Source organism: Ipomoea nil, unplaced genomic scaffold, assembly GCF_001879475.1.
Source record: "Ipomoea nil cultivar Tokyo-kokei standard unplaced genomic scaffold, Asagao_1.1 scaffold1317, whole genome shotgun sequence".
Taxonomy (NCBI): domain Eukaryota; kingdom Viridiplantae; phylum Streptophyta; class Magnoliopsida; order Solanales; family Convolvulaceae; genus Ipomoea; species Ipomoea nil.
The window spans coordinates 2,986,768-3,058,856 of NW_017617745.1; the positions used below are offsets into that span (position 1 = coordinate 2,986,768).

The following is a 72,089-nucleotide window of genomic DNA, read 5'->3' on the forward strand; positions in this document are numbered from 1 at the left end:
TTATTTAGAATTCAAGAAAATGATCACATTTTATTGGTACAAATTTACGTTGATGATATTATTTTTGGAAGTACTAATAAAACTTTATGTGAGAAATTTTCCAAGCTCATGCAGAATAGGTTTGAGATGAGCATGATGGGAGAGTTGAACTACTTTCTTGGTTTACAAGTAAAGCAACTCAACGATGGAATATTCATCAATCAAGCCAAATACACAAAGGATGTTATAAAGAAATTTGGTCAAGATGGAAAAACCTCAATCAAAATTCCGATGAGCACGTCTTTAAGATTGGATAAAGATGATGAAGGCAAAGAAGTTGATGAAACGAAATATCGAGGAATGATTGGATCATTACTATATCTCACTGCAAGTCGACCAGATATATCTTACTCAGTGGGTGTATCTGCTAGATTCCAATCAAAGGCAAAAGAAAGTCATTTTCTTGCCACCAAGAAAATCATTCGATACCTAAAAGGAACAGTCAATGTGGGATTATGGTATCCCAAAAAAGGTAATTTTACACTAACTGGTTTTTCAGATGCAGATTTTGCAGGGTGTAAAATCGATCGAAAAAGTACCTCAGGAACATGCCAGTTCTTAGGGGGAATATTGGTATCATGGTTCAGCAAAAAACAAAACTGCATAGCTACAAGCATAGCCGAAGCTGAATATATAGCTGCTGGGAGTTTTTTCGCACAAATTCTTTGGATGAAACAACAACTGACAGATTATGGTGTGAATTGCGAAAATGTGAACATATTCTGTGACAATACAAGTGCTATAGCAATTACACATAATCCTGTGCTACATTCAAGAACAAAGCACATTGATGTGAGACATCATTTTATCCGAGATCATGTTGAAAAGAAGGAACTAACAATAGAATACATCCCAACGGAAAATCAAATAGCTGACATTCTCACAAAACCACTGTGTGAATCAAGATTTTCGAAATTGAGACACGAGATGGGCATGATTGAATTGAGCTAAGTTTCTAAACTCTATTTAAAATAAGAGCTCAATTTTCATTTGTAAATATTTTACTTTCTCTGATTTAAGCAACTTATTTTCGTGCTTATGTGTCCTACATGGAAAAATGTGTCAATTCTTAGTATTTATATCTACTCATCTTAAATGCACATTGAAATAAATAATCTTGTGTGCATGCCTCTTCATCCGAAGTATATACATATAAGTGTTAGATTTCTCCACTTACAAAATCTTCAACATTAAGTTTGACAAGAAAAGTGTGATGATTGCCTACCTACTTAAATGAGACCATCTTTTTATGGTAGTTGCAAACATTTACTACAATAAATTCTCTAAAAAGAATCAATTTCTTTTCTCCCTCTCTTGGCTATATACAAGCATATACATATTATTTTCGGAACAGATTTAGTGCTCTGTAAATTTTAATTTCAGGTAAAATCAGTTCGAATATCTAAATTTTTTGCGCCACATCAGCAGACAAATTGGATGGAGAATATATAACATAAACTAACTATCAGTTAGGTCTAAGGTTGGAATCTCTTGGAATTTTCAAAAATAACCCTCATCTTTTAAAATCAGAATAAGACACTTGAGGATATTTTTGTAAAACACCTCCTCCACCCAACCGGTCGAAAGAGTCACCTTCTCTAACCTTTCCAAAACCCTTCAAAACTTTTCACCTTCAATAGCCGAATCACTCTCAAACCTTACCTCTTTCAATCTTCCTCGAAATACCAAGTACATTATGGCAACCATTGGAGATTCAAGTTCACAACCGAATGGGGAACAACTTACACCAATCAACCTCGCCAAACTAGCCATTGGAATCAAAGCAGGAGGAAGCTTTGACCCCAACGGATTTCTCAAAATGGCCAAGAACTCGGAACTGGCTTAGAAGATCATCCAGTTTTTGGACTACCTATGAAAATGAGTTACATTCCACTTTTTGGACTACCTATGTCTAGTCCAGAACAACCACTCTTGGATTTAGACATGCATGCATATGACCATGCCGAATTCTGGGCAGAGATAGACACGAGAATGCATCCATTGAGCCCAATCTTTCTGGTCATAAAAGTGATTTGAAAGAAGAATATGAGATGTTGGTTAGTATTATCTACAAATGTATTCTATGCAAGTTGAACAGTATTGAGGATATATCACCAACCAGAATAGGATTCGTGCATGCATTAATGACGGGAGTTAAGGGTGACTGGAACAAGTTGGTGTTACGCAGAATTGCACATTTTGTGAAAGGTGCAAAAATAAGGAATGGGAAGTTTAATCGTGTTCTAGGTTTCGGTTTGCTTATTGGAGAAATAATCAAGCAAAAAGGACTGATTATGAGGAGTAAAAAGCCTTTTGGAAACAATCGAATTCTGCATAGAAATCATGTGATTTTACCCGAGTCCAATCCCAAAAGAAAAAGAAACCTGAGAGGAATACCAGCCAGAAAAAGACCCGTAGTCGAAATCCTTAGTAGAAATTCTCAATCCACATCCCAACCTCTTAACAATCCTACCACAAGCCACAATCCTACCACAAGTCATAATCCTACCTCAAGCTATGATCCTATCCCTAGCCAAACTCACACTCCTAGGCACAATCAAAATTCCAACCAAAACACTAGCCTAAATCTCATGAATCCATCCTCTTGGATAGCAATGTTGGAAACAGTGGGAAATGAAGTAATTTGCCAAGTTGATGGACTTGACTTAGCCTTGGTAAATGAGTATCAAAGAGTCCTAAATTGGAGAAAATGGAGACAGGATTCTTATCAAGAATTGATGATAAGAGGTCCAAGTATGGAAAATGAAGAAGTATTTTCTTTAAATTGGATCGGCTGCCTAGACATTGCCCATGCAACAATGATGTCAACTATCAATGGGCATTTATAGCTAAGTTAAAAGCTAAGATGGCCGAGAGCAATATTCAAGAAAATACAATGCAAGAGAACATGCCAACCGGAAATGAATTCTTGGATGATGATTTTGATCGAGCTATTGAGCTATCTAGACGAGTTACACAGTCAGAAAATGAAGGTGGTGCACATGCTCAGATTTTTTATCACAATATGATAAGTCCAAACTTCATGAATATTGAGCTTTATGATGTGAGTGTACTGCATCAAACTGAAATTAGCCATGAAAACCAAGCCATGCAAGCCAGCCATCACATGGAAGAAGCACAGTCACAACATCTAGAAAGTGTTCAAGATGATACACTTGTGCTGGAGGAACACGCGCTAGATAGAGCAAGGAATGTTCAAGAAAATCAAGCACAATCTCACTTGCTTGGAGATAATTCTACTCAAGAAGGAGCAAGGCATGATCCCACAACCCAAGAAGAGCACAATCTTGATGGCACTACTTCAAGTAATCAGTTGAAAAATCTGGAGAATATTGTGTTGGGTTTAGTGAACCGAAAGGAGAACATGATTCAAGGAATTTTTACACATGTGGATCATATTGTCAACACACAAACAGGAAAAATCGAAGGCTCATTTGATGAAAACAGGAAGAGTCAACAACACTTGATTGATACACACCAATCTCTTGAAAGACAAGTTGGCGGCTTAAATGCAAACATCAAAGGATTGCTCAATGAGTTCTTTATTCAACTGTCTCAATCTCTCAAGAATGATAGGAATGCCAGTGAAGCAATTTCTGTGAATCAAAGCAAATGAATTTTCAATGTGGTACATCAACAAGAAAATCGGATCAAGGATGTTCACACGGATATTGACTCCATCAACACTAAAGTTGGCTGCCTTCGAGGTTCCTATGAAACCATCTCAGAATCAGTTTCTTCTCTTCGTGAATCTGTGCATACACTTATTTATTATGCCAAAAAGGGGGAAGAAAGGTTCAGTCATTTGGAAGGCATGATGCAAACCATAATGTCCGGAATAGCCATTGGTAGTGGAAACAACTCAAGAGGAGGCAGATCTGCTGCTGGCAGAATTAATACCACAACTAGAAAATGAGGATTAGAGTATTGGTTTGGTGGTAATGCAAGCAGTCCAGGAGGATCTAGCAGTGCTAATACCACTAATAGATCATTTCGTGATATTATTTATGCAGGAGGAAGTCATGAACACATCAACTGGTTCAACAAAGTAGCTCTTTACTTGGAATCCACACCAAGAGATGGCAGAGTTAAAATGCCAAAGATGGTGAATCTGAATGATCTACCAAAAAGAATGAAGAAGAGTGGTCCAATTGATCAAAACATGTGGGTTTTAAATGAGAACTTCAGATGCATCAAGAGCTATGCAAGGTCTCTAATGATCATGGTGCTTCGAGACTACATCAGAGTGAATGATGCAGAACTTCAAGAAGACAGAAGTCTAGAAGAGTGCATAATATGGTATGAAGAAAGTATACTACCCGGAAACAACATTATTGAAGCCTTCAATTACTACGTGATTGGGCAGGTATGCAAAGACTATGCTATTAGCGAAAATTTCCTTGAAGTTAAAAATCATGTTAATCGCATGTTGGAAGGAAGAAGGAACAAGATAATTAAGTAATTTGTAATTGATGTCACAATATTTTTGTTTGGTCTACAAACTTGGAGTATGAACATAAAAAATTTCCTATGATATTTTGCTCAAATTAGCTGATTATGATGCTTATAGTATTTTATCTATTGCTATTTTAATTTGTCTTGAAAGGTAAAATTTTAGTTTAGCTTGTAAAAATCGCATAATTGGAAAAATTGCAAAATTGATTAACATTAAAAATCCAAAAAATGCGAATAGGAAATTTTTGCTAAAAATACCTTTCCTAGAGTCAAAATCAATTGTTAAACTCATCATGGCTATGTCAAGTTTAAAAAACTCTTTTGAAAAATAATTTTTTTAAAGACAAGCCAAATGACTGAGTATAGGTTTTGGCGTCATCAAAAAGGGGGGAAATTGATAGGAATATTTTTTGTAATAAAGTTTTGATGAGCCAAATGTACTTTAGATCCCCATAGAATTTAGGTCTCTAGTACAAGCATCATAATCCAGAATATCAAGTCAAAGGAAAATCTACCACATGAAGAACAAAATTAATTTAGAGAATTAATTTTGGTCCTACAAGTATTCATCCAGGAAAGAAGTATTAAACAATGGCGTTACAACAAATGATCGGATGAGCCTAACACAGCGAAATGGTAGAAGTCCTTACTCATAACGATCACACCCGAGATTTATTCCCCCAAGCACGATGTCAACAAGCAAGATGTGCCCAAGGAGCACGATGTCTTAACACGCACAATGTCAACAAACAAGATATGCCCAAGGAGCACGGTGTCTCAACAAGCACAATGTTAAACAAGCACGATGTGCCTTATGTAACACCCCCGATTTTCACAATTCTCAAAAACATTTAAAGCTTAGTAAAGAGACAAAGTCTACTCATCAAGATTAAAGTAACGCGGAAGCAAAATACAAAATACGGGAGATGTCATGCCACACCTATACATCTATAGGTGCACAAGCTAAATCTAAACAAACATACAAGTCATGATCATAACAATCCAGGGCTCACAGGCCCAAAACTCTAACTAAAATAGTCAAGGGAGCTACACTATCTAACAACAGCTAGCGCGCACTCCAAAGCTACTCAAGACATGTAAAGCAACAAAAAGAAAGGGGACGACGCCAGGTTAGCGAATATTGCTGTAACCCATCAATACGCGTTAAATAGCATATATAGATAGTATAAATCAAAACCATTTTCGAAATGGAATAAAGTATATATCAGTTCAAAAGTCATAGAGGAAAGTCAACTGCAAAGACTCAATTTCACTCTCAAAGGAACAAGGGAAATCAACATCCCAAGACAACAACAAGACAAGAATACCAACGGTACGATACAACTCGAGATGTATTCTACTGATCACAAAGTAGAATACATCAAGACATGCTCAATAGCAAAGAAACACATACACACATTGGCAACTACATGCCATAGTGACAACTACATGTCACAAGAACACAATTCCAAGTTCCAACCTTATGCCCTGTTCCAACCTTATGGCTACCCCCGACCTTATTACCGTTCCAACCTTTACCTCCTAGTGCCACCCTATACTTCCGAGTCCAAACTTTTACATAATTATTTTCTTCAGCAGCAAAAGCTACATTTTTTTGTTTTTTCGTTTTCGTGTGATCAGTTAAAATTTCCATTTCATAGGTTCTAAGATTTTCCGTTAATTGAGTAACCGTTTTGTTCTCCCAGTTGTCGTGTTCCTGAATAGCCGTGACTTTCATTATGAACCTCGGGGGTAAAGATCTCAATATTTTCTTAATAAGCTTTGCTTGCGAGAACAATTCACCAAGGACCATTGCACGATTCGCCAGTTCTTGTACACGTGTGTGAAAGTTGATGATAGTCCCATCCTCATTCCTCCGAAGCTCTTCGAAATTGGACTGGACTAGCTGCTGCTTTGATTGTTTCACCGATGTAGTTCCTTCGTAAGCTAACTCAAGAGCTTTCCAAGCACCTTTAGCTGAAGCAATACCTGCAACTATAGAAAACTGACTTTCATGCATAAGAGAGTAAATCGTATCTAAGGCCTTATCATTGTTTCCAGCGTTAGTTATCTCGGTTTGAGACCACTCAGTCTCAGGTTTAGCTACTTCTGTTCCGTCAGTGTTAGTACTGGGTTTGGTGGGATGAGTCCAAGCTGACACCACAGACCGTCACACGGCTTCACACCTTGAGCTTTTAGGTGTGTACGTGTGCGAGCCTTCCAATAGGCGTAGTTGTCGCTAGTCAGCTGGGGAAAAATCTTAGCACGATCCATTCTGTAACACTCAACAACCCGTGAGATTGAACAAATTAACAGAATAATGAAAAACAATAAAAGCCGCTGAAAGCTTGAGTTCAAGATGCACGAAATAGCTAGATCGACAGACTAATAAATTAAGTCTGCTGGCTCTGATACCAATTGAAATTACACCGTGAATCTTCAATGCAAGATGTAACGTATATTTTTACTTGCGTTTATGTTATGCACCAATTATGTTCATTAATTTAATTTGTTAAACAAATATAAATAATGAAGGTCGAAGGCATAAAATAAAGTAAAAACACAAAAGAATTGTTACGCAATTCGGAGCGCTTCTCCTACGTCTGTGGGGCAACCCACGTCTGCCCCATCCACTATAGATGTTCACCAAAGGAGTATGACAAGAGGTAAGTACAAACGGCCTTCAGCCTTTACCACTATAACCCTTCCTAACACCTATTCAGGACTGAAACGCACATGCCACAATATTCTTCCAAAGAAGCTTCAGCAGTACTAGGTACAGATCACGTAGCTCAGATTAAATACTCTTAGCAAATAAACAATATAGCCGTTTAAATTAGGTAGCTTTGTAGAGAAAGTATGCTCTTGGAATAACAGTTCTAAAATTGGCAACTTTCTTCTTTGAGTGACTTCCTTTTATAGCAATGGATATGCATTACATTGATCCTTGAAATCAGCATCTCATAATCTTCATTAATCCCAGGCCACACATTTTTTATTTGAATGCCACATATCACGCACTGCATTTCCTGACTTCTCATTCTCAACCAAATAATTTGTGGCCAGGCAAATAAAATAATCAAATCGTCCACTAAATATTCCAAAGTCACATATTCATTTCCCCATGCAATGAAGAAGTAGCCACACGCTTAAGCTCTTAATTAATGTTCAAATAATCCATAATTAGCATATATCTAATTAAACCAAAACCACATGTTTAAACCTTCAAACTGATTAATTTCACTGTCCATAATCAATATTCTTCTTCATAATTTCGAAAGTCTCCAATTTAAAACCATAGTGTAGAAATATAAAATCATACCTTCTGATAGGAGACGGTCCATGGTCCATATGTTAATTTCAAATAAATGCTCTAATTATTTTTTCAATTAAATTAGCCAATATAAACGGGTTTAATGTGTATCATTTGTACACTTACATATTTCATTGATGTTTATACCATAAATATTGACTGAGATAATAAATAAGTCCATTAACAACTCTTTATTGAGCACATAATGGTACATATTATTTCTTCTATATGAGGATAATAACTCCATTCGCAACTCTTTAAAAAGTAAATAATGGCACATAATAATACTTAAGTAAATCTTCATTTCGGGAATTATAAATGCATTAGGGATTTTTCAAGATAAACTAGAAGATATATTTAGGATATTTTCAAGAGAAAACGATATTTGAGTTTCCCAATCACATATAACAGTACTAGGCATGTTTATGATAATATATTTTCATACTTTGTTATGAGGGAGAAAATACTTTTAGTCAATTTATTGACTATAAGAAAGATCATAGTTAGTAACTTACTAACTTTTATACTTCTTATTTTGTGATTTTCATTCATCACATTTTGAGAAAATCCATCAAGGATTTTAAATATAAGTAACAAGTTACCCATATAAATATGTGATAACTATAACTATTAGCTACATATCTAATTTATTTACTGCTAGTTTTATTGACTAGCGGAATATAAAGCCATGACAAATTTTGGGTCTCTGCGAAAACCCTTCACTCGCCTTTTATTAGCGAGTTTTGATGTGTATGCCTTAATTGCTTTTTTATATCAAAACAGTTAGCACGCTGCAGACGTTATGCTATTGTTTTCATTTTTAGATCCAGATTTAAGCATTTATGAGCAATAGAGGCAAAATATGTTATCGACAACTGTAACAGCTTTGTAAATATCTTTTATACACATGGCAATTTTGTATAAACCAAATATATGGCATTTCCCAAGAGTATTTGAATTTGGTTGTTCCGCTTCCCCAATATTTTAGTTATTTAGTGCACCTACAATTTTACTGGGGGTTTTCGCCTTCTAGACGAATATCTTTAGGATAAAATTTCTATATTTCTGGAGTGACGAAATTTCTTCACTAGATCTAGATTTGCAAATTCTTAAACCAATATATGTTTCTGGCATAATGGTAGATATGTTTAGTCCTAGTTGGGGATTTCAACTCTTAAAATATTTTCTATGGACTTAGTCACTCATTGGGATTTCTAGCAGATAATTTGATCAAATGTCTGAACTTCTGGTTCTATAAGGCTAGTACATGGGATTGAAGATTTTTATCAATTTCTTGGCATTTAATTAATTAGAAATTTCAAATCTCCCCCTAATGCCGGGAAAAGATCTTATAATACAACTAACATCAATGTTGATTCCTCATGATGGGATATAGCTAGAAGGGTCGCATACTAAAAATAATGAACGCATATAGCGTATGTGATCTATAGTGGTTCAAGATATTGGTTATTCAATTTTTGAAGGTCCCCAAAAAAACATATTTCCTCCAAAATTGCATAATTTGCTTTCCAAACAGAGTTCTATTAAGATTTAGAGCTTTAGTTTAAAAAAAAAATATGATATTGTGTATCTTAAATAAGTGTTGCATGACAATTAGAGAAACAAGTAGAGTACTCAACATACAATGGAGTGAACTCATCAAGATAACATATCATAATTTTTCGTCTATTTATCATGCTTTCTAAAAAAAAAAAAACAATTAAGCATCAATTTGGATGCATGACATGGGTGATACTAAACATGTTTTCTTGTGAATCAACAATATGCATACTTCACTGATAAATTATACGGATGCATTCAGATTGCAATTGTGAATCCACAAAATGCATACTTCACGGTTAAATTATACACATGCATTCAGATTGCAAAATTTTTTTAGGAAAAAAACCTTAACACATTTTTACACCAAATTTTGCAGATATGAAATTCAGCAAGTCTTGAAAGTACATAAAAAAAAATTTCATGTCAATCCAAGGCGTGGAAGTATTTTTCCCAAAAATTTTCCCAACATTACTCCAGGCAGAAAAATAATTGGCAGCACATTGTCAAAACTTTACATAATTTTTCTGGAACAACCAAAGCATATTTTTAAGAAAATCTTTTCACAGACATCAAATACCACAAGTCTAGGTTCTCCAGAAAAAAAAATTCATGCCAAAAGGAGTTCAACAAGTATATTTCATGAATTTAGTTTTCAAACTGCGCCTATCAGAATTTTCCAGGCATGCTTCAAATTTTATGCAAATAAATTTAACACTCAAGAGGTACATTCAAACCAAGTAGTTATAAAATCTTTGTAGGCATGTAGCGCAAGGCATCTTATGAAAATAATAGGTAGAGGACTATACATTCCCTAATACAAATCCCGTCATTATGTATGTTCAGACATTAGGTAAATGTTGTCCTTAACACAAAAGAAACGTAAAACAATATATGTAAGTAGAACTGTGGAAGATCACAATCCCCACAACTTGACCATGTCTGTGATCATCCCAAGGATCTCCATTGTCTGCCGTTACTAAATCCACTTTGAACACCTTTAAATTAAAAATGGTAGTTCTTGCTGAGAAGCGTTTCTTTGCATATATACAGTGCATATAGAATTGAATTCAATGATGAAGTACTAGCTTCTAAGTTATAAACACATCGTCAAAGTCGAGGGATCTATAACCACATTAAACACATTAACAAGCATGCACTAACAATAAATATACACACTATGGAATGCTGCTCACCGGCAATTTATATCCTACACCACGGCGCGCGTTGCACTATGCGCCCAGATGCAAAACGACGTCGTTTTAATTATTTTTTTTTGAAATTTCCCGCCCCAGTGAATGGCAGTAGTTTTTTCTTAAAAAAAAACCCGCTGTTCAAGAATGTACATAATGTTATACTAGAATACACATAAAGTTATACATGAATGTACATAATTATATAACAAAATATACACACTCTTTTTAAAAGATAATACACATAATCTAACATAATACATAATAAACATAAACTTTTAACATAATACACATCAACTCTTAACATAATACACACAAATTTTCTGATTCGGATGTACATAATTGTATAAAAAGAATGTACATAATTGTATAAAAAATACACATAACTGTATGAACCAATACACATAACGTTGTGAACAAATACACATAATCTCAGCAACTTCCTACCGCGCCTCCCAACACTATCCCAAAACGACGTCGTCTTGGGAGGCGCGCGGCGCACAGTGCTATGTGCGCCGTGGTGTAGGATATAACGATTGCTGCTCACCGTAGAGACTATTGATCAATCCAAAACATATATGCTCAGGCCACAAGAATATATATCCATATGTCTCATGTATCTATGAAAATAATGAATATTAATACTTACCTTTGTTATCCTCATTGACGGTGGTGCTTGGTTGGTCCTTGTAAGTCCATATTATTAATTTGTATTTGAAATTCGAACAACCAAAGCAGTTTGTCGCAAAGCCAATTGCCAGCAACCATTGAGTCCGATCGACGGTGTCTTCGCCAATTTCGACATCCGATCGTGGCACGGACAGTATGGCTGCTGTCGCCCCATCATCGCGGTCAATTGTTTATGGTCAGATCGTTGATCAGCGGAGACCAACACCGCCATCCGTGTCATTTGTTCGACGTCTCCACCGGCCGAAAAACCTTCGACTGTGCTCCGACTTCGGCGGAAGATGAAGGTGGCCGATCAACAATCAGACCATGGGAGAAGGATCCCTACCACCCGATCCTTGATCAACTGGCTGGATCACCGGGAACTGCGCTGCAGACAAAAACCGTGATGATTTGCGAAAAATCTCCAACGCATCAGATCTCTCCGCGGGGAATTTTTGAATTCATTACTAGATGAAGACAATATTGCCTGGAAATTCGCTATCTGCAATAACGACTGCTTCAAATCGCGAAGTAGTGGAGACGGTATATGTGGAAGTCGGTGTCTGCTATTGCGTTCTCCCTCTTTGCTTCACTTTCAATCGCCAGAAGATCAGCGTGATCGTGGCATATCTTCTCCGATCGTTCAGATTCTGGCCGTGGATGGCGTCTTCTTGAGCAAAGTGCCGATAACATGTTGTAACCCATTATCTCAAACAATGATCAATGTAATTGCAGAAGGAGAAGGTAAGAAGCAAGGCAAAGAGGATCATCTTATTCATTCATCTGTATCACATCATACAACCATAACACCTTTATATATAGTGTACAAACATTACGGAAGATATAATGGAGACATAAATACATGAACCGTTACAACTGTTATATAATCTATAATAGTGTCCACATAATAATTATATTTATAACAAAATGCTTTTTCTTTTCGAAATTTGAGATATTTAATCAAGCAATTTGCATTATGGGGATGTAGCTTAGATGGTAGAGCGCTCGCTTAGCATGCGAGAGGTACAGGGATCGATACCTCGCATCTCCAATTACCTATATTATTTGAAAGCTTTACATCAGAGCAAATTTGTTACAAAAATGTCGACATAATTTGAAAGCTTAACATGAGTGCAAATTTGTTACAAAAACATCTCAAATTCTGATGTTACCTGCAAGCTTTATACACAGTTCAAAAATGTCGAGTGTGAAATCAAATCGTATGCTTCACATGAGTGCAAATTTGTTACAAAAACATCTCAAATTCCGAAAATTTGTTACAAAAACATCTCAAATTCCGATGTGACCTGCAAGCTTTATACACAGTTCAAAAATGTCGAGTGTGAAATCAAATCGTATAATTTCGTGAATTATAAATGCTTTTTGATTTCTAAACTATAGACATTTAATAAAGTATTTACCACTACGGGGATGTAGCTTAGATGGTAGTGCTCTCGCTTAGCATGCGAGAGTTGCAGGGACTACCATGCATTTCCAATTGTTTATATTATTTGCAAGTTTTACACTAGTGCAAATTTGTTTCAAAAATTGTCGAGTGTTTAATCAAATTGTATAATATTTTTATTTTCAAATGCTTTTTGCTTTCTAAATTAGGATATTTAAAAACAATTATTAATTATGGGGATGTAGCTCAAATGGTAGAGCGCTCGCTTCGCATGCGAGAGGTACGGGTATTGATAACCCGCATCTCCAATTCCTATGTAGTTTGCAAACTTTACACGGTGCAAATTTGTTACGAAATGTCGAGTTCTGAATAAAATCTTATACTATTTTAATTTTCAAAGTTGAGTGTCGAATCAAATTGTAAAATATTATTAATTTTAAATGCTTTTTGTTCTGAATAAAATCTTATACTATTTTATCTTTACCCCGCACCTCCAATTGTCTAAAATGTAATTTTAGAGCTTAACATGAGTGCAAATTTGTTAAAAAGTTGAATTAAATTGTATACGGTAATCGATCCCCTACATCTCAAATTCCAATGTAACCTGCAAGATTTATACACGGTTTGAAAATGTCGAGTGTGAAATTCTTGAATGATAAATGCTTTTAGTTTTCTAAACAATAGATATTTAATAAAGTATTTACCATTACGGGGATGTAGCTCAGATGGTAGAGCGCTTGCTTAGCATGTGAGAGCTACGGGGGCTTCCTTGCATTTCCAATTATCTATGTTATTTGCAAGTTTTACACTAGTGCAAATTTGTTTAAAAAATGCCGAGTGTATAATTTTTTTAATTTTCAAATGGTTTTTGCTTTATAGATTAGGGTTATTTAAAAAAACAATTTTTCATTATGGGGATGTAGCTCAAATGGTAAAGACCCCGCTTTGCATGTGAGAGGTCAGGGGATTGATACCCCGCATCTCCAATTACCATTTAGTCTGAAAACATTACATGCTTCAAATTTGAGATGAAAATGTCAAGTTCTTAATAAAATCTTATACTATTTTAATTTTCAAAGTTGAGTGTCGAATCAATCGTATTGAAAGTGCACCGTGAATCTTTAATTCAATTATACCTTTAATTCTCTACTTGTTTTAGAAGAGATATTACATTATCAATTAATTAGGTTATTTAATGAACATAAATAACGAAATATAAATGTATAAAAATAAAACAACTACTCAGAGATTGATCACGCAGTTCGGAGCGCTTCTCCTACGTCTGCGGGGCAACCCACGTCTGCCCAATCCACTATAGATGTTCACCAAGGAGTATTACAAGAGGTAAGTACAAATTGCCCTCAGCCTTTACCACTACAACACCTTCCTAACATCTACTCAGGATTGTACGTGCATGCCGTGACGATCTTCAACCGAAGCTTCAGCTGTACCAGGTACTGACTGTGCAGCTTAGACAGAAATCCTCAAGAATAATACAGTAGCTTTCTAGAATGTCTTTCACTCAAAATATCAATACTCAATTCAGCAACTTTCTTCATTTAGATGGCTTCCTTTTATAGTAATAAATTAATCCTACTTGATCCACATTATTAACATTCCAATGCCTTCAAAAAACCATTGCCACATATTTAATTTGAATGCTTCATTCCATGCGTAAGCTGACTTCCATACTAACTTCATCCACTCATCAAACCATACTAATTTTCTAATATAATACACACCACACTTTTTCACTTACCACTTCAATGCCAAACTGTAACAAATCCATGCAAAGATAAATTCCTTTATTAACACCAATTAACCAAGACCACTTGATTAATTTCTTCAAGCTTGATTAACAATAATATTCATAATGAGTATTTTCTTCATAACTTCGAACACCTCCGAATAAACTCATGTTGTAGATGATAAAGACATGCATTTTGATAGGAGACGGTCCACGGCTCAAATGATAATTTCAAAATAAAATCTAATTATTTTGACAATTAAATTAGCCAACATAAAAGGTTTTTAATGTGTATCATTTGTACACTTATAATCTCCCCCTTTGGCAATTTAATTGGCAAAATCTAATACATCTATACTTCGGGCAAACAGAAGATAATACGTATAAATTTTATTAATAATTAGCCCGTAATATATCTGTTTGACAAATCACTAAGCATTTAGAGTTTATTAATTACCATGGCCAATGAACCGTGACTCCATCCAAATTGAATTACCATGGCCAATGAACCGTGACTTCATCCAAAAGAATTCCATTTAATTCACTGTAAGAGGAGTCAAAACTGTAGACTGTTTCATCCAAAGATAATCCCAGTATAGTCCATCATAATATTATTAGAAATCCAGAATATAAACCAAGATGCATTATAGTAGATAATCCAATCCATAATGCAACCGAAACCCTTATACCAATGCATTATAGTAGAAATCCAGAATAACCAAAACTCCCCCTTTTTCCAACCATACTCCCCCTTAGTATATACTCCCCCTTTTTGCCAATAAATTGACAAAGGTGAACATCTATATTAGTGGATTGAGTCTGACGGAGTGCCCTATTGGATTGAACTTGCATAAGAAGATTAGAAACAAAATGAGAAAAGCAAAACGTGATAACAATTTTAAACAAATAACATATAAGCACAAGTCAAGTTGGAGCAGATTAAGTATATTAAACATACAAAGTAAAGAAAAACATTCAAGCACATATTCGTAGCAAATAACACAAAAAGCACACAATTGGGTCACTCAAGAAGACAAATTGGTAAATAAGACAGTAAGCACATTCAGATAAAGCACATTTACGCACAGATTCATATAAAGCAAAGTCAAGCACAGATTTATACCAGATAACACAGTAAAACAAACAAACAAAACAAGCACGGGCATGTAAAGCATATTCAGCCAGAGATTCAAATAGATCAAAATCATGCACAGATTCATATAAATCAACTTCAGGCAAGAATTCATAACAGTTTAGCACAATAAGTACACAAGCAAACACAGATACGGTCATGACCGGACCAACAAAAACACATTCATATAGTAACACGGGATAATACAAATATTAAACAAATTGCATCAAATTTTCATTCAAATAACCATAGAGAATTCAAAGATTCAACAGAAGAAACACCAATAAAATAACCTAAGCAAAAATAGGTTTATCAGTTCAAAAGAACTCAAAACAACGCAAGTAGAACATTTAGTAAACACATAGAAAATAGTCAAGAACAAAATGCAAAGAATTAACCCGCAGTTTAGTAAACACATAGAGTAGTAGGCAACAAAAAAGGACTAATTGCGAGAAAATAAAAAAAAAGATAAAATAGATGGAAAATCAATCATAGACACACTCCAAATAAAACATATATGCAGTATGAGAGCATGTAGGAACAGAACCATTAATTCAAAAGATAATTTCCCTGATCCTAAAATAGATCCTATCACAGATGCAAAATATTACACTGGCAAAGATGAAGAATTGTCAAGATTTGATGAGTGCAAGGATATTGAAGTAGAGGGCACCAAATTAGGTAAAGGAACACATAAAAACTCAGCTTTAGACATAGGAAAATTTGCTGGTATTTCACAGGACACATTAGACAATGACACGTTAAAATATTCATGAAATCAACAAAAGGAATTAGAGAGTAATTAACCTGTAGACCTTATCACCAAAGATGATGGCAAAATTACTTTTGAAGATGGATGATCTATTGTGAATACGTGTTGGAATGTCAATGTCGTCTTGATTAATATCAGATTTTGATTCTGGTCCTGGGTCAGTTCAGGTTGGCGTGGATGATGGCGTAGGATCTGGTTCAGGAGTTTCAGAACGGTTTGCATCAAGTTCTGTCACTGACTCAGGTTGTGAAACTTCAACAATATCATTCGGTTGATAATCAATTACAACAATTGTAAACTCCATGATGGTCTTGATGACTTTGTTGTATACACGATATGCCCTGCTGTTCGTTGAATAACCGGGAAAGATCCCCTCGTCGCTTTTTGGTTCAAATTTTGCAACAGGATTTCTATCCTTCAAAATAAAACATCGTGAGCCAAAAATGTGAAAGTGTTTAACATTCGGTTTCTTACCTTTCCATTATTCATACGGTGTTTGACTTGTGCCTGGCCGAAGATAGACTCGGTTGGGGATGTGACATGCGGTGTTTACAACTTCTGTCCAGAATTTTTGAGGTAATCCTTTGGCGTTGAGCATGACTCGTCCCATTTCTTGAATGGTGTGGTTTTTTCATTCAACGACTTCGTTTTGTTGAGGTGTCTTTGGTGATGAATACTCGTGGGTAATTCCTGATTGATTGCAAAAGGCATTGAACAAGTTGTTGTCGAATTTCCGCCCGTGACCACTTCGAATTCGAATAATAGGTTCATTTCTTTCCTTTTGGAGTTTCAGTCCCAGTGTTTTGAAAGCTTCAAGTGCTTCATATTTTTCCCTGAGAAAGATTACCCACGAAAAACGTGAAAAATGATCAACACATACCAATATGTATTTCTTACCTCCAAAACTCTCTGTTTGAGTTGGACCAAAGAGATCCATGTGGGTAAGTTCTAGGCAGTGACTCGTGTTTATGGTATGTTGAGCTGGATGAAATGATTTGGTATGTTTCCCAGCTTGGCAGGCACTACAAATGGTTGATTCGACTTTCATCTTTGGTAAACCACGAACACCTTCTATCTTCATTAGTTTATCAAGTAGTCTGTAACTCAAATGCCCCAGTTTTTGGTGCCATAGCTCAGCTTTATCTATGCTGGTCCTGCAACAGAAGATATGTTAGTTAGAATATAGCAATTGTCAATTGACCTTTTACCTTTCATAATGCATTGATTTGTTTTGTTCATAACACTGCAGCTGTTTTTGGTGAAACACACATTCCAGTTTTGGTCGCATAGTTGACTTATGCTGATTTGCGTGAAGGCCACTGACAAGCAATACTTTGTCTAGCTTTGGCAAGCCAGCTACATTTAGTGTGCCTACCCCAGTAACCTGACCTTTAATACCGTCACCAAAGGTAGCTTCACCTTTGCTGGCATTTATGTTACTTAGGAATTTGGCATTTCCTGTCATGTGACGGGAACACCCGCTGTCAAAGTACCATTTCTCTTCTCTTCCTGCACTTTTAGAGTGAAAAGAAACAAATGAAACATATTCAGTCTTTTTAACCCAAATCTGTTTTGTAAAGGGTTGAATGTTCTTGTGCCTGAACTTCTCGATTCTTTGATCCTTGTAAAAGTAGTAGCATTCAGGTCTGGTATGACCCCGTAACCTGCAATAATGACATACAGGGTTATAGAATTTATAATGTAGCTTATTTGATCTTACTGTACCATGGGTGCGTTTCATTGTGCTAGATTCAGGGATGTCCTCTGGATCAGGTCTAGACGCTTTGACAAATACCATTTTATCTTTTGAGTTGCTTCCAGAATCTAGGATTTTATCAAGTGTTGAAGTGGTGCCCATCATTTGGATTTGTCATTTGTAGGTGCTTAGCTCCTGCTTCAAGGTCTGTACTTCTTGTTGTAGTTTCTGTTCTCGGTCGGCCGCCTCCTTAAGCAGTACATTCCCAGTCTGTAATTCGTTTTGTAGTTTTTCTTCTCGGTCAGCTGCCTCTTTAAGCAGTACATTCCTATCAGCTATTTGAGTTTGATATACTTTGTTAGCATTTGTTACAATCTCTATCTCACTAGCTAGTTTACGATTTGCTTTTCGTAGGGCTTCCCATTTGGGATACAACTTACTAAACTCAACTTCAAAAGATAAAGCATTTAGTTCTAAGTCTTTCGCGGAGACATATTCACCACCCTCTGAGTCAGCTCCTTCAACCGATTCTGGATAGCCAGTAACACGTGCAGTAAACGCGACAAAGTTACCCGAGATTTCTTCGACATCAGATCTGGTTGTTTCAACGTCAGGCTCGTCGTCACTCCAGGTAATGGCTGACATAGACTTTTTGCGTCTAAGGTAGGTGGCACACTCTGCTTGTACATGTCCAAAGCCTTCACATTCATAACACTTGATTCCTTTATTGTTTGATTTTTCTTTGGACTGTCCTGGACGTGTGACAGACTGTTTGAAGTTAGATGAACCTATCCTGGGAATAGCTTGGGACAATGTTGCTCCTCTTTGTGGATTTTTGTTGCTTGAATTTTTTGATACCTGTTTCAATATTTTAGAAAACTGTTTAGTAAAAAAAACAACTATATCATCACCTGTTTCGTCTGAATCAGATACAACAATATTTTCTTTAGCGGCAAAAGCTACATCTTTTTATTTTTTCGTTTTCGTGTGATCAGTTAAAATTTCCATTTCATAGGTTCTAAGATTTCCCATTAATTGAGTAACAGTTTTGTTCTCCCAGCCGTCGTGTTCCTGAATAACCGTGACTTTCATTCTGAACCTCGGGGGTAAGGATCTTAGTATTTTCTTAACAAGCTTTGCTCGCGAGAACAATTCACCAAGGACCATTGCACGATTCGCCAGTTCTTGTACACGTGTGTGAAAGTTGATCATAGTCTCATCCTTATTCATCCGAAGCTCTTCGAAATCGGAGTGGACTAGCTGCAGCTTTGATTGTTTCACCGACGTAGTTCCTTCGTAAATTGACTCAAGAGCTTCCCAAGCACCTTTAGCTGAAGCAATACCTGCAACTATAGAAAAATGACTTTCATGCGTAAGAGAGTAAATCGTATCTAAGGCCTTATCATTGTTTCCAGCGTTAGTTATCTCGGTTTGAGACCACTCAGTCTTAGGTTTAGCTACTTCTGTTCCATCAGTGCTAGTACTGGGTTTCGTGGGATGAGTCCAACCTGACACCACAGACCGCCACACGGTTTAACCTTGAGCTTTTAGGTGTGTACGAGTGCGAGCCTTCCAATAGGCGTAGTTGTCGCCAGTCAGCTGGGGAAGAATTTTAACACGATCCATTCTGTAACACTCAACAACTCATGAGATTGAACAAATTAACAGAATAAAGAAAAGTAATAAAAGCCGCTGAAAGCTTGAGTTCAAGAGGCACGAAATAACCAGATCGACATACTAATAAATTAAGTCTCTAGGCTCTGATACTAATTGAAATTGCACTGTCAATCTTGAATTCAATTATACCTTTAATGTTCTACTTTTTTTAGAAGAGATATTACATTATCAATTAATTAGGTTATTTAATGAACATAAATAACAAAATATAAATGCATAAAAATAAAACAAGTACTCAGAGATTGATCATGCAGTTCGGAGCGCTTCTCCTACGTCTGCAGGGCAACCCACGTCTGCGCAATCCACTATAGATGTTCACCAAGGAGTATTACAAGAGGTAAGTACAACTGGCCCTCGGCCTTTACCACTACAACACCTTCCTAACATCTATTCAGGATTGTACGTGCATGCCGTGACGATCTTCAACCGAAGCTTCAGCTGTACCAGGTACGGACTGGGCAGCTTAGACAGAAATCCTCAAGAAATAATATAATAATAATGGAGATTAATACAGTAGCTTTCTACAATGTCTTTCACTCAAAATATCAATACTCAATTCAGCAACTTTCTTCATTTAGATGGCTTCCTTTTATTGTAATAAATTAATCCTACTTGATCCACATTATTAACATTCCAATGCCTTCAACAAACCATAGCCACATATTTAATTTGAATGCTTCATTCCATGCGTAAGCTGACTTTCATACTAACTTCATCCACTCATCAAACCATACTTTAATTTTCTAATATAATACACACCACAGTTTTTCACTTACCACTTCAATGCTAAACTATAACAAATCCATGCAAAGACAAATTCCTTTATTAACACCAATTAACCAAGACCACTTGATTAATTTTTTCAAGCTTGATTAACAATCATACTCATAATGAGTATTTTCTTCATAACTTTGAACACCTCCGAATAAACTCATGTTGTAGAAGATAAAGACATACATTTTGATAGGAAACGGTCCACAGTTCAAATGATAATTTCAAAATAAAATCTAATTATTTTGACAATTAAATTAGCCAACCTAAAAGGGTTTTAATGTGTATCATTTGTACACTTACACGTATAAAACTCTTATTTTTAAATGCTTATTCTTTTCTAAATTATAGATATTGAATGAAGCAATTTGCATTATGGGGGTAGAGCTCTCGCTTAGCATGTGAGAGTTACGGGAACTTCCATGCATTTCCAATTGTTTATATTATTTGCCAGCTTTACACTAGTGCAAATTAGTTTCAAAAATGTCGAGTGTTTAATCAAATTGTATAATATTTTAATTTTCAAATGCTTTTTGCTTTATAGATTAGGGATATTTAAAAAAAAAAACCATTTTTCAATATGGAGATGTAGCTCATATGGTAGAGCGCTCGCTTTGTATGCGAGAGGTACGGGGAATGCTACCCTGCATCTCCAATTCTTATGTAGTCTGCAAACATTACACGCTTCAAATTTGATACGAAAATGTCATGTTCTGAATAAAATCCTATACTACTTTAATTTTCAAAGTTGAGTGTCGAATCAATCGCATAATACTCTTATTTTTAAATGCTTTTTCTTTTCAAAATTAGAGATATTTAATGAAGCAATTAGAATTATGGGGATGTAGTTAAGATGGTAGAGCACTTGCTTTGCATGCGAGAGGTATAGGGATCGATACCTTGCATCTCCAATTACGTATATATAATTTGAAAGCTTTATATCAGTGCAAATTTGTTACGAAAATGACTAGTGTTGCCTATGTAAATTAAAAGCTTAACATGAGTGCAAATTTGTTACAAAAACATCTGAAAATGTCGAGTGTGAAATCAAAAGTATTTACCACTTCGGGAATGTAGCTCAGATGGTAGAGCTCTCGCTTAGCATGTGAGAGTTGTGGGGACTTCCATGCATATCAAATTGTTTATATTATTTGCAAGCTTTACACTAGTGCAAATTTGTTTCAAAAATGTCGAGTGTTTAATCAAATTGTATAATATTTTAATTCTCAAATGCTTTTCGCTTTATAGATTAGGGATATTTAAAAAACCATTTTAAATTATGGGGATGTAACTCATATGGTAAAGTGTTCGCTTTGCATGCAAGAGGTATGAGGATCAATACCCCGCATCTCTAATTCCTAAGTAGTCTGCAGACATTACCTGCTTCAAATTTGATACGAAAATGTCATGTTCTGAATAAAATCCTATACTATTTTAATTTTCAAAGTTGAGTGTCGAATCAATCGCATAATACTCTTATTTTTAAATGCTTATCCTTTTCTAAATTATAGATATTTAATGAAGCAATTTACATTATGGGGATGTAGCTCAGATGGTAGAGTGCTCGCTTCGCATGCGAGAGGTACGGGTATCGATAACCCGCATCTCTAATTCCTATGTTGTTTGCACAGTTTACACGGTGCAAATTTGTTACGAAAATGTCGAGTTTAGAATAAAATCCTATACTATTTTAATTTTCAAAGTTGAGTGTAGAATCAATCGCATAATACTCTTATTTTTAAATGCTTATTCTTTTCTAAATTATAGATATTTAATGAAGCAATTTGCGTTATGGGGATGTAGCTCAGATGGTAGAGCGCTCGCTTCGCATGCGAGAGGTATGGGTATTGATAACCCGCATCTCCAATTCCTATGTTGTTTGCAAACTTTACACTGTGCAAATTTGTTACGAAAATGTCGAGTTTAGAATAAAATCCTATACTATTTTAATTTTCAAAGTTGAGTGTCGAATCAAATCGTAAAATATTATTATTTTTAAATGCTTTTTGTTTTCTAAATTATAGATATTTAATGAAACAATTTGAATAATGGGCATGTAGCTCAGATGATAGAGCGCTCGCTTAGCATGCGAGATGTACGGGGATCGATACCTCGCATCTCTAATTGTCTAAAATGTAATTTGAAAGCTTAACATGAGTGCAAATTTGTTACAAATGATCCCCCGCATCTCCAATTGTCTCAAATGTAATTTGAAAGCTTAACATGAGTGCAAATTTGTTACAAAAATGTTGAGCGTTGAATCAAATTCCCTACATAACGTGCAAGATATGTCCCCTACATCTCAAATTCCAATGTAGCTCATATGGTAGAGCGCTCGCTTAGCATGTGAGAGTTACGGGGACTTCCTTGCATTTCCAATGGTCTATGTTATTTGCAAGTTTTACACTCGTGCAAATTTGTTTCAAAAATGTCGAGTGTATAATCAAATCGTATACTTTTTTTAATTTTCAAATGCTTTTTGCTTTATAGATTAGGGATATTTAAAAAAAAAAAAAAAACCATTTTTCATTATGGGATGTAGCTCATATGGTAGAGCGCTCGCTTCGCATGCGAGAGGTACGCGTATCGATAACCCGTATCTCCAATTCCTATGTTGTTTGCAAACTTTACACGGAGCAAATTTGTTACGAAAATGTCGAGTTTAGAATAAAATCCTATACTATTTTAATTTTCAAAGTTGAGTGTCGAATCTAATCGTAAAATATTATTATTTTTAAATGATTTTTTTTTTCTAAATTATAGATATTTAATGAAACAATTTGAATTATTGGGATGTAGCTCAGATGATAAAGCGCTCGCTTAGCATGCGAGATGTACGGGGATCGGTACCTCGCATCTCTAATTGTCTAAAATGCAATTTGAAAGCCTAACATGAGTGCAAATTTGTTACAAATGATCCCCCGCATCTCTAATTGTCTAAAATGCAATTTGAAAGCTTAACGTGAGTGAAAATTTGTTACAAACGATCCCCCGCATCTCCAATTGTCTAAAATGTAATTTGAAAGCTTAACATGAGTGCAAATTTGTTACAAAAATGTTGAGCGTTGAATCAAATTCCCTACATCTCAAATTCCAATGTAACCTGCAAGATATGTCCCCTACATCTCAAATTCCAATGTAGCTCATATGGTAGAGCGCTCGCTTAGCATGTGTGAGTTACGGGGACTTCTTTTCATTTCCAATTGTCTATGTTATTTGCAAGTTTTACACTCGTGCAAATTTGTTTCAAAAATGTCGAGTGTATAATCAAATTGTATACTTTTTTTAATTTTCAAATGCTTTTTGCTTTATAGATTAGGGATATTTAAAAAAAAAAAAAAAAACCATTTTTCATTATGGGATGTAGCTCATATGGTAGAGCGCTCGCTTCGCATGCGAGAGGTACGGGTATCAATAACCCGCATCTCCAATTCCTATGTTGTTTGCAAAGTTTACACGGCGCAAATTTGTTACGAAAATGTCGAGTTTAGAATAAAATCCTATACTATTTTAATTTTCAAAGTTGGGTGTCGAATCAATCGCATAATACTCTTATTTTTAAATGCTTATTCTTTTCTAAATTATCGATATTTAATGAAGCAATTTGCGTTATGGGGATGTAGCTCAGATGGTAGAGCGCTCGCTTCGCATGCGAGAGGTACGGGTATCGATAACCCGTATCTCCAATTCCTATGTTGTTTGCAAACTTTAGAAGGTGCAAATTTGTTACGAAAATGTCGAGTTTAGAATAAAATCCTATACTATTTTAATTTTCAAAGTTGAGTGTCGAATCAAATCGTAAAATATTATTATTTTTAAATGATTTTTGTTTTCTAAATTATAGATATTTTATGAAACAATTTGAATTATGGGGATGTAGCTCAGATGATAAAGCGCTCGCTTAGTATGCGAGATGTACGGGGATCGGTACCTCGCATCTCTAATTGTCTAAAATGCAATTTGAAAGCTTAACATGAGTGCAAATTTGTTACAAATGATCCCCCGCATCTCTAATTGTCTAAAATGCAATTTGAAAGCTTAACATGAGTGCAAATTTGTTACAAAAATGTTGAGCGTTGAATCAAATTCCCTACATCTCAAATTCCAATGTAACCTGCAAGATATGTCCCCTACATCTCAAATTCCAATGTAGCTCATATGGTAGAGCGCTCGCTTAGCATGTGTGAGTTACGGGGACTTCCTTTCATTTCCAATTGTCTATGTTATTTGCAAGTTTTACACTCGTGCAAATTTGTTTCAAAAATGTCGAGTGTATAATCAAATTGTATACTTTTTTTAATTTTCAAATGCTTTTTGCTTTATAGATTAGGGATATTTAAAAAAAAAAAAAAACCATTTTTCATTATGGGATGTAGCTCATATGGTAGAGCCTCGCTTCGCATGCGAGAGGTACGCGTATCGATAACCCGCATCTGCAATTCCTATGTTGTTTGCAAACTTTACACGGAGCAAATTTGTTACGAAAATGTCGAGTTTAGAATAAAATCCTATACTATTTTAATTTTCAAAGTTGAGTGTCGAATCAAATCGTAAAATATTATTATTTTTAAATGATTTTTGTTTTCTAAATTATAGATATTTAATGAAACAATTTGAATTATTGGGATGTAGCTCAGATGATAAAGCGCTCGCTTAGCATGCGAGATGTACGGGGATCGGTACCTCGCATCTCTAATTGTCTAAAATGCAATTTGAAAGCTTAACATGAGTGCAAATTTGTTACAAATGATCCCCCGCATCTCTAATTGTCTAAAATGCAATTTGAAAGCTTAACGTGAGTGAAAATTTGTTACAAACGATCCCCCGCATCTCCAATTGTCTAAAATGTAATTTGAAAGCTTAACATGAGTGCAAATTTGTTACAAAAATGTTGAGCGTTGAATCAAATTCCCTACATCTCAAATTCCAATGTAACCTGCAAGATATGTCCCCTACATCTCAAATTCCAATGTATACTCTTATTTTTAAATGCTTATTCTTTTCTAAATTATCGATATTTAATGAAGCAATTTGCGTTATGGGGATGTAGCTCAGATGGTAGAGCGCTCGCTTCGCATGCGAGAGGTACGGGTATCGATAACCCGTATCTCCAATTCCTATGTTGTTTGCAAACTTTAGAAGGTGCAAATTTGTTACGAAAATGTCGAGTTTAGAATAAAATCCTATACTATTTTAATTTTCAAAGTTGAGTGTCGAATCAAATCGTAAAATATTATTATTTTTAAATGCTTTTTGTTTTCTAAATTATAGATATTTAATGAAACAATTTAAATTATGGGGATGTAGCTCAGATGATAGAGCGCTCGCTTAGCATGAGAGATGTACGGGGATCGATGCCTCGCATCTTTAATTGTCTAAAATGTAATTTGAAAGCTTAACATGAGTGCAAATTTGTTACAAACGATCCCCCGCATCTCCAATTGTTACAAAAATGTCGAGCGTAGTGTGGAATTCTTGAATGATAAACGCTTTTTGTTTTCTAAACTATAGATATTTAATAAATTATTTACCATTACGGGGATGTAGCTCAGATGGTAGAGCGCTCACTTAGCATGTGAGAGTTACGGGGACATCCTTGCATTTCCAATTGTCTATTTTATTTGCCAGTTTTACACAAGTGCAAATTTGTTTCAGTAATGTCGAGTGTATAATCAAATTGTATAATTTTTTTAATTTTCAAATGCTTTTTGCTTTATAGATTAGGGATATTTAAAAAAAAAAACCATTTTCATTATGGGGATGTAGCTTATATGGTTGAGTGCTCGCATTGCATGCGAGAGGTACCAGGATTGATACCCTGCATCTCTAATTCCTATGTAGTTTGCAAATATTACACCCTTCAAATTTGATATGAAAATATTTTAAGTTTCAAAGTTGTGTGTCGAATCGATCGCATAATACTCTTATTTTTAAATTCTTTTTCTTTTCTAAATTATAGATATTTAATGAAGCAATTTGCATTATGGGGATGTAGCTCATAATTGTCTAAAATCCTATACTATCTTGCTCGCTTAGCATGCGAGAGGTACGGGGATCGATACCCCACATCTCCAATTGTCTAAAATGTAATTTGAAAGCTTAACATCAGTGCAAATTTGTTTGAAAATGTCGAGTGTGAAATTCTTGAATGATAAATGCTTTTTGTTTTCTAAACTATAGATATTTAATAAAGTATTGATGAGAATATATAATTTTTGTTGTATTCAATAATAATGTCTGAGAATACTGGGAGCGAATATATAGAGATGCTAGATAGAATCATAGTCTAACACAAATAATATAGTCCTAGTCTAATATGAATAATAGAGTCCTAATTTTCCCCCTCAAGCACAAGTTTGGTCAGCCAAAACATTGAGCTTGGAACGGAGTAAATTAAAACGTACAGACGAAAGAGACTTAGTAAAAATATCCGCTATTTGATCTTTGTTAGAAATAAAATTGACTAGTAATTCCTCCTTTGCTACTTTATCGCGAACAAAGTGGTAGTCGATCTCAATGTGTTTGGTCCGAGCATGAAACACCAGATTAGCACATAGATAGGTAGCACCAGATTATCACACCAGAGTTTGGGCGCAGAAGGTGGCGCAAACCCGAGTTCCTTCATCAGAGATACGAGCCAAGTAACCTCTGCAGAAACATCAACTTGTCCTTTGTATTCTGGCTCAGTTGAAGAATGAGCCATAATACGCTATTTTCGACAAACCCATGAGACAAGATTAGTTCCCAAAAACACAGCAAAACCACTGGTAGATTTTCGATCATCAGGATTGCCAGCCCAATCGGAATCAGAATAAGCATGAATATCCAGAGAGGGAGAGGAAGCAATTTTAAGACTGAGATGTAGTGTCCCATTGACATACCGTAACACCCTCCTGAGAGCCGCCCAATCCGCAGTGGAGGGAGAGTGCATGTGCTGACACAAACAATTGACTGCATAGGAAAGATCAGGACGAGTTACCGTAAGATATTGTAGAGCACCTGCAAAGCTGCGATACTGAGTGTGATCAGCATATGGCACCACGGCACCAGTCTCGGCCTTCGCGGTTGAAACCGGAGTGGCCACGGGCTTGCAATCAACCATACCTACCCGTTTTAAAATATCCTTCATGTACCGTTGTTGATGAGACAGAAACACGCCACCAGACAACGGAATAGTCTTAATTCCCAGGAAAAAAGAGGGCACTCCCATATCACGAACTTTAAATTCAAGAGCCAACTTGTCAATAAGATCAGTCACATGAGCCGAATCAGAACCCATAACAAAAATATCATCTACATAAACCGGGAAAATATAGACGAGTATTGCCATGTGAATATATAAATAAAGATATATCAGTCTTGGAATGTGAGAAACCAATAGAAACCAGAAAATCATGCAAACTTGTGAACCAAGCACGGGGAGCTTGATTAAGCCCATACAAAGAACGTTGAAAGAGACAAACGTGCCCGGGCATCATTTTGTCTTCATAGCCAGGGGGCTGGCGCATATAAACTGTTTTAGCGAGATTGTCGTTTAGGAAAGCATTGTGTATATCTAGCTGTCGAATAGTCCATCCACGAGAAATAGCTAGGGATAAGAGAAGACGTACCATAGTCAGTTTAACAACGGGACTAAAGGTCTCGAAGAAATCCTAACCGGCAATTTGATTGAATCCCTTTGCAACTAACCGAGCCTTGTAACGCTCAATCGAACCATCAGCTTTCTCTTGGTTCTAAACGCCCACTTACATCCAACTACATTCATACCTGATTTAAAGGGAACAAGCCTCCACGTATTGTTGTGCACCATTAAATTCCAAATTCATTGCATCCCGCCATTTAGGAAATTTAACCGCTTGAGTAAAACATGTAGGCTCAGGAGTAACAGCAGTAGATAAAGCAACATGATCATGTGGTCCCGAACTTCTCGTATTCATTCCATGAGAGCGAACAGGTGAGGGTGCGGGACGAGACCGACCACGAGGCCGGCCTCTTGGCCGAGGAGCCAGCTGGTCCGTGACTACCTGGTCCGTGACTGTCCGACCACGGGCTTGGCAGTAGTTGGTTGCTGGCGGTGGTGGTCAGAAGCGGCTATGGGCGCGGCAGGAGGGTCACGAGCCGTGACAATAGTCGGATCACCACCAGAAACAATTGGTGCAACACCCCATGGCTCCGGGCGTGGTTTTGGAACCTACGAATCCACAGAAGCAACAAAAGGAAAGACAGCCTCATCGAATAGCACATGGCGACAGATAAAAACCTTGTTAGTGTTACTGTCTAAACAACGATAGCCACGAAAAGATGGAGGATATCCTAGAAAGACACAAGGGGATGACCAAAACTGTAGTTTGTTGCGATTATAGGGACGCAGATTTGGAAAGCATAAACACCCAAAAACACGCAGATATGAATAAGATGGAGGAGACCGATGCAAAAGATAATGAGGAGATTTATTAGATAAGACAAGAGTGGGCAATTTATTGATTAGATAAATCGTAGTTTCAAAAGCATAATCCCAAAAACGAGACGAAACAGAGGATTGAGCCATTAATGCTAGTCCCGTTTCAACAACATGCCTATGCTTACGTTCTACCCTGCCATTTTGTTCATGAGTATACGCACAGGATTGCCTGTGACGAATACCTAAAGACGCAAGAGTGGAACCAAGCTTTTTATATTCTCCCCCTAAATCAGATTGAAAAGAAATAATCTTGCGAGAAAAGGAACGTTCAACCAGTGACCGAAACTTATCAAATATAGCATACAAATCAGATTTAGCATGCATGGGATAATACCACATATAACGAGTGTCATCCACAAACAACACAAAATATTTAAAGCCAGACGCAGAAAGTAATGGCGCAGGGCCCCAAATATCTGAATAAATTAATTCCAAAGGATGCGTACTAGTAGTTTCGACACGAGACAAAGAAAGACAATAAGATTTTCCTAATTGACAAGAGGAACAGACATTGGGAAGATCACTAGAATTAAATGTACCAACAGACGAAGACGCTAAAATTTTACGTAAGACTCGAGAATGAGGATGCCCCAACAGCATGTGCCAAACGTAAGAGGACCGTGCAGCAACAAATGCAACAGGGGAAGCAGAAGACGCAGGCCATGTGTAGAGACCCCTAGACGCATGTCCCTTAAAAAGAACCTTCTTGGTCAAAATCTCTTTCACATAGAAACAAAGAGGGTGGAACTCAAAGAAAACATTATTGTCCTTTGCAAAACGCTGGACAGATAATAGAGAAGAAGAGAGACCATGGACATGTAAAACATTATGTAACATAAAAGACATAGAATCAGTGGCTAACGAAGCAGAACCAACATTAACAATAGGCAAACCTGTACCATCGCCGACTCGCAGAGTCTCCGGGCCATCATAACTTGTCGCAGAAGTCATCAAAGAAGAATCAGGCGTAGCATGATTTGTAGCACCAGTGTCAGGGAACCACTGATGAGGACCGTTGGAATCACCATTATCACCAGAGACGGCCACATTAGCCTGAAAACCTGGAGCCCCTGAATAACGCCGAAAACAGTTGGCTCCCGTGTGACCAAAACGGTTACAAATTTGACACGGATCATCATAACGCCAAACACAATTGGTTCCCGTGTGGCCGAAACCTTTACAAATTTGACACGGATCATCAACGTCACGTCGTTGACCGGACTGCTTCTCATACGGTGTATCTTGGTTCGATAACATCGGCTACTGCTACGAAGTGAGGAACATGGATCTTGGAAAAGAAAACCATAGCTAACTGATACTAGATGAGAATATAATTGTGTTGTATTCAATAATAATGTCTGAGAGTACAGGGAGCGAATATATAGAGATGCTAGATAGAATCCTAGTCTAACATGAATAATATAGTCCTAGTCTAATATGAATAATACAGTCCTAATAGTATTTACCATTACGGGGATGTAGCTCAGATGGTAGAGCGCTCACTTAGCATGTGAGAGTTACGGGGACTTCCTTGCATTTCCAATTGTCTATGTTATTTGCAAGTTTTACACTAGTGCAAATTTGTTTCAAAAATGTCGAGTGTATAATCAAATTGTATAATTTTTTTAATTTTCAAATGCTTTTTGCTTTATAGATTAGGGATATTTAATAAAAGAAAAAAAAAAAAAAAAAAAAAAAAAAAAAAAAAAAAAAAAACAACTTTTCATTATGGGGATGTAGCTCATATGTTAGAGCACTCGCTTTGCATGCAAGAGGTACAGGGATTGATACCCCGCATCTCTAATTGAAGACTATGTAATTTGAATGCTTTACATGAGTGCAAATTTGTTACAAAAATGTCGAGTGTTTCCTATGTAATTTGAAAGCTTAACATGAGTGCAAAGTGCAAATTTGTTACAAAAACATCTCAAATTCCGATGTGACCTGCAAGCTTTATACACGGTTCAAAAATGTCATAAATGCTTTTTCTTTTCTAAATTATAGACAATTAATAAAGTATTTACCACTACGGGGATGTAGCTCACGTGGTAGAGCTCTCGCTTAGCATGTGAGAGTTACGGGGACTTCCATGCATTTCCAATTGTTTATATTATTTGCAAGCTTTACACTAGTGCAAATTTGTTTCAAAAATGTCGAGTGTTTAACCAAATTGTATATTATTTTAATTTTTGAAATGTTTTTTGCTTTCTAGATTAGAGATATTTAAAAAACATTATTAATTATGGGGATGTAGCTCATATGGTAGAGCGCTCGCTTCGCATGCGAGAGGTACGGGTATCGATAGCCCACATCTCCAATTCCTATGTAGTTTGCAAACTTTACACGGTGCAAAATTGATACGAAAATGTCGAGTTCTGAATAAAATCCTATACTATTTTAATTTTCAAAGTTGAGTGTTGAATCAAAACGTAAAATATTATTATTTGTAAATGCATTTTGTTTTCTAAATTATAGATATTTAATGAAATAATTTGAATTATGGGGATGTAGCTCAGATGTTAGAGTGCTCGCTTAACATGCGAGAGGTACGGGGATCAATACCCCGCATCTCCAATTGTCTAAAATAAAATGTAATTTGAAAGCTTAAAAGGAGTGCAAATTTACGGGGATGTAGCTCAGATGGTAGAGCGCTCGCCTTAGCATGAGAGAGTTACGGGGACTTCCTTGCATTTCCAATTGTCATGGTCCTTCAACTATTAAATGTTAACCAACCATGGACCACGACTGGTTAAATTTTGAAACTAGAAGGACCATAGGTGGTTAAGTTGGACCACATATGGTTAAATTTGAAAGTCGAAGCACCAAAAATGGTCAATTTGAAAGTTTAGGACTAAACGTTGCAAAACCACTATACTCGGAGGACCTCAAATGGTATTAACTCTTTTTTTTTAATTTTCAAATGCTTTTTGCTTTATAGATTAGGGATATTTAAAAAAAATCACTTATCATTATGGGGATGTAGCTTATATGGTAGAGCGCTCACTTTGCATGCGAGAGGTATGGGGATCAATACCCTGCATCTGAGAAACAAGAGGAAGATGCATGAAAATAGAAGAAGAAGATATCAAGAATTTGTCTGAAAGAAAATTAAGTTTGGAAGATTGCATGAATTTGACTAGAAAGCCTGATTTATTATGCGAAATGGCTCAAATTCGAATCTCACCATCAACAATTTTTCAAGATAAAATTTAAGAAAATTGGGAAGCAAATTCACTTGGGTGGAAATTGAGAAGCAATTACACTTGGGAGCCGATTTCATAGGAATTGGAATTGGGAGCTAGTTTCAGAGAAATTGGTTGAAATTGGGAGCAAGTTTCAAGTTGGGAACCAACGCATGAATTCAAAGGAACTGGGAGCCGATTTCATAGCAATTGAAAGCCGATTTCATAGCAATTGAAATTATGAGCTAGTTCGAAGCAATTGAAATTGGAAGCTAGTTTCAGAGAAATTGAAATCAATTGAAATTGGGAGCAAGTTTCACATTGGAATCAATTCAAGATGGGAGCCAATTTAGAATTGAAACTGGGAGCCAATTGAGGTTGCAGTATGGGATGCAATTTCAAATTGGGGATGCAATTTCAAATTGGGGACCGATTCAAAGAAGACATGGAAATCAAATTGAATTGAGATAAAATTCAATACCAGGAGAAAATTCAATACCAGGAGAAGTCTGAGAGCCAATTTCGAAGTCAAAGTCAAATAATTCAAATTGGGAAGCAATTGAAAGCACCACGAGTAGATTGGGAGCCAATTACAAGTCAAAGTCAATTGGGAGCCAATTACAATAGAGAAATTCAAATTGGGTGCTAATTACAAGTCAATTGCAATTGGGAGCCAATTACAATGGAGAAATTCAAATTGGGTGCCAATTACAAGTCAATTGCAATTGGGTGTCAATTACAATGGAAAAATTCAAATTGGGAGGAAGTTCAAAGCCAGTTTGAAGTCTGAGAACACCCAGACGTGAGAATGAAGAAGATGAAGTTAAACTTACAGTGAAAATATTCTCACAAGGAAAAATACTAGTTTAACTAGTATGGGATTAAATTGAAGAATATTTTTTAAATCCCAAAGATACAAGGACCACTTCAGAGCAGATCAGAGAAGCTATTCTACACCAAAACAGAGACCCAGATATTCCCACTCAACGTAAAACTAGAGGAATATCATATGAAGTTTGGGTACTCATTTACATGGAGATGAAGCTCTACCAACGGCTACCTTATCTCTTTCTGACAACTTTGCAGAAGATAAGATAAGATCTCTGACAAAAAGATACAAGATTTCAAAAATGAGATCGTCTCTTTCCAACGGGCAGATTCTCATTACCAGCTATAAAATGATGAAGATATGAAGACTTGAAGATCATGGGAACGAATAGAGCAATAGAGCAAGATATACGAGCTAAAAGCAAAAATCCCATTTGGTACAGACCATACCAAAAAATCTTCAAGTGAGAAGTGAGAAAAGAAAAGGAACTTAGAGAGCTTCAAGAGAAAAATATTCTGAGAGTTCTTAAACATAGCAAAGCATAGCATAAAAATCAAGTGCTTTACTTGATACACTCAAAGAGAGAAAACACTCAGAGCGTTCAAGAGAAATCATTCCAGAGTGTTAAATCTTCATCAAAGAGACCTGCGCATCATTGAAGATCAACTACAGATCAACACTTGTTTTGGAGCAAAACAAGAAAAGGGAGGAAAGTAGCACGGAGCTGTGAAATCCTGGATTGTCACACGGAGCTGTGAAATCCTGGATTGTCACACGGAGCTGTGAGATCCAAAGCAGCAGTGTCGGAGGCACTGGGCGTGATTAGTGCGGGCTTTGTGATCAAAGCACTAGATCACGGGATACGTTTCTACCGGAGTGTGGAAGACGGGGGGAAAGTAACACGGAGTTGTGAAATCCTGGGATAGTAGCGCGGCGACGTGAAACCCGAAGCAGCAGTGTAGTGTCACTGGACGTGATTAGTGCGGGCTTTGTGATCAAAGCACTAGATCACGGAAATTCACTGTATCTTGGAACCAAGAAGTGGTGGATATAGTGAATTGCTCTTGGAGATAAGAGCAAGTGGAGTAGGAGGATTACACCACCTCATGAACCACTATAATTGTCTTGTGTTCTTTACTGCTTTCTTTACTTACTGCTCTTTACTTAATTGCTCTAGACGAGATATACTACTCACACAATCTCACACACACTTTATCTTTATTTAATTCCGCTGTGCACCATACTCTAACAATCTAGTTAAGAGTTTTGGTTTATCTCTGGCTTAGCAATTGTTGTGCTGTGCGAAAAAGTTTGAAAGTCTATTCACCCCCCCCCCCCCTCTAGACTTTCACCTTACCTCTTTTGGGACCAACAATTGGTATCAGAGCCTGTAGCCTATTGAGTCAGTTTATACCAACCTTTGGTATTAAAACACATTGCCTAACTGGGCTAACTGTTTTTGACTGCTAGGCTGATCCATTCTACAAAGTGTGTGATTGGATTAATCTTTCATATCTCTCGTGATGATGATGAAGAAAGATTTAGCTCAAAAATTATTATTCTCACTTGATAAATTTGATGATTGGAAAGTTCGTATGCATGTACACTTATCGGCTTTACACGATGAAATGTGGGAAGTTATTTCCACTGGCCGTATCGAAATATTAAAAGTCAATACGGCGTTTGTTATATCCCCGGATGCTCCACATTACGTACAAAAGCCTAAACCGGAATGGACATCGGATGATAGAATGCGGAATAATCTTGACAATATTGCCAAGGATATTCTATTCAAAGCCGTTGATGATACAATATTTCCGAAGATCCGAAAGTGTGCTACTGCTAAAAAAAATGGGAAACTCTCATCAAGATTGGCGAAGGAGATGAACAAGAAAAAGACAATAAGCTCACAATCGCCATGAAGAAGTTTGAAGATTTCAAAATGCTCTCAAATGAAAGTGTTGCAGACATGGAAGCTCGAATGATCAAAGTTCTTGAGAGATTACTGATCTTGGCAAAAAATATTAGCCAAAAAGAAAATAATCTCAAAATCCTACGAGGCTTACCATATGCATGGGATATGAAGGTTACGGCTATGCGCGATCACCGAGATCTAAGAATGTTGTCAACAGATAAATTATTTAGTGATCTAAAAGCATATGAGTTCGAAATGAAGGCCAAAGATGATGATGTTCATGAAGCTCGAAATGCTGCTCTAATGGCCGAACAACCGTCAACCTCCAGGTCAGTAGAAAATAATGTTGATTTTATGACTGACGAACAGTTTGCTCTTTTTGTTAAAAAATTTAGAAGGTTTATGCGAAAAGGAGACAACAAAAATTCTGCTCGTGGAAAATTCGTCTCTCGCATATCACAAGAAGAAAAAGTCGAAGAAAATAAGGATTTATGCTACAATTGCCGCAAACCCGGACATTTTAAAATAAATTGTCCATATCCGATCGTTATCAAGTATCAAGGCAAAAATGTTGAATCTATGCCGAACAAATCCGAAAGCAAAAGGTTCAAGCGCGACAAAAGAAAAGCTCTCGTTAGCAACGAACCAAACGAAAATGATGATTCGGAGGATTCATCATCAAGCGATGAAAGTTCATGTTCGGATGATGACACGGTGCTACTATGCAAATTAATTGAGTTGAGTACAAGTGAAGATTGTTTTATGGCTCTTGAAGCAAAGGAAGAAGAGGTAACTTCTAATTCTTTCAATTCTGTTAATTCCTCTTTTTCTCGTGAATCTATTGATAGTCTAATGCGAGATTGTCAAGAGATTATGCTCACTCATCCTCAACTCAAGAAGCGCAATAATATTCTAATTCTTGAAAAAGAAGAAATGAATAAAAAATTGCAGGATGCTTTACTTGAAGTGAGTAAATTGAAGAATGAAAATATTCATCTTCAAGAAGAGAGGTTAGAGAACATAACCTTCGGGCAACTATTGCTATGTTCACTAATTCGTCTAAAATTATAGATAAAATGGTGAGCATGCAAAAGCCATCAGGAGATAGAACCGGAATCGGTTTTGACTCCACATGTTCTCAAACCCCTCAAAATCTGAGTAATTCTACTACTACTTTAAATAATAAAGTTCAAGTGGTAAAATTTGTTAAAAGTCAGAATAGCACGATGAGGCAAGGACTTGGCTATCAAACAAAAGCAAAGTTGAATGTTGAAAGGCCGAAACAAATCTACTCTACGGCAAAGCAACCAAAATTCTTCAAGCAAAGATATGCCAAAGAGTCAAGTGCAAAAAGATTTCATAGAAAAGAGGGAAGCTTTTCTAGAAATAAAGTTGGGAGATTTTATCCCACTCAAAAAGATTGGTTGTGTAATAGATGTAATGCTTTTTATAGACCAAAGCAACAATCTTCTTCCTCGGTGCCAAAATATAAAAATGTTTTTCAAAATCCGGCACCAAAAATGTTTTCTAAAGTGAGTTATGATTATCTTGTCTCAAATGGTTACAAATCGCCTCATCTTAATTCAATAAGATCTAGGTGGGTTTGATTACCAAAAATCACTAACAGTAAAGGACCCAAGCAAGTATGGGTACCTAAAGTTAATTAATCTTTTTTGCAGGATGTTTGGTACATCGATAGTGGTTGCTCACGCCACATGACTAGAAATAAATCATATCTAGTGAATTTCAAAGAAATCGATGGACCAAAAGTTATATTCGGAGGAAATCAAAATTATGGAATCACAAAAGGAGTTGGCACGGTCAAGAAAAATGGATTAAAGATTGAAGATGTCTCTTTCGTTGAAGGCTTAAAATTCAATTTGTTGAGCACTAGTCAATTTTGTGATAAAGGCTATCTTGTAGAATTTTCTTAAGATAATTGCCTAATAAAAAATGAGCTCACAAATAATGTGGTACTCACTGGAAAAAGGCGAAAGAACATGTATGTTGTTGATTGGAGTACAAGCAAAGATTCAGTGTGCTTAATGGCCAGAAATTCGAATGAAGCTAATTAGGAATGGCACAGAAAGCTCAACCACTTAAACTTCAAGACTATCAATCAACTTGCAAAGAAGAATCTAGTTGAAGGCTTGCCAGATATTATCTTCAAGAAGGACCAAGTGTGTGATGCATGCCAACGCGGAAAGCAAATCAAATCATCATTCAAATCAAAGACACACGAGTCAACGTCAAGACCGCTAAGCTTACTACATATGGACTTATTTGGACTGGTTGATCCAATAAGTGTAAGTGGTAAGAAATATACTCTCGTTGTTGTTGATGATTTTTCTAGGTACACTTGGACCGTGTTTCTCAAGAAGAAAAATGAAGTTGAGCAAGTTCTACCGAAGCTGTTGAAGCAACTCCAAAATGAGAGAATTGCAAATACCAAAAATACGAACGGATCACGGAACCGAGTTCGTGAATGGAGTTATACAAGCTTTTTGCAATTCACATGGAATTTCTCATCAATTATCTGCCGCAAGAACAACGCAACAAAACGGTGTTGCCAAAAGAAGAAATCGGACGCTCAAAGAAGCCGCATGAGTGATGATCAGTGCTGCCGGACTCCCGAAACGATATTGGGCGGAAGCTATCAACACTGCTTGCTACACACAAAATCGAAGCATAATCCCTAAGCAGTACAAGAAGACGACATACGAGCTATATAAAGGGAGAAAACCAAATATTGGTTATTTTCATATTTTTGGATGCAAATGTTTTATTCATATTAATGATAAATTGCATCTAAAAGCTTTTGATGAGCGTGCAGATGAAGGAATTTTTCTAGGATATTCGACTACCAGCAAAGTGTTTAGAGTTTTGAATAAAAGATCAATGGTGGTTGAAGAATCCATACACGTGGTATTTGATGAAAAATCACAGATAAAAAATGATGCTCTGGGCGAAGAATTCGAACAAAATGGTAACAAGTGTCATATTGATTTTTGTGATACTAATGATACGTGTGAAGATGATGTTTTGCAGGGAATGGATGAGTTGGAAATTAATTCTCTAGAAAATCCCATCCCTCATCCAGAAGAAGTTAGAAATTCTTTTAATAATAATTTTGGAGGTGAAGCCGCTCGTGAGAATGGAGATGCAGTACGGGTTGAGGTTGGTGATCCAATTAGTAATCAAGTTACTGGTGAAGTTGTTGGTCAATTCCAAAATGAATTAAATTAGGAAATTTGAACCAACTCTCCCAGTACACAACAAATGGATCCACCCAGTACCATGCACCCATTTGAATCAGATTTAAGATGGCTCAAAAATCACCCTCCAGAATTAATTATTGGGAATATTCATGAAGGCGTGAAAACAAGATCATCTACCATGGAAGCATTGTTCACGTGTTATCTATCTCAAATTGAACCAAAAGAAGTTGACGAAGCTCTTAATGATCCGGATTGGATAAGTGCTATGCAAGAAGAGCTCGATCAATTCAAAAGAAATGATGTTTGGGAACTTGTTCCAAGACCAGCGAACCACAATGTTGTAGGAACCAAATGGGTCTTCCAGAACAAAGCAAACGAAGAAGACGTGATTGTTAGGAATAAAGCAAGGCTCGTTGCAGAATGATACTCTCAAGAAGAAGGAATAGATTTTAATGAAACTTTTGCACCGGTGGCCCGACTTGAAGCAATCAGAATTTTCCTAGCCTACGCCGCACACAAAGATTTCACCGTTTATCAAAAGGACGTGAAAAGTGCATTCTTGAATGGTCTACTCGAAGAAGAAGTTTATGTCGAACAACCCCCAGGTTTTGAGGTAAAAGGCGAAGGTGATAAAGTCTACAAACTTAAAAAGGCATTGTATGGGTTGAAACAAGCATCTCGAGCTTGGTATGATACTTTGTCAATGTTCTTGATAAGCTGTGGATTCACCAAAGGCCTTGTTGACAAAACTCTATTTAGAATTCAAGATGGTGATCATATTTTATTAGTGCAAATATATGTTGATGATATTATTTTTGGAAGCACTAACAATTCTTTATGTGAGAAATTTTCGAAGCTTATGCAGAATAAATTTGAAATGAGCATGATGGGTGAATTGAATTACTTCTTGGGCTTACAAGTCAAACAACTGAAAGAAGGAGTATTCATCAATCAAGCAAAGTACACCCGCGACTTGATAAAGAAGTTTGGCCTAGATGGAAAATCATCGATCAAAATTCCAATGAGCACATCAATAAGGCTAGACAAAGATGAAGATGGAAAGGATGTCGATCAAACAAAATATAGAGGAATGATTGGTTCTCTTCTATATCTTACTGCAAGCAGGCCGAACATTTCTTATGTTGTGGGAGTGTGTGCAAGATTCCAAGCAAATCCTAAAGAAAGCCACCTCACCGCAACAAAGAAGATCATATGATATCTAAAAGGCACAATCAATGTTGGATTGTGGTATCCAAAGGTACAGATTTTACTTTAACGGGTTTTTCAGATGCGGATTTTGCAGGTTGCAAAATAGATAGAAAAAGCACTTCCGGGACATGCCAGTTCTTGGGGGGAAAGCTTGTTTCTTGGTTCAACAGAAAGCAAAATTCCATCGCAACCAGTACCGCCGTAGCCAAATACATTGCTGCAGGAAGTTGTTGTGCGCAAATTTTGTGGATGAAGCAACAATTGAAGGATTACGGAGTTAACTGTGATGACGTTAGTATTTATTGTGATAATACTAGTGCAATCGCTATCACTCACAATCTGGTTCTTCACTCAAGAACCAAACATATCGACATTCGACATCACTTCATAAGGGATCACGTTGAAAAGAAGAATCTAAAGATCGAATATATCCCTACGGAAAACCAAGTTGCTGATATTCTTACGAAGCCTTTATGCGAAACGAGATTTTCTACCTTAAGGCATGAGTTGGGAATGATCGAAATGAGCTAAGTATCACTGGACCTAATCTCTCAATTTAAATTGATACTTGTTCTCAAAATAAATTATTTTATGTGAATAAATTGTTTACGTGTTTATATGCATGTTTTTATTCGAATTTTTTTGTAATAAAATTGCAATATGTGTTAGGAATTTATTTGTGTATTTTCATGTGTTATTTAACGTGAAATCATACGCCATGCAAATTAATTTGATGAAATGTGTATTTTGTGTTTATCTGTCAATTTGTTTAAAATTGCATGTTTCAATGTGTTGATTAATCTGCCAAGTATTTGTTCATGTTTGTATAATTTAAATAATTTGTTTGCATGAACAATTTGCCTAAATATGTGAGTTACCGTGTTTATTTAATAATATATGTGCATAATGTGATTTAATGTGTTTATTGCATTATTTTATGTGTTTCGTGCATATGTGTATATGTGTTATAATTTGCAATAAAATGTTTTAGAAAACTGAAAGTTAATTTATTTGTTAGTTTCTAAAATATTTTGGAATCTGATTAGTGTGTTTTTTATATAAAGTTGTTTCTAATTATAAATTTGGAATATATGTGTTAATTTTGTTAGTTTCCAAAATTTGTTTGTTTTGATTGGGAATTACCGTTTATATGATTAATATGTATTATGTGGAGTAATTTTTGCTTCTAGCGAGATGTTTGAGTGTGATTATATTTGTGGTACACGATTTTGAGAAGGAAATCAGGAGATAAAGGAGGAAAATTAGAAGTTTAATTGGGTATCAAACCTCCACCCATAAACTCCTACCCTTTCTAAATCACCACCCAACCTAAACCTCCCCCCATAATCCTCTCATAGATCAAATCTTTCCAAATTGATTCACTCTCTCTCTCAAATCGGCACACCCATACCACCTCTCAGCTAAATAATCTCAATCGTCTCCCACATAGAAATTAAAACCTAACCCCTCATTAAACTCTCCCTTCTAAACCATTGCCCATCAAATCCCTTCCCATCCACCGCCATCTCGACCAATGAGAAGCCTTGCCGCTATCCGTCACATCCCGTAAACTCTAAACGACGGCAAGCTGAATTAATTCATCATCGGCAAGTGAACCGATAGTCTTCCTGACCGCCCTATATATTGGGAGACAGCCGAGAAATATCTGTTGTGGAAGATTGTTTGTTTTAACTCTTTTGCAGGTGCAAGATGGTGTCCAGCGAGTCTCAGGAAAACGAGATGAGGAAGCAAACTCAGAGAACTTGGGAGAAAGTTCTCAAACAACCCCGAAGAGCAACGCGAATGGACACAAGGAGAAAAGAAGGAGAAACCCCGAGCAACCCTCTGATTTTAATATCAGAAGAAAAGGAGCAAGAAAAGGTGTCGCCACAAATTCAAGCTGTAGTGGAATCACCACCGCGTGAACCGGGCTTCATATATGAAGAAGACGTTGGTGAAAAGAAACTGTTGGTGGAACTAGACAAAGTGGAAGGGTCTGAGCCTCCATTTATGAAATTTTCTCCAGTTATTCAACCTGACATGTATGCTGAAATTCTGAATATGAGCAATTCAGAATATCTCATCTATTTAAAACAACTGACGTTTGGACCAGTTCTACCCCCTCCTGGTTTCGGTTTCGATGGGCTCTATCAACCTCCTCCTCCACTAGAGCATCTTCCAAAGTTTCCACCAAGTCTGCCAGTTCTTGCACCTCTTCCACAAGAAGTTCCTGCTCCTCCACCGCCTCCTCAACAAATGCCACTCAACCCGTTCATCCGTCCTCCAGTGGACTTTACTAGGTTTTTTAATCAAACCTACTCATCTTCAAGCTCAAACGGGTCAATGTTTGAGGAAAGTGAGTCCAGTGGTAACTCTGGACCATGATACGCTCCTTCACCATCAGGAGGTTATGACTCAGAAGATTGCATGAGTACTGGTTTCTCTGCTTGCTAAAAATGTTCTGTTATCTCTCTCTCTCTCTCCTTCTCCCTAAGAAGGAGATAAATAAAATTTTGTGGATGTTTTTGCTACTGGTTCTTTCTATCTCTATCTCTCTATCTCCTAAAAATGAAAAATCCCCACGGTATATAAAAATATCAAAAGTTTCGTAGCTAAAAAGATACACAAAAAAAAATTATAAACAAAAGAAAAAAAAAGGAATAAAAATAAAAAAAATAATAAAATATTGTGGCTAAAAAAAGGGATAAAAGAATAAAAGAATTAAGAGGAGATGTGTCAGAAGAAAGAAGAAGAGATATACCAGTGGAAGTTGCAGTAGAAGTTGCTACTGAGAGTAGACAACAAATCTCAGAGAATTTATCCAGTGTATTGCCAGTACACCATACCGAGTCTACCATGCCTATCATGGACCCTGTTCTAGAAAATGAAGATTTATTTGCAGACAACTACACGAGAACAGAAGTCTTAGAAGAAGAAATTGGTGATCTCAATCAAGAAGCTGAATCACCTGAAGAAGAAGAAAGGATGCAACTAGTTGATACACCCATTCTTACAGATCCGAGAAGGAGTCCATTCGGATCTCCTCAAAATTTTGTGCAGACAAGTGATCAAGAAGATGAAATTTTTACATCCTTATTTGCCAAAGTTGCCGAATCCGGTGATGTTGTTTGTCAAACCATTGGAGAAAAGTTGGTTGAACAAAATCAAAAGATGGATCAACAACACACGGATACACGAGTCAATCTGAAGGAATTAATGGAGCATCAAAATATTTTGAAGACTCAGATTGACAAATCAGAAAGAATCTTGAAAGGAGAATTAACAAAAGGCTTACTTGAAGTGATTCAACTCTTGAAAAAAGAACGAGAAGCAGCTGAAAAGATTAACAACGAACGCCACTTGCGACAAGTCAAGGCGATTCAAGATCAAGAAAGCCGAATCAACAAACTTGAAGTTGAGCTCACAGTTACAACAAACAAGCTGGAGAATGTACAAGTTGTTTCCATTGAAACACACAATAGTGTTGAAGCTGTGAAGGCGAACCAAGACCGAGATTGTAAAACCCTTGCATTTTTGGTTGATAACGCCAAAAGGGGGGAAGAAATTCTCAGTCACTTGGCTTTGCAACAACAATAATTTATTCTTGGAAGCCAACAACAGCCAGTAATATCGACTCAAGGTAGAGGCCAAAGCCGCGGACAATCCTCACAAGGACCATCTCAAATTGTTTTGCTCAGTTCGCGAGTCCTAGTCTTGGTATGAGTACATCGAAAGTTGCTGAAACTCGTGGCTGGTTTGATTGCTCTAAAGGTATCGCCACTCAGACAACAATATGGACTAAGGAAAATCTACCAAGCATGATCAAGAAATGGCCTGCAGCGGATCAAGCCCAATGGATCTCGGAGAAGAATAAAGAAGAAGAAGACAAAAGGAAAAGAACCGAGATGTGGTATGAACTAAGAGATTTCACTGGAAACATGGGCATGAATCTTGGAGAAGAAAGAAACTTCGAAGAATGTGTCTTATGGTGGGAAGCCGGAGTTTTTCCGGGCAACAATATCAAAGAAGCTTTTGGATATTACATGCCCGGGCAACTTACAAAGAAATTTCAGAATGCAAAGTTCAAAGATGATTTCTTCAAGCTCAGAGAACATGTCAAGGAAATTTTGAAGAAAGACATGGGAGTGAAGAAACCCAGAAGGTAATCTGAAAAATCTCTTAAGCTGATATTTCGCTATTTTCCAACCTCTGTTGCGTTTTTCTCTAAAATATTCGAAATATCTCAATTATAATTTCCTATGGTCTATTTTGAGTTTAATATTTTATTTGTCTTATGTAATTAGACCATCTTGAATTAAAAAGACAAGGAATGTCAAAACGCACATAAAAAAAATTAAAAAAATGATGATCAAAAATAAAAACAATTCAAGATGCGTTTAGGAACTTGTCTAAAAATTAATTCACAAGTTTTTCTTTTGATTGTGTCTAGAAAACCATTTGTTAAACTCATCTTGACTTTGACAAATAAAATTGAGCAAAATGATTATTTTTCAAAGACTTAAAGCCAATGACTGAGTATAGGTTTTGGCATTATCAAAAGGGAGGAAATTGTTAGGAATAAAGTGTAATGGTTTTGATATGCCAAATATGTATTTGTAGATCCCCCAATTTTATTTCATAGGTCTAGTAGAGTTTTAGACCATGATCGGGAAATTATTTAAGTTGCAAAAGAGGAAAACAAGAGGAAGACGCATGAAAATAGAAGAAGAAGATATCAAGCCGAAAATCAAGAATTTGTCTGGAGAAAATGACAAATTGAAGAAGAAGATGAATGATATAATATTCACCTCAATGCTACTCAAAGAGATATCCCTGAAGAATTTTCGTGAAAGAAAATTAAGTTTGGAAGATTGCATGAATTTGACTTGGAGATCAAGCATCTATGAAAAGAAAGGAGTACATCAAACGTTATTGGAGATTTAACTAATAAGCTGTACGGACGAAGTGGAAGATGCCTGATTTATTATGCGAAATGGCTCAAATTTGAATCTCACCATTAACAATTTTACAAGGTAAAATTTAAGAAGCCAAAATTAATTAAGTCTGATGAAGTTGGGCGCTAGTTTGGCTTTGGGCGTTGATTACAAGTGGAAATTGGGAAGCAATTTCACTTGGGAGCCGATTTCATAGGAATTGAAATTGGGAGCTAGTTTCAGAGAAATGCATGAATTCAAAGGAATTAGGAATTGAAATTCGGAGCTAGTTTCAGAGAAATGCATGAATTCAAAGGAATTGGAAGCCGATTTCATAGAAATTGAAATTAGGAGCTAGTTCGAAGCAATTGAAATTGGGAGCTACTTTCAGAGAAATTGAAATCAATTGAAATCGGGAGCAAGTTTCACATGGGAATCAATTCAAGATGGGAGCCAATGTAGAATTAAAACTGGGAGCCAATTGAGGTTGTAGTATGGGATGCAATTTCAAATTGGGGACCGATTCAAAGAAGACATGGAGATCAAATTGAATTGAGATAAAATTCAATACCAGGAGAAGTCTGGGAGCCAATTTCGAAGTCAAAGTCAAATAATTCAAATTGGGAAGCAATTGAAAGCACCAGGAGTAGATTGGGAGCCAATTACAGGTCAAAGTTAATTGGGAGCCAATTACAATGGAGAAATTCAAATTGGGTGCCAATTACAAGTCAATTGCAATTAGGTGTCAATTACAAAGGAGAAATTCAAATTGGGAGGAAGTTCAAAGCCAGTTTGAAGTCTGAGAACACCCCAGACGTGAGAATGAAGAAGATGAAGTTAAACTTACAGTGAAAATATTCTCACAAGGAAAAATACTAGTTTAACTAGTATGGGATTAAATTGAAGAATATTTTTTAAATCCCAAAGATACAAGGACCACTTCAGAGCAGATCAGAGAAGCCATTCTACACCAAAACAGAAACCCAGATATTCTCACTCAACGTAAAACCAGAGGAATATCAGATGAAGTTTGGGTACTCATTTACATGGAGATGAAGCTCTACCAACGGCTACCTTATCTCTTTCTGACAACTTTGCAGAAGATAAGATAAGATCTCTGATAAAAAGATACAAGATTTCAAAAATGAGATCGTCTCTTTCCAACGGGCAGATTCTCATTACCAGCTATAAAATGATGAAGATATGAAGACTTGATGTAACACCCCCCAAACAAGACCTAAATAAAAGCCTTAACACATGCAGATTAAACAACAAAACTAGCACAGCGGAAGATAAAACGAAACTGGATAAAAGAAATCCAACGGGGTGTCACGCCATGTCTACCAAACACGGTAAACGCTACGGCAAATAATCTGCAAGTGTATACATCTATCCCAAAACATCAGTCTAAGACTACTTGGGCACACAGGCCACAAAACGAGGATAAAGGTGCTAAGCTACCAGGCTCTAGACATCGCGCTAGTCTAAACATCACCTGAAAGATGCAAAGATAAACATTGGGACGACGCCCGGTCAGCGAATAATGCTGGTAACACACCAATACCGTTAAGTATCATACATAGATAGATATAAGTCATAAAAACCATTATCGAAATGAAATACATATATATAAGTCAAAACCAAGATCAACAGTCAACATAAGACTCATCACTCACAAGGGTAACACGGGAACACATCCCAAACCACAAAGGTTGACCACAACGCAAAATATAAAGGCTCACACAACGGCAACACATGCCAAAGCAACACATGCCTCCGTGACTACACACGTCACGAGAGAAGAACACACAACGCCGGCTTTACAAGCCCTCCCAACATCACCCATCACGAGTTGGTATGCCTTCCTTATGCCCTGTTCCAACCTTATGGCTACCCCAAACCTTGTACCTTCTTTCCAACCATTACCTCCAGGACCCCTGTACTTCTTAGTCCAACTTATTCCCCGGGGACCGTCGTCCCCCACCAACGACCACCAACGAAACCACCAATTCATGGCAACACATGCCCGGATAACACATGTTATCCCCCAAAAACGTGGACCCATCACTCAGGCCACAACTCCATAATCACGTCACGGCCACCTAGAGGACCGCTGCAATATCTTGGTGACTAGTGTCCCATACCACTAATCGTGCAATCCAGGTAAAGCCACACACGCACCACAACTCAACAAGAGTCAAACAACGGATCACAACGAAGGTATGAAACCATACTCAATCAAGGAATGGGTCACAGCCCAACGACAACAATGATGAATAACACAAGTTATCATCAACCAATCGGAAGGTACAAACAACACACACGCTAGCATTAAGACAATAAACTAGCATGCTTAACAACGGAGAAACTCAAGATAGTTCCGTGGAACACACAAGACACCTCTCGGTCCAACGAAACACGATGTTGAACACTTAGCACGATTCAAGACACCAAAGTCCTACATGGATACCTACCATATAGTTCTAGACATACGAAACATCAAGAAGACACTCAAATAGTTCCACAAAAGAACAACGGAAAACCAAAAGACCAAATACCGAGTCAAAGAAATCACGGGGAACAAATCCCAAACGAACACCACCGTGTTCCCCGCGGGTGGACCCACGGGTAGTGCCCCACCCGTGGTCCCGCCCGCGGGAACACATTCCCACAGGCATTGTACCCGCGGGTAGGCCGACGGGTGGTGCCCCGCCCGTCGTTCCGCCCGCGGGAACATTCCTGTTCCACAACAAATCCCTTCGGGGATTTTCTTCTCCAAACACAAATTCAAGTCCAAAACATGCCAAATCTCAACCAATACAATAAAATGACTTGAATCATGGAAAATGCCAAGCAATGGCACAAAGGAACCCTAAACACAAGCTCTAGATATACAATATCACAAGACAAATGCATAAACCCTCACATTTCATAGCAAAACACATGTAGAATCCAAGAAATCACATATAGGTAAGCAAAAGAGGTTTTGTAGAGCATGGGTTACCTCTTGAAGACCAAAAGACTTCACTTTACACCACAACAAGCTCTCCACAAGGCTTACTTTCCAAACCCACTTCAAGATTAAACCAAAAGATCATAAAGATCCTACCTTTAAGAAAAAGACAACTAAGATGGAACCAAAAACACAAGATCAAATTAGATCTTACCCTCCTAGATGCCCAAATAGGTGAAAGGTTGAATCTTGGAAGCAAATCTTGGAATCTTGACAAGGGTCTCAACTTGGCTTGGAGAATAAGCTACACTTCTTTTCTAGAGAGAAAGTAGAGCTATTTTCTAAGAATTTGTAGGGAATGAAATGAAGAAGTCTTCTAGGTTAGGTTTTAATACTAACTCTTGGTGAAAAGACAAGAATACCCTTACTAACCCTTAGAAAGTGTAAGGAACAAGGGAACTCCCCTCAAAGCTCAAGGTACAAGCACAACTTTAAGGTTGACTAGTCAAATACTAGTCTTTGAGTATTAAAAATCAGGATTTTAGGAATTAATTCCTCAAATACAATGGGATTAATTACTCAATTAATCCATGGATTGAATGTGGATTTTTGGGGTGTCACATCCTCTCCCCCTTTAAAGAAGCTTCGTCTCTGAAGCTTGGGTACGACGAATTAAAAGCAAACGGTGAAAGGAAACGACATTGTGACAAGAAGTTCAAGAACAACTCTTTTGGTCAAAGACTCCAAAAGAACTCACAAGGATTCCAAAGCAAAGAAGAAGGCATTTCAAATTTCAAGGATTGGCAAGAGGTCAACAAACGGATAGATTGAGCATCAAGAACTCTAGCCTCAACACAACCACCAACTCCTAGACAACAACCAAGAACTAAACTACTAACTCCAAACACCAACTATCAAACTAGCTAAACAACAAGGAAACAAACAAAACAAGCAAGCGCACAAAGCACACACAACAACCTATCACCAAGCTAACAACGGCTAAGAAGGGAAACAACAAGGAAAAAGGCGAACGGGATTACCACAACACAAACTAGAACTCCTCACTCTCCGACTCCTCGGCCTCTTCGGACTCCTCTTCGTCTTCGTCTCTGTGGCTAGAACTGGCTTCAATCTGGTCCAGCCTCTGATGCACTGCGACGAACTGCGCCTTCATAAACGCAAAACCTTCGGCAATCATGCTGTTCTGCTGACGAAGCAAGGTGGCAACGCGCTCCTCATGCGCCATGACGTCATGCTCCCTCTTCGTGCGAGCTTCCTTCCATCTCCGGCTTTCCTCATTGTCCGAATCACTTTCTTCAGCTTCGGCGGCCTCCGGTGCTCCTACTTCTTCCTCTTGGTCTGCTTCCTCCTCAGCTTCTTCGTCACCGCCCAAACTCTGGACTGCGAGGCTCAACTTCCCGGCATAGATTCCAAGCTCAGCAGCTAACTCCGCCCTCTCAACAGGCGCTTTCCTTGCAACCTCTTCTAGCGTGATGTACTCACCATCGTCCAACCGAAACAGATTACAACTCCGGAGATTGGTGGTATCCAACACCATCTTTCCCACGGCCTTCGGCAGGAAACCGTCCACACTAACACCTTTCTTAACCAAGATCCAACTCAGCACCATCCCATACGGCAAGCTCTTCCGATTGTGATCCCGGCAAAACACCATGTGTTGCATCATCAAAGCAGGCAGGTTGAACTTAACCATATTCTTGAGGCAAAAGGCAAAGGTGCACTCCAACTTACCCAACAAACTGCTCTTGTTGTTATTAGGCAACAAACAATCCGACACCAACATCACCAAGATCCTTTGCTCCGCAGACAACCACTTCTTTTCCGGCCTAGAGGCTTGAGTGAAACCACTCGTACGGCCCAACAGATAGCTCAAATAGTCACGGTACCCCATGGTATCCGTACTAACCCAAGAATGGCCACTGTACTGAGCCACTCCGGTAGCAGACAAACTCAACAACTGAGCCAACCTCTTCTTAGACAACACAACCTTCACACCTCTCACCTTAGAGGTGATCTCCAACTTATCGCCCTCCTTTCTCAGAACCATGTGATGATAAAACTCTTTCACCAAACTCGGGTAAGTCTCGACCCTTATGGCAAGAAACCCATCCAACAAACCTTGATACCTAAGCATATCCAACAAAGAGCTAGAAAAAGATTCCGGATCAAAAGCTTTACCTTCAAGAACGAGGTAATGGGTATCCACCCATTCTGCTTTCCTTGCCAAACTTGACCTTCTAGGCATGATTGAAGATGACCCAAAGCTCAACAAAAAGAACCCAAGGTTCCTCCTTTTTCTCCTCTCTCTCTCGCTGCTCTCTCACGCTCTCTCGCTGCTCTCTCTCACTCGGCGGCACAGCTCCGGTGAACAGCGATGGCGGCGGCTCGACGACGGGCAGGTTGGTGGTGGCGGGTTGCAGATGAAGCTACGGGGAGGGGGTGGGTGATTGGTGGTTCACGGGTACGGAGGGAAGAAAGAAAAAGAGAGTTTGGGGATTTTAGGGATTGGAAAGAAATTGGGGAAAAAGATGATTTAATTTGGGGATTTTGGGTAAAGTGGGAATTTATGGTTTAGATGAAATTAGAATTGGTTAAGTTTCAAGAAAGACAATTGGCTAAAGTGGTTTAGAAGTTAGGTTGACAAAGATTAGGCTTGGGTTTGAAACTCAATGGTTACAATTAAACATTAGGCTTAGCTTTGTTTTTACACAAGGAAAGGTTTTCGGTATGAATTTAGGAAGTGCACAAGGAATTGTTGTAAGAACAACCAAGTACAAGGATTGTAGAATTGGCCCAAATCGCAAAACATGACAAGGATGGACTGCTAACTTCACAACGAAGCTCATATACCCACTAAAGAAATCACTTAGCAAGAAGAGTCTACACTAAGCCTCAAAAGAATTGCTATCAAAGAAAGGCACACCAAAGATTCCCAAGCAAAAGACAACTACGAAACACAAGGTAACACTCAAGATACAATGAACACGATGATTTTGGAGAAACAAACAAGGATAGGCTAGAAGAAAGGGGTTACCTGCCACTTCATCCTCCATCAAGCCCTCCGACTCAGCCTGAGAACGCGCCATCACAAAAACTCTTCCGGGTGGCCTAGCTCCGACAGCTCTGCGACCCGAACTCCCTCCTGGTGCTCCTCTAGCTCTCGGGGGTGGCGGCAACGTTCTCTGACCGGCAAGCTGGGGACACTCCGCGACTCTGTGACCACGATCCCCGCATCGGAAACACCTAAACGCCTGGCCATAACAATCATGGCCCGCGTGCACCTTCCCAAATCTTCGACAAACAACTGACTTAGCTTGATCCTGATGCTCCACCCTGATAGGTCCTTGAGAAGAAGATAACATCGCCTTGACTTGAAAACTCGGCCGGGGCTTCTTGAAGGTGGAAGAACCTCCGCTCTCAACCCTCTTCCTAACTAGCTCAAACGATCCCTTCTGAAGCTGCTGAACACGATACAGATCCGTGGCACACAGATACGTATCCTTAAAGGAGCTGGGCCTACTCACCGTCAATGCTTTTCGTGCCTCATAATTCAGACCGGCAACGAAACGCTCAACCTTAGCAAGCTCTGTAGGCACAAGCATCCACGCGAAGCGCGCCAGCTCTAAGAACTTCTTGTGGTATTCGACCACAGATAAGGATCCTTGCTGCAGATGAAGGAACTCATCAAACATGGCGGCTCACAAATGCGCTGGGTAGAACCTTTCGCACATTCTGTCCTTGAGCGCGGTCCAATCAAACCCAGGCTCTTCAAGGGAGGTCGGACCTTCGTGGACCCACCACAGATCAGCTTCTTGGCAGAAGTAGAACGTTGCCAGTTCTACTCTTCTCTCTTCGGGGCAACCCACAACGATAAAGATCTTATCAAACACCCGTAGCTACTCTTCTAGGACTACAGGGTCTTCCTCGCCAGCAAAGGTTGGCGGTCGATGCCCCGACACCAAACGACCTACATCGCGATGCCCAGCAGGGGGAGTAGGCGGCACAGCTTGATTGTTGTTCAGCAATGCTTCACTGAGCGTCTGCATCGTCTGCGTCAGCTGATGGAGATTCTGAGCGAGCTGCTCGTTGGTCGGGGTCTCAGGGGTGCGAGCGCGGGGACGAGGAGGCATCGCAAACTTCTACAACAACAACGAGATTACCAAAAAGAGAAAACAAGCCAGACAGAAAGCAACACACAGCTCACCGCGCAACCTAGAGTCCTAAGCCTAACACTTAGCTTCTTAAGGTCGCATAGAGGTCTCAAAACACAGTTAACCACTTAGAAAGTCTAGACTTAACTCTTCTTAGGCTCAAACCTAAGCTCTAATACCAACTGTAACACCCCCCAAACAAGACCTAAATAAAAGCCTTAACACATGCAGATTAAACAACAAAACTAGCACAGCGGAAGAAAAAACGAAATTGGATAAAAGAAATCCAACGAGGTGTCACGCCACGTCTACCAAACACGGTAAACACTACGGCAAACAATCTGCAAGTGTATACATCTATCCCAAAACATCAGTCTAAGACTACTTGGGCACACAGGCCACAAAACGAGGATAAAGGTGCTAAGCTACCAGGCTCTAGACATCGCGCTCGTCTAAACATCACCTGAAAGATACAAAGATAAACATTGGGACGACGCCCGGTCAGCGAATAATGCTGGTAACCCACCAATACCGTTAAGTATCATACATAGATAGATATAAGTCATAAAAACCATTTTCGAAACGGAATACATATATATAAGTCAGAACCAAGATCAACAGTCAACATAAGACTCATCACTCACAAGGGTAACACGGGAACACATCCCAAACCACAAAGGTTGACCACAACACGAAAGATAAAGGCTCACCCAACGGCAACACATGCCTCCGTAACTACACACGTCACGAGAAAAGAACACACTACGCCGGCTTTACCAGCCCTCGCAACATCACCCATCACGAGTTGGTATGCCTTCCTTATGCCCTGTTCCAACCTTATGGCTACCCCAAACCTTGTACCTTCTTTCCAACCATTACCTCCAGAACCCCTGTACTTCTTAGTCCAACCTTATTCCCCCCGGGACCGTCGTCCCCCACCAACGACCACCAACGAAACCACCAATTCACGGCAACACATGCCCAGATAACACATGTTATCCCCCAAAAACGTGGACCCATCACTCAGGCCACAACTCCATAATCACGTCACGGGCACCTAGAGGACCGCTGCAATATCTTGGTGACTATTGTCCCATACCACTAATCGTGCAATCCAGGTAAAGCCACACACGCACCACAACTCAACAAGAGTCAAACAACGGATCACAACGAAGGTATGAAACCATACTCAATCAACGAATAGGTCACAGCCCAACGACAACAACGATGAATAACACAAGTTATCATCAACCAATCGGAAGGTACAAACAACACACACGCTAGCATTAAGACAATAAACTAGCATGCTTAACAACGGAGGAACTCAAGATAGTTCCGAGGAACACACAAGACACCTCTCGGTCCAACGAAACACGATGTTGAACACTTAGCACGATTCAAGACACCAAAGTCCTACATGGATACCTACCATATAGTTCTAGACATACAAAACATCAAGAATACACTCAAATAGTTCCACAAAAGAACAACGGAAAGCCAAAAAACCAAATACCGAGTCAAAGAAATCACGGGGAACAAATCCCGAACGAACACCACCGTGTTCCCCACGGGTGGACCCACGGGTAGTGCCCCACCCGTGGTCCCATCCGCGGGAACACATTCCCACAGGCATTGTACCCGCGGGTGGTGCCCCATTCGCCGTTCCGCCCGCGGGAACATTCCTGTTCCACAACAAATCCCTTCGGGGATTTTCTTCTCCAAACACAAATTCAAGTCCAAAACATGCTAAATCTCACCCAATACAACAAAATGACTTGAATCATGGAAAATGCCAAGCAATGGCACAAAGGAACCCCAAACACAAGCTCTAGATATGCAATATCACAAGTAAAAAGCATAAACCCTCACATTTCATAGCAAAACACATGTAGAATCCAAGAAATCACATGTAGGTAAGCAAAATAGGTTTTGTAGAGCATGGGTTACCTCTTGAAGACCAAAAGACTTCACTTTACACCACAACAAGCTCTCCACAAGGCTTACTTTCCAAACCCACTTCAAGATTAAACCAAAAGATCATAAAGATCCTACCTTTAAGAAAAAGACAACTAAGATGGAACCAAAAACACACGATAAACTTAGATTTTACCCTCCTAGATGCCCAAATAGGTGAAAGGTTGAATCTTGGAAGCAAATCTTGGAATCTTGACAAGGGTCTCAACTTGGCTTGGAGAATAAGCTACACTTCTTTTCTAGAGAGAAGGTAGAGCTAATTTCTAAGAATTTGTAGGGAATGAAATGAAGAAGTCTTCTAGGTTAGGTTACAATACAAACTCTTGGTGAAAAGACAAGAATACCCTTACTAACTCTTAGAAAGTGTAAGGAACAAAGGAACTCCCCTCAAAGCTCAAGGTAGAAGCACAACTTTAAGGTTGACTAGTCAAATACTAGTCCTTGAGTATTAAAAATCAGGATTTTAGGAATTAATTCCTCAAATACAATAGGATATTACTCAATTAATCCATGGATTGAATGTGGATTTTTGGGGTGTCACACTTGAAGATCATGGGAACGAATAGAGCAATAGAGCAAGATATACGAGCTAAGAGCAAAAATCCCATTTGGTACAGAGCATACCAAAAAATCTTCAAGTGAGAAGTGAGAAAAGAAAAGGAACTTAGAGAGCTTCAATAGAAAAATATTCTGAGAGTTCTTAAACAGAGCAAAGCAGACCATAAAAATCAAGTGTTTTACTTGATACACTCAAAGAGAGAAAACACTCAGAGCGTTCAAGAGAAATCATTCCAGAGTGTTTTATCTTCATCAAAGAGACCTGCGCATCATTGAAGATCAACTAGCTCACGGAGCTGTGAAATCCTGGATTGTCACACGGAGCTGTGAGATCCGAAGCAGCAGTGTCGGAGGCACTGGGCGTGATTAGTGCGGAATTTGTGATCAAAGCACTAGCTCACGGGATACGTTTCTACCGGAGTGTGGAAGACGGGGGGAAAGTAACGCGGAGTCGTGAAATCTTGGGATAGTAGCGCGGCGACGTGAAACCCGAAGCAGCAGTGTGGTGTCACTGGGCGTGATTAGTGCGGATTTTGTGATCAAAGCACTAGATCACGGAAATTCATTGTATCTTGGAACCAAGAAGTGGTGGATATAGTGAATTGCTCTTGGAGATAAGAGCAAGTGGAGTGGGAGGATTACACCACCTCGCGAACCACTATAATTGTCTTGTGTTCTTTACTGCTCTTTACTTAATTGCTCTACACGAGATATACTGCTCACACAATCTCACACACACTTTATCTTTATTTAATTCCGCTGTGCACCATATTCTAACAATCTAGTTAAGAGTTTTGGTTTATCTCTGGCTTAGCAATTGTTGTGCTGTGCGAAAAAGTTTGAAAGTCTATTCACCCCCCCTCCCCCCCCCCCCCCCTCTAGACTTTCACCTTACCTCTTTTGGGACCAACAGATGCGAAAATGTCATATTTTGAATAAAATTCTATACTATTTTAATTTTCAAAGTTGAGTATCGAATCAATCGCATAATACTCTTATTTTTAAATGCTTTTTCTTTTCTAAATTATAGATATTTAATGATGGAATTTGCATTATGGAGATGTAGCTCAGATGGTAGAGTGCTTGCTTAGCATGCCAGAGGTATGTGGATCGGTACCTTTCATCTCCAATTGCCTATATAATTTGAAAGGTTTACATATGTGCAAAGGTTTACATATGTGCAAATTTGTTACAAAAATGTCGAGCGTTGCCTATGAAATTTGAAAGCTTAACATGAGGGCAAATTTGTTACAAAAACATCTCAAATTCCGATATGACCTACCAAGCTTTATACACGGTTCAAATATGTCGAGTGTGAAATCAAATCGTATAATAATGTCGAGTGTGCAAAAACATCTCAAATTCCGATATGACCTGCAAGCTTTATACACGGTTCAAATATGTCGAGTGTGAAATCAAACCGTATAATAATGTCGAGTGTGAAATCAAACCGTATAATTTCGTGAATTATTAATGCTTTATGTTTTATAAACTATAGACATTTAATAATGTATTTACCACTACGGGGATGTAGCTCAGATGGTAGAGCTCTTGCTTAGAATGTGAGAGTTACATGGACTTCCATGCATTTCCAATTGTTTATATTATTTGCAAGCTTTAGACTAGTGCAAATTTGTTTCAAAAATGTTGAGTGTTTAATCAAATTGTATAATATTTTAATTTTGAAATGCTTTTTGCTTTCTAGATTAGAGATATTTAAAAAAAACATTATTAATTATGGGGATGTAACTCATATAGTAGAGCGCTCGCTTCGCATGCGAGAGGTACGGGTATCGGTAGCCCACATCTCCAATTCCTATGTAGTTTGCAAACTTTACATGGTGCAAAATTAATACGAAAATGTCAAGTTCTGAATAAAATCGTATACTATTTTAATTTTCAAAGTTGAGTGTCGAATCAAAACGTAAAATATTATTATTTTTAAATGCTTTTTGTTTTCTAAATTATAGATATTTAATGAAATAATTTGAATTATGGGGATGTAGCTCAGATGTTAGAGCGCTCGCTTAACATGCAAGAGGTACGGGGATCAATACCCCGCATCTCCAATTGTCTAAAATGCCCATTACGGGGATGTAGCTCAGATGGTAGAGCGCTCGCTTAGCATGGCATGTGTGATACGGGGATGTAGCTCAGATGGTAGAGCGCTCGCTTAGCATGGCATGTGTGAGTTACGGGGACTTCCTTGCATTTCCAATTGTCTATGTTATTTGCAAGTTTTACACTAGTGCAAATTTTTTCAAAAATATCGAGTGTATAATCAAATTGTATAATTTTTTTTAATTTTCAAATGCTTTTTGCTTTATAGATTAGGGGTATTTTAAAAAATCATTTATCACTATGGGGATGTAGCTTATATGGTAGAGCGCTCACTTTGCATATGAGAGGTATGGGGATCAGTAACCCGCATCTCCAATTCCTATGTAGTTTGCAAACATTACATGCTTCAAATTTGATACGAAAATGTCATATTTTGAATAAAATCCTACACTATTTTGATTTTCAAAGTTGAGTATCGAAACAATCGCATAATACTCTTAATTTTAAATGTTTTTTTCTTATCTAAATTATAGATATTTAATGATGGAATTTGCATTATGGAGATGTAGCTCAGATGGTAAAGTGCTTGTTTAGCATGCGAGGGGTATGGGGATCGATACCTTTCATCTCCAATTGCCTATATATAATTTGACAGCTTTACGTATGTGCAAATTTGTTACAAAAATGTCGAGTGCAAGCTTTATACACGATTCAAAAATGTCGAGTGTGAAATCAAACCGTATAATTTCGTGAATTATTAATGCTTTTTGTTTTCTAAACTAACATTTAATAATGTATTTACCACTACGGGGATGTAGCTCAGATGGTAGAGCTCTTGCTTAGCATGTGACAGTTACATGGACATCCATGCATTTCCAATTGTTTATATTATTCGCAAGCTTTACACTAGTGCAAATTAGTTTAAAAAATGTCGAGGGTTTAATCAAATTGTATAATATTTTAATTTTGAAATGCTTTTTGCTTTCTAGATTAGAGATATTTTAAAAAACATTATTAATTATAGAGATGTAGCTCATATGGTAGAGCGCTCGCTTCACATGCGAGAGGTACGGGTATCGATAACCCGCATCTCCAATTCCTCTGTAGTTTGCAAACTTTATACGGTGCAAATTTGTTACGAAAATGTCGAGTTCTGAATAAAATCCTATACTATTTTAATTTTCAAAGTTGAGTGTCGAATCAAATCATAAAATATTATTATTTTTAAATGCTTTTTGTTTTCTAAATTATAGATATTTAATGAAACAATTTGAATTATGGGGATGTAGCTCAGATGGCAGAGCGCTCGCTTAGCATGCGAGAGGTACGGGGATTGATACCCTGCATCTCCAATTGTCTAGAATGTAATTTGAAAATGAGTGTAAATTTGTTACAAAAATGTCGATCGCTGAATCAAATTGTATACGGTAATTGATCCTCTTTATCTCAAATTCCGATGTAACAGCTTTATACACGGTTTGGTGTGAAATTCTTGAATTATAAACGCTTTTTGTTTTCTAAACTATAGATATTTAATAAAGTATTTACCATTGCAGGGATGTAGCTCAAATGGTAGAGCGCTCGCATAGAATGTGAGAGTTACAGGGATTTCCCGGCATTTCCAATTGTCTATGTTATTTGCAAGTTTTACACTAGTGCACATTTGTTTCAACAATGTCAAGTGCATAATCAAATTGTATAATTTTTTAAATTTACAAATGCTTTTTGCTTTATGGATTAGAGATATTAATAAAAAAAAAAATCATTTTTCATTATGGGGATGTAGCTCATATGGTAGAGTGCTCGCTTTGCGTTCGAGAGGTATGGGGTTTGATACCCTGCATCTCTAATTAATTACTTATGTAATTTGAAAGCTTAACATGATTGTAAATTTGTTACAAAATTGTCGATTTTAGAATCAAATTGTATACAGTAATCGATACCCTACATCTCAAATTCCGATGTGACCTGCAAGCTTATTATAATTTCGTGAATTATAAATGCTTTTTGTTTTCTAAACTATAGACATTTAATAAAGTATTTACCACTACGGGGATGAAGCCCACTACGGGGATGAAGCTCAGATGGTAGAGCTGTAACACCCCCGATTTTAGCAACATTTTAAAACTTAAATTCAAGGATAGACAGCTAATCATCAAAGCAATCATAAAGCGGAAGCTATATTGAAACCGGGAAGGCGTTATGCCACATCCATAAACCATGGGTGCACAGGCTAAAGACTATCAAAAACAATAAGCATAACAAGTCTAGGCGCACATGCCACTGTTCTAGGCACACAAGCCAACAAAAGGTAACGTCTAGCATGGGATTTATACTATCTAGAGTCCACATCTAGCGCTCTCGACATCTACCACAGCTCAATGTATACACCCCCTATTGAGATTCCAAGCTCAACGGGTTAGCTACCATCTCTGGCAACGGGGATAAGTTTCCCATGTTGCCCACAAGTCACAAGTAACCAAACGGCCATCCGGAGCTTTAAACCCACTACCGGTCCGTTCACACATAAGTCCCCACACTGTCCACTTTACCAGCTCAATCATCTCATCACGTCAATCCATCATCTCAACAAGTGTCAATACACACGGAATCTAGAGATACAACAACACCTAGATTCCACACAAAGTGTGTACAACAAAGGATAAGCTCAACAATAGCTTAATCAAGGAATAATCATACACACGGGATCACATCAAGGGTTTCAATGAACGACATGAAACGATACTCAATCAATTACTCAATCCAATATCAAAAGAGAGGAAAACGGCTTAAAGAGGGTTAGGGATTTTCGACTTCGGGCAAAAAGTCTGTTCGGCGCTTGATCACTACACTTTTGTCAAACTAAAGGTTCTTTTCTTCGATTCTGATGCGACTTAACTCTCAGACCTTGCCAGATTTCCTTCAAAAGCTGAAGTCACCATCGCCTTACACAAGATGGTTAGGAAAGAAAACAAGAACAAGGTTCGGAAGAAAAAGGATTACTTGGAAAAAGGATGATTGGGTTCGTCTAGGAGGAGGAAAACGATTAAAGAGGGTCAAGGGTTCTTTGACTTCAAACAGTTTCTTCTGCTTGACAAGCTAAGAACACTCGTACCTTACCAAACTTCTCCAGATCTCTTGAAAACCCAAGAAGCTTCGAGTCAAAACTAACTCTTAAACTAGCTAACACCCGAAGCTAACACGCAAGGAAGGGCACGAAGGCAAAAGGAGGTGCAACAAAAGGGTATAAGAGTTTACTTCATCAGTTTCAACTTGCATTTGACTCACGACTGTGGATCTTGCCTCGTCGAGGTCTCGGCTTCGCACCCGGGTCCTGACTGCTTCTTCCACTTCGTCCGCCGTTGATTCCCCTTTGAAGCTTACTTCCCGACTGAGGTCTCACACTACCAGCTAGTTTCGGGCTTGCTGAAGTCTTCCTCTTAGGCACGCACTCAAAGGACCGGTGACCTTTCTTACCACAAGCAAAGCACTCTACCGGCTTCCCATGACAGTCCATGTCGGGGTGCCCACTTCCACACTTCTTCCAAACGGAGCGCCTTCCCTTAACCTTGTTGTTCCGGATTGGTTAAGGAGTCTTATCACTTTTAGAGTCGTTCCTTTGAAGGCTTCTAGATGATTCGGCACCGGTAACTGACAAACTCATAACCACAGGTGAAACACTTGTTTCAAAACTCCTCTTACGGCTCTCCCGGATTCCTTTCTGAACTTGCTGCACCCGGTAGAGGTCGGCTGCACAAAGGTAGGCCTCATTCAGAGTCTTGGGCTTTGACAAAGTCAAGGCTTTCCTAGCCTCGAAGTTGAGTCCGGCCACAAACTTCACTACTTTACTCTCCTCGGTAGGTACCAAAACTGAGGTGAAATGGGCTAACTCCAAAAACTTCTTGTGGTACTCAATTACCGACAAGGGTACTTGCTTAAGGTGGAGAAACTCCTCGTACTTTTCTGCCTTGACATGAGCGGGATAGAACCGCTCACATAGCTTATCCTTCAAGCTTTCCCAACAGAACTCCGGATCTTGTCTACAAGCTGGTCTTTCAAACATCCACCACAAGTCCGCTTCTTGCCTAAGGTAGAACGTAGCCAACTCTACTTGGTGATCCTCCGGGCAAACCACTGCTTCGAAGATCTTGTCCAACATCCGGATCCACTCTTCCAGCACCACGGGATCTTCTTCACCGGCGAAGATTGGGGGACGGGGACTTGATACTTGGCGTACTACGTCACGATTCCCATTCTGAGGAGGGTGGCTATTATTGAGGAGGGCGTTGCTCAGCGTTTGGGTGATCTGCGCCAGCTGATGAAGGCTTTGAACTAGCTGATCATTGGTGGCCGCTTCTGAAGTCCTTGCACGACGTATCGATGGTGCCATCTTTGACTTCTACAGAAATAGCACGAAAATGGGAGGGAGCTTAGAAGCCCGCACCCTTACCCGGTGCCTTAACCTAAAAGATCCCACAATAGAAAGAAGGACCAAGCACAGGAAGCACAACAAAAAAACATAAGAGAACTCACAACCTCACCGCGCGTCCTAAGGTTCCTAAGACTTAGGTACTTAAACACTTAGGATTCGAGCTTAAGTTCTTAAGGTCTTACACTTGAAAGCACTAACCTAGGTTCCAATCTAGGTTCTTAAAGTCCAACTCTTAACATCCTAGGCTCAAACCTAGGCTCTGATACCAACTGTAACACCCCCGATTTTAGCAACATTTTAAAACTTAAATTCAAGGATAGACAGCTAATCATCAAAGCAATCATAAAGCGGAAGCTATATTAAAACCGGGAAGGCGTTATGCCACACCCATAAACCATGGGTGCACAGGCTAAAGACTATCAAAAACAATAAGCATAACAAGTATAGGCGCACATGCCACTATTCTAGGCACACAGGCCAACAAAAGGTAACGTCTAGCATGGGATCTATACTATCTAGAGTCCACATCTAGCGCGCTCGGCATCTACTCAAAACCTGTAAAATCAAGGGATAACACCCGGTCAAAGAATAATGCTGGTAACCCATCAACACGCGTTAAGTATCATAATATACATAGATATAATCAAAAGCGTTTGAAACTGGGAATACAGTATATATCATTTTAAAGCCGGGAGAGGAAACATCAATAGACTCATCAATCACTCACAAGAAAGGTAAAAGACCAACATACTCAACAAGAAAATAGAACCACAAGCAACAAGCTCCACAACAAGGTACAACATGCGACACACGACGAAGGATTCACAATAGACATGCGCTTAAGCAATGGAAGGCTAGATTCACACCATAACGAGTTCCAAGTCCACATAGGACACAATCACACAAAGTCATATACCGTGGAGTCAGCACCACGGCTCGATTCATAGTGGATCAGTGTAGAGGGCTCCAAATCATCAACAAACATGTATCACATAGTCATCGCAATGACCCGAATCACATGCATAGTGTCATCGCAATGACACGGGCCATAGCCCAATGGAAACAGAGCTAGCAACTTTAAGTGTATACACCCCCTATTGAGATTCCAAGCTCGACATGTTAGCTACCATCTCTGGCAACGGGGATAAGTTTCCTATGTTGCCCACAAGTCACAAGTAACCAAACGGCCATCCGGAGCTTTAAACCCACTACCGGTCCGTTCACACATAAGTCCCCACACTGTCGACTTTACCAGCTCAATCATCTCATCACATCAATCCATCATCTCAACAAGAGTCAATACACACGGAATCTAGAGATACAACAACACCTAGATTCGATACAAAGTGTGTGCAACAAAGGATATGCTCAACAATAGCTTAATCAAGGAATAATCATACACACGGGATCACATCAAGAGATTCAATCAAGGGGTTTTAATGAACGACATGAAATGATACTCAATCAAGTACTCAATACAATATCAACATGATTGGCAACACGAGTTGCCAATCCTCACCATAATCCAACGAATCACAAAGTTGGACCACAAGCACGATTCAAGACACGAAGTCCTAACATGGATACTTAAGACATCGCTCTAGACATACGTAACAACAAGGAGACGCACAAAAGCTCAACAATCCAATCAAACGGCGGCCATAGAATCACACACGAATGAGCGAAAGGGTAGGAAAGCAACCCCCACCCATTTCACAAACATGTTCCCCGCGGGTAGGGCCACGGGTAGGGCTCCACCCACGGTACTGTTGGAGATAATGAACCAAAATCGATTTAATATCGTAAAATAATATTTATATATACACACACAAGTATATAAAATATTATTTGATATTTATCCGAAATATATATATGCAAACAAATATATATATATAACGGATCCAACGGTTATGTATATATATGTATATCTACGAAAAAGATATACCAATATATATCAACCAAAAGGAATTTATAATACACAGATTATAATTCCAACCAAACTATAACATAAAAGGAGGATTTTTGCTTAGAAGCATAATCCAAAACCGAAAGAAGGAAAGATTGGCTCATGTTTGGGTAAGGGTTTTTAGCGTGAGTCAAGAGACCACTCTTTCCTTAAAACCTTATTTGCCACCTCCCAAAATTGCTAGGAGCGCCGTGGCCTAGGTTTCCCAGGATAAAACGCGCTACGGTTCGACGTTTGAGCACCCAAACGAACGAACCTGGCGAACTAGAGCAACAGCCTTGAACACAGTCAGGCTTAAGAAGGGAGTAGAAGCAGAAGGTTTTGAAGCTTGAAAACAAAATTCGTGTAGAGCTCTTGTACTTGTTCGTAATGTGTAAAGCTTCTACCTTCTACCCCTTCTTATATAGGGGAGGAGTACTTAATAGCATTTATCATGGCCTTAATTACACGTTGTGTAACATCTGAAACAGCAACCCCCATTAACAGAATTAAATTCACAATTCAAAACTGGAGTTAATGGACTGTTGGCCTTCAGCCTCACTAAATTTCGGCCCCAGGCTGAAACTTTCAGCTTCGCCAAGTTTCGGCCCAAGGCCAAAACATTGATGCGTTCTGTTTCGATCTGGCTGAAACTATCAGGTTTCGGCCTTCCAAGGCCGAAACCATGGTTCAGTTCGGCTTGGACCGAGCTCGTCTCGGTCTTGGCCGAACCCAAGTGGCTATTGTGTTGGAAAATATGATACCGAAAGTTGGCATAACTTAGCCTGTAGGTGCCGGCGCACACGAGCTCGGGCTTGAATCAAGCCTTTCCGAAGTCATCTCTAGTTGGAATTTGATTTGCACCCCCACCCCGCGCGCGCGCGCGAGAGTGCCTCTATGCTATACAATTCTACGAGCTCTAAAAAAGCTCTTGTATAAAAGGGGGGTGAAATCCTCTTTCCAAATCAATGTGGGACAAAGCTCACTTTTTCCTTACAGTTTTCCAACTCAATGGGTCTACTTTGAGAATCAATATCTCAATCACCCATTCAGGGCCGGCCCTGGGGCAAGGGCAGGCTGGGCCCTTGCCCAGGGCCCATGCTTGGGGGAGGGCCCCATCCTGTATCTTATATATATAGTCTATATGTATTGAGTATAAGTAATTTATATACTTTTCTTTTACAATAAAGTGAATTAGCTTGGTTGGTAAGATACTTTAATTTTAACCTCATTTAATGAAAGGCCGGTGATCCAATCCTTCCCTTCACAATTTAAAATTCCTCAAATTTATTTCTTTGCTTATATTTTAAAAATTTATTTTTATTGATTTTTTGTGTTTAATACGGAGTAGTGTTTTAATGTAGTTTTTAAATATATAAATTTTCATATATTTATTAAATTTTTAATGCATTTTTTAAATTTATAAATTTTTATATACTTATACTAAACATATTATGAAAAATTGAATTAAAAAAACTTCAATCAACTCATGTTAACGAAACAAGACATGTAAAAATAGGACGGAGGGGGTTATATGATATATTTTAAGATTGAATTATAAAAAAAATTAAAAGATAATTTACTCCGTACCTTTTTATGAATATCTAATCAATGGCCCTGTTTGGTAAAAAATTGACTTATAGGCCAATTTTGGCTTATTTGACCCTGTTAATTGTTTGATTTAGTTAAAATATCAATAGAAATGTTTGGTTAATTAGCTTTTTGCAACTCCAAAAGGCTAAAATTCAAAAAGCTATTCCAAGCAACTTTTTCAATTAGCTTTTTGAGAAAAGAAATTATACCAAACAACTATCAGCTAACAGCTAATTTACCAAACACTTTTCTACAATCATATAATGTTATCAACTATTTATATTCTTTAATTAACACAATCAGCTAACAGCAAACAGCTATTAGCTAACAGCCATTTTACCAAACAGGGCCAATGTCATATAGAAGCTTCTATCATGTCTCATTGTATTCAAATTATTCTAAAAAAGTTTGAAATTTATCTATTTAAAAGAAAAAGTATTTATAAAAATCATATAAATAATATAGAAGATGTGTGATTTATAATATGCTTTATGTTCAAATTATTTTATCTAGATAATTATGTTTCATATCTTTTTGCATTTTTTATTGCGTTTTGACATATTTTAATTTCTTGCTCCTAGTCAAAAAAGATTTTTAACTTCACATATGTTTGTAATTATTACTTTATAAATTTTTTAATAATAATTAATTTATTATTTATTATGATAACAATGTTATTGTTTATAAGTTTACTCGATTTTAAATTATTTATTCATTTTTATAAATTATAATATTATTTATTTATGAAGACACTTATACGATTATTTATTATTTTGCATTAAGGAAAGCACCTAGAATTTTTTTCATGATTATTGGTGTGTGTAAAATTGTTAAAAACTTGTTAATCTTATTTAAAGTTATTGATATTAATAATTTTTTCTTTATTTAATTTAAATTTTAGGCATGAAATATATATTAACCGGGGCCCATTTTTTTTATCCTGCCCCGGGCCTATAAAATGATAGGACCGGCCCTGCACCCATTATCCGTTTTGAGCATACAATATATCAATCTCTTCATCTCACTACGAAGAATCCGAATCCACTTTGACCCGACCCAAATCGGAAGTGGACCCCACCGATAATTTTACCACAAAATAGCCACTTAAAAGCCATTTTAATGCTATTTTTCCAACAATCCCCCACATGAATGAAAAATTGATTTTCGGGATATTTTGAAATCGGAAACAACTGTGTTCAAACGGTCGATCCCTGCATAGGATAGGTAGGGAGTCACTATGCCCTTTGAACCTTCCCTTGTGAATATATTTACTCTACTGGCTGTACGGTAGAACGCGATGTCTTTGAACCGACTGTCGTTTGTGTAGACGATGACATATCTCACACAGGAACCTTCCAACCATGCTCTGTTCTCATGAGTGTGTCCATTTTGGTCGTGGGTCACCGTTCCTGGTTCTGCGAGAGTTTCTAAAGAATTGTGCCCAACAATTCTCCTTTTAAGCGACCCTCACTTCTCTCTTACATAGGTGATTCTTTCTCGAGTATCCCGCATACTCAAGAATCATTAAAGCATCAACATGCTAGCCTCATGCGGGAGTCACTGTTTCTAACGAGGAGTGGTAGGAAGTCCGAGACCCCCACAGTGACACGCTCCGTTCCATAATTTAGTTGTCCCATTGAACCTAGGTGCTAGCTAGGTTGGGTATCCACTATAGAACTTTTAGTCCAAGGGCTTTAGACCCATTCTTCGTTCCAACTTCTCAACAACCATTTGCATACCCTCGGGTTAGCGAGTTAGCGGCCGCTACGTTATCTTTTGACATCACGTAGTCAATAGAGATAACCCCTGTTGTGAGAAATTGTTTAATGGTATTATGTCAACGACTTATAAGTCTAGACTTATCATTCCACATCTAACTCTGTACTTAACCAATTTTGGGTTGACTCTCGCAACGCACACAAATTGGAGGTACGAGTTTCCCTCTAGGAACATTCCCAGAAAAATGGCATAGCCATTCGGCCTACTCGTTCGCGACACGAGTGTAAGGCTCTCAGCTTAGATCCCGTCAGATCTTAGCTATCACAAATCATTTCGAGAATTTCCATCCCACCAACTGCACTGGCCTACGTAAAGACGTAGCCTTTAATGGACTTAACGTCCTTTGATATTCGTGCTATACTTTCCAAGTGCAACTAGATATCTACACGTAGTGCAGTCCAAAGTCACGAGCATACCTCAAGTATCTCATAACTCTCACTATTGCCTTCTAGTGCGCATCACTAGGGTTACTCGGATGTCTACCAAGTTCGTTAACCGCAAAGGCAATATCTGGCTTAGTACAACCCATTTGATACAATTAAACTACCAATAACCTGAATGTATTCTCCACGAGAATTACACTCTCCATGATTATTGGCTAGTTGTACGTTAGTATCTAACGGTGTCCAAACCACTTGATTATCATCCTTGAAAGGATTCAATCAACTCGCTGAGATTGGCCTAACACGAGACCATACGGTCTTCTCACGATTTTAATCTCGAAGATTAAATCTGCCAAACTCACACCTCTCATGTCAAATCTCGAATTTAACATGTTCCTGGTAGAATTGATCATTTGATCGTTACTACCCACGTTGAGTTTATCGTGTATAAACAAACAGTGATATCACCGTCTATCGTACGCAATACGTAGACCCACTAGTCACTTTTATTTATACTAAACTCGTTGGTCATCATTGCATGATCAAAACCTCACATGCCAAACACTAAGGCAATTGTTCCGAATCATACCATGACCTTACCAATTACACACTTTTTTTTAACATCGTGGAACCACAGACCCTCAGGTCGTTCCATGTCTACTAAGAAAGCGACACATCCATTTTGATGACCTTCCAAGTCTCGCTAAACGACTTTGGCAAATATCATTTTAATGGATTCCATTCTCATCACAAGAGAATATATATCGAAGTAACTGTGGCATTCGCGTTGCATGTAATCTACAATTACAAGCCTGGCCATTTTACTTCAATATAACCAACCGGTTTTGTCTTCCGACTAGTGATCCACTTAGGATCCCGAGGTTTTACAACCTGGAGGAAGAACAACCAGTTCCAAGTATGATTCTCTAAGATAAAATCTACTTCACTCTCAATAGCCTCTTTCGGGTTGGTCCACCTGTAGAAGTCAACACTTCTACATATGTTCGAGGCTCATTTTCTAACAACCATGTCAGAAAATCCAATTTCTTTTCTAGTAAACAAGTTAGATTGTGTGCATCACACTCTAACATGTACGTCAGAAAATCTGGACCAGAGGATTTTTCAATCCTAGCTCTCTTGCTACGTCTAGCTTTGAGTCTCGGGTTCTCTTTCACACCCTTCAACCATAGCTACACCGAAAGTTCCTTTCAACGTGTTAGGTCCTTTATTGATCCTTCACAAAAATACATCTTCCAAGAACAATGAATTTCTTGAATCAATCTTTCGTGTTCTTATGTACATCCAAACTCTTAGACTCGTGTACTAAGAACCAATACACACCTTTGGCAAGACACCCCCACATTTCGGGCATTAGTAGGAAAACTTCCTACGTATCCACAATTCGTAAGAATCCCATGTGGGTAACCTTATTTAAAGGGTACTTACTTGTCCAAAGTATTGTCTCACCCCACATACTTTGAGGTAGACCCGAACTTATCAACATCTTAATATTTTATGTTCGGCAACAACGTTCGATTGAGGTGAATACCGTACCATACGCTCGAGTACGACACTAACGCTTGCGCTGAAATCACCAATAGGTGTTTTTTTTTCCACCACATCGATTGTTCGTAACCGCATTAATCCACGATTAATTTGGTTTTTCTCTTTTTATTCTTTAAAGAATAAACATGTGTTACACGCTAACACATCTCGTAGGTGCTAACAGATTAGCCCTCACGAATCCATTCGGTTTTGACCGAACGGTCACAAACCCGAATCAGTACTTCCGAAATTGAAGCACGAATCAGTGCTTAGTAGTGACGCACGAAACATGCTACACAAAGCACGAATCATTGCTGCCAAACTAACGCACCGATTCCAAAGCAATCTCTATTGCTTTAAATTATAAACTCACAGCAACATTTGGTTGCTTAATTTATAACTTCAGTGCTACCTAGCACTAGGATTATTAGTTAATTATACAATTAACCAAACCTCCTTTCGTGCTAATCACATAGCACTTTTAAAATGCTAAATTTAATTAGCCACATACGAAAGGTTTAAGCCAAGTAGATTAGCATTAGAACCAATCATAATCTAGCACCTTTATTGCTTTACCAAAGCACCAAATGCTTAGGTTTTCAACACCTAAAGGTGCAGCCACCAAGTGGCCAAAAGTGCCTAATTAAGCACTCTACCTAGTGCTTAATAGCACTGTTACAGTGTTTTAATTTGCACTTCAAAGTGCCAAATTAAATTGCACTTTCTATTAGTGCTACAAAAGCACTATTCACCAAAACACAATTTGTTTCAAATTAAATATACTAGTATAATTTGGAATTTTTGATCAAGTTAATTATAACACAATTAACGAGAACAAATCAACCAAATTTTCCAACTAGTTGAATCAAACTCATATAATCGTTCTTAGAATATTATTTAAAATATTCAACACTTGAGCTGTGACGCTCTCGATTATATAGTTATTCCAATTTTTGACAAATTGATCCTTGAAATCCGTATCGTTCTACATGAACCTGAACCGAAGTTCGTTACGGGATTTCAACATGTAACACGCTTGTTACATTTCATTTCGGCCGTTAAGCCATTTTAGCATTTTCCACATAATGCCCCGTGATGCACTACGCACCCATATTGAATCATTTCATACATTTGACATTATTCTAGTTAATAATTCGTATGTACCAAGATTCAACTCAATGGAATGATTATATTTTTATTGAAATAAAAATATTCCAAGGATACTTCAACATTTATTCAAAATAAATAAATAGGAAAATACATTGGAAACACATTTCCTTATTCCTATCTCGTAGTGATCCTTCAAACCCGTGTGCCTTGTTCCATTCTCAACCGTCCACTCCACAAAGGGTGGTCCATAGCGCACATCGGGGGTACCTATGGTTGTGACCTCACTTGTCCAACCATCCACATGTTTTAAACATAGCGAAGTTGTCCTCAACCTTCTCACCAGGATGACGGTTCGCTTCATAGTGGCATTTTTCCTTCTTCTCATAATCTTCTTGAAAGTTAAGCTTCCTCTTGCCTTTCCTTTGATTATTGTTGAAGACATTGGTCACACTACAATAGTCCTCAGACCATGTAGTGATCACAGCATCATAGGATCCTTCGTGGCTTTTAGCCGATCCACTAGGCAACACAATAGGTAACAATTGTGTGCCACGAGCCACAGGTCTACCGGTTCGTGAACCAACGTTCTCCGGAGCACCATCGTGTGTTTTTGCAACTCATATGGAAATATCATTTCCAACGTTGCTGCCATCAACTGGCATCACAGAATGTGCAACATCGTTGCCGTTCTGACCATTCGAATGTGCACCTCCGGCAACATTCACGGATCCAACACTTTTGGAATCCATCGACTTGTTCATTATCAAATAATTAAGGTTTTAAGATTGTTGGAGATAATGAACCAAAATCGATTTAATATCGTAAAATAATATTTATATATACACACACAAGTATATAAAATATTATTTGATATTTATCCGAAATATATATATACACACAAATATATATATATATATATATATATATATATATATATATATATATATATATATATATATATATATATTTATATATATATATATAACGGATCCAACGGTTATGTATATATATGTATATCTACGAAAAAGATATACCAATATATATCAACCAAAAGGAATTTATAATACACAAATTATAATTCCAACCAAACTATAACATAAAAGAAGGATTTTTGCTTAGAAGCATAATCCAAAACCGAAAGAATGAAAGATTGGCTCGTGTTTGGGTAAGGGTTTTTAGCGTGAGTCAAGAGACCACTCTTTCCTTAAAACCTTATTTGCCACCTCCCAAAAGTGCTAGGAGCACCGTGGCCTAGGTTTCTCAGGATAAAACGCGCTACGGTTCAACGTTTGAGCACCCAAACGAACGAACCCGGCGAACTAGAGCAACAGCCTTGAACACAGTCAGGCTTAAGAAGGGAGTAGAAGCAGAAGGTTTTGAAGCTTGAAAACAAAATTCGTGTAGAGCTCTTGTACTTGTTCGTAATGTGTAAAGCTTCTACCTTCTACCCCTTCTTATATAGGGGAGGAGTACTTAATAGCATTTATCATGGCCTTAATTACACGTTGTGTAACATCTGAAACAGCAACCCCCATTAACAGAATTAAATTCACAATTCAAAACTGTAGTTAATGGACTGTTGGCCTTCAGCCTCACCAAATTTGGGCCCCAGGCCGAAACTTTCAGCTTCGCCAAGTTCCGGCCCAAGGCCGAAACATTGCTGCGTTCTGTTTCGGTCTTGCCAAAACTATCAGGTTTCAGCCTTCCAAGGCCGAAACCATGGTTCAGTTCGGCCTGGACCGAGCTCGTCTCGGTCTTGGTCGAACCCAACCATGGTTCAGTTCGGCCTGGACCGAGCTCGTCTCGGTCTAACCCAACCATGGTTCAGTTCGGCCTGGACCGAGCTCGTCTCGGTCTTGGTCGAACCCAAGTGGCTATTATGTTGGAAAATAGGATACCGAAAGTTGGCATAACTTAGCCCGCAAGGCCAGCCAATTTATTTCCGGACGACATTCATGCCCGTAGGTGCCGGCGCACACGAGCTCGGGCTTAAATCAAGCCTTTCCGAAGTCAATTTGATTTGCACCCCCCCCCCCCGCGCGCGCGCGCAAGAGAGCCTCTATGCCATACAATTCTACAAACTCTAAAAAAGCTCTTGTATAAAAGGGGGGTGAAATCCTCTTTCCAAATCAATGTGGGACAAAGCTCACTTTTCCCTTACATTTTTCCAACTCAATGGGTCTACTTTGAGAATCAATATCTCATTCACCCATTATCCGTTTTGAGCGTACAATATATCAATCTCTTCGTCTCACTACGAAGAATCCGAATCCACTTTGACCCGACCCAAATAGGAAGTGGACCCCACCGATAATTGTACCACAAAATAGCCACTTAAAAGCCATTTTAATGCTATTTTTCCAACAGGTACCACCCGCGGGGTACATCTGGCCACAAAAATCAGCATTCGCCATTTTTCATTTTTAAGGCCAAGTTCAAGTCCAAATGACCCCAAATCTTCCACACAACAAGGATATGACTTGAACCTATGAATGGCTCATAAAATAGCTTCCAAGAACCCTAAAATACAAGCTCTAAACATGCATTATCACAAGATCATGCATCAATCACTCAAACACATCAAGAATATCACATAAAAGCCAATAATCATTATTATCAAGTGAAAATAGGTTTTGTGTAGCATGGGTTAACTCTTGTAGACCAAGAACACCTTCTTCAACCTCAAAGAAAGACCAAAGCTCCTCTAGATCAACCTAGCACTTCATCCACCACTAGATCTTCTACAACCCCCAAAAACCCACGAGGTAGAAGAAAGATTTATAGAAAAGATGGGGGAATCTTGTAAGGAAAAGGTAGGGAAGGATAGATCTTACCATTTCCAGCCGTGTAGTGTTGGAAAGTTGAAATCTTGGTGGAAGACTATGCAAAGCTTGGAAGTTCCCTTTTTGACTTGAAGAGAAAGCTAGGATTCTTTTAGAGAGAGGTTGGAGAATTTTTAGAACTTTGGCTAGCATGGAATGAAGACAAGAGGTCTTGCTAGGGAAACATGAGCACCTCTCACTAGTGAAAAGACCAAGTTACCCCTACTATGGTTTGGATGAATTAGGGATTGAGATACAACACACAAGGCACAAGGTACACCTTGAAGACTAGTCAATTTCTAGTCCTTTGACAATGAAATTTCAGGATTTTAGGAAGAAGTTACCAAGGAAGGCTAGGATTAATTCCTTAATTAATCCCAATTAGCATTTAGATTTACGGGGTGTCCCAAGAGCTCTCACATAGCATGTGAGTTAAGGGGACTTGCATGCATTTCCAATTGTTTATGTTATTTGCAAGCTTTACACTAGTGCAAATTTGTTTCAAAAATGTCGAGTGTTTAATCAAATTGTATAATATTTTAATTTTCAAATACTTTTTGCTTT

The 72,089-nt window shown here is 38.0% G+C and overlaps 5 non-coding genes across 5 annotated transcripts; all 5 read left to right on the top strand.

Annotated features, from left to right (window-relative positions):
* The first annotated feature begins 21,987 nt into the window (after positions 1 to 21,987).
* TRNAA-CGC lies at positions 21,988 to 22,060 on the top strand. The gene has a single exon. It is a non-coding gene; the product is annotated as a tRNA-Ala (tRNA).
* A 2,003-nt stretch (positions 22,061 to 24,063) lies between these two features.
* TRNAA-CGC lies at positions 24,064 to 24,136 on the top strand. Its single transcript has one exon. It is a non-coding gene; the product is annotated as a tRNA-Ala (tRNA).
* A 1,354-nt stretch (positions 24,137 to 25,490) lies between these two features.
* TRNAA-CGC lies at positions 25,491 to 25,563 on the top strand. Its single transcript has one exon. It is a non-coding gene; the product is annotated as a tRNA-Ala (tRNA).
* A 5,849-nt stretch (positions 25,564 to 31,412) lies between these two features.
* On the top strand, positions 31,413 to 31,485 carry TRNAV-AAC. Its single transcript has one exon. It is a non-coding gene; the product is annotated as a tRNA-Val (tRNA).
* Positions 31,486 to 57,195: 25,710 nt separating this feature from the next.
* Positions 57,196 to 57,268, top strand: TRNAA-AGC. The gene has a single exon. It is a non-coding gene; the product is annotated as a tRNA-Ala (tRNA).
* Positions 57,269 to 72,089: the final 14,821 nt, after the last annotated feature.